We start from the raw sequence: 70712 nt of genomic DNA on the forward strand, positions 1-70712 counted from the left end.
CGGTGTTTCACATCTCCATGTTGAAGAAATGCATGGGCGACCCTTCATTGATCATATCAACTGGAAATATTGAGATCAAGGATAACTTATCGTATGATGAGATTTCGGTTCAGATCCTAGATCTCTAAGTTCTCAAGTTGAGGACTAAGGAAGTAACATCAGTCAAAGTCCTTTGGAGGAACCAATTTGTTGAAGAAGTTACTTGGGAAGTTGAAGAGGATATGAAGAAGAGATATCCACATCTCTTTGAAACCGGAGAAAATGCAGACCAATGTACTAATTTTCTTCTTAATACTATCTAAATTATGAGTGAACATGTTCTTTGTTTGAAATTGCTTCTGGGATGTTTGAACTTGATGTTACCACCTTTAGCTTAGTAAGAGTAAATCTCATTCGAGGACCAATGTTCCCAAGGGGGAGATATTGTAACATCTCCCAACTAGAAAGAACTAGAAGGAAGTTTTAAATCTGGAAATAGTTATTTTTGGAAAGTATAAGGAAATCTGGAAAATTTTAAGTAAGTTACAGTGAGTATTTTTGGTCAACTACAAACGACCATAACTCCTAGCTCATGATGAGTTAGGTGTAGTTCCAGATATGGTTGGAAAGCTCTTGGAATGATCTTTCTAACGCCGCTAAGTTTATGCGATTCCAAGTTGGTATGAGTGAGTTATACCCTTTGGAAGTAGGGTTGTTCAAATTAAGAAATGTCCAATACGGATTTTTGAAGGGTAGTTTGGTCTTTTCCTTACCCGATTAATTAAATCCGTTTTAGTAAATTAAGTGGGGTCATAAACTGAGTTAGTTCAGTTTACGCTTTTGAAAAATAGAGTTAGGGCTTTTGGAGAAAGAACGCAAGAGAAAGGAGAAGAAGAAAAGCAAGATTCGCCAAGAACGATCGATGTTGGTCGTGGATTCGCCAAGGAATTGATCCTACAAGGTATGTGAGTCTCTCATAGCGTTGGGTTCATCCACCCACGCGTCAAGCATGTTTAATTCAGTGAGATTCATCCTAGAAGAGTTGGAAAATTGATGTTCTTGACAAATATTCTTGAATTAAAATGTTGTTAGCGAAGTAAGACGAATTGAGAAGTTTATGAGATCCTTCCATTGAGTTTAGGGTTGCTTTGAGTTAGTTTCTTGAGTATACATGCTGGGAATTGGGATTTAAAATGAATTTGACTAAGATAATCGAATTTAGGTGGTTTGAGGCTGAAAAACGAAAAAGGAAAAAGTCGAGTAAGGTTCATGAAACAAGTCCGCGTCACGGACTTGTTCCCCCAGTGAACAAAAATTTGTCCTGCGTCGCAGAGAGTACGCGGACTCCACTGTCTCAAATTTTAATTTCGCGAATAATTATTTAGGAACACCTCCGCGTCGCGGACTTGTTCCAAGACGATGATTTCGTAACTTTTCTCAAGTTTAGCTATTCGAAATCACTCCTAAACATCAAGAGACCTTTCCTATCACAAATCATAATCCTTGAATCCATAATTCAATTCAAGGAAAGTTAAGAGTCAATTCAAAGAAAGTCAAGAGTGAAGTCATCAAAGTTTCAAGGGTCTTTTACAAATGTTTTAACTTTGTTTTAAGACTAAAAGTTTCAAGTTAAGCTAAGACTAAAGAGTTGAGTTCATTTCTCAAAGAAGCTACAAGGGAACTAAATATTCCCTAAGAGTTTATATATGTTTTCACATTTGAGCAAGAAAAGGGAACATCGATTCCAAGAGAGCTTTTAAGCTAAAGTTTTGAGTAATTATCTCAAACCAAAGAAAGAAGTTATTTTAAAACAAATGAGCTAAGTATATTTTTTGGAGTAGTATTGAGCACCGATATGGGGATGCGAGTTCATATTAACTCAAGTCTCCATAAACCATGTACCCATCATGGGTATTAATGGGTCATACTTTTTAGATGATCACATAAGTTAAGCTAATGGATCCACTAAGTTAAGCGTTCTATATGACGGCAAAGTATAGGACAGTTCTGGCAGCGTGGGCAAGACGTTGTATCACCACTTAGGCTCATAGTGATGATTGTCGGTTAGAGAATCTCCCACAAAAAAACCATATTAGTTGTTATTGTTTATCTTTGACGAACTAAGTTGGTTGCAACTGTCTTATAAGTTTTTTATATATATTGCATGTGTTTCATTTCTTTATATTTGAGTTAAGTTATTCAGAAGTTGAGAAGAGCCAGGTAAGTGTTTCCTTTCAGAATCCTTTCAAGCCTATATTTTGTTTAGCATTCCAACTCGCATACTCGTACATTCAATGTATTGATGCCAATTAGCCTACATCGTTTTATGATGCAGATGCAAGTAACCAAGATCAGCATCCAGTTCCTCGTTGATCCAACTTGAGCACTCAGAGTCTGTGGGTGAGCCTCTTTGCATTCCGAAGGACTCCTTTATTTGCTTTCTAGTCTTTCAGATGTTAGGATGATCGGGGGTCCTGTCCCAACTTCTCTCTTTGTTTAGAGGCTACATAGACAGTTAGTAGTCAGATGTCTTTACATTATTACTTCATATGTTGAGACTTGAGTTGCCATTTTGGCCAAGTTGAATGTTGACTATTAAACATTCTGAGTTATTTCACTAAAATTATTTGAGTAAGTTCACTTTGATCATAGTAAGCATGTTTAGAGTTTTCCGCTGAGTCAGTAAGTCGGGCCAAGGGTTCGCTTGAGGCCAACAATGGTCTTCGAGTGCCAGTCACGCCCAGGGTGTAGGCTCTGGGCGTGACAATGACCCAATTTGATTTTAATTTATTCCATTTTAGCCTCTTCAGTTTTAGCTTAATCCGCACATAATTTAACACCCCCAGTTAATTTATGTATGAGCATGGGACATGTTAAAGAATAACAAAAGTCTCACATTGGTGGTTAATGAGATAGGTGGACCCCTTATAAGGCTTGTGCAATGCTCCTCCTTTTTAGTTAGCTTTTGGGGTGTAAGCTCGGCCTAAAACCTAATTTCACAGGACAAATAGATTTACAAATAGAGTAGTGTAATTTGGAGCAGCCGAGCAGGTTGTTCATTAAAATTTACAATATAATAACAACACATAATAAAATATTTATTTTAATTTCATAAATGGAATTTAGTAAACATAATATATATGCAAATCTTATTCCTATCTCAAAAATAGAAGGTTGGTTTCGAGTTTCAAAAGACTCTCAACTCAAAATTTTCCTAAAAATTTATAACAACATACTAAGTATAACTTCATATATAAATGACGTCTAAAAAGAATAATAATTACGCAAATCTTGCCCCTATCTTTAAAGGTACAAAAGTTATTTTCGATAACCCTCGATTGAAAATACCCTAAAAAAAGAATTTAGAGAAAACCTAGATTTTGATTGATGTCATAAAGTGTGTTGGAGGATATTTAAACATGAAATTATTCCCTTTTTTAATTGAAATTATCACCAGAGAATTTACTTATTTATTTATTAAAAAAGTATGCATCAATACTTGAATGCATCTACCTAAAAAATAAGTTGACTTTCAGTATGTATTCAATCCCCTATAAGATGCCAATTTCTGACATATTATGAGCTCTCTAGTCTCTAGAAGAATTTAAGAAAAGTTGACTTTTAAGTTCTATTCCTACTCTAAAACATCACCATTAGGGGTGAACAAAAGAAACTTAATAAATCACATCAACTCTATAATTCAAGTCAAATATTTTTTTAATTTCAAAAATATCACGTGACTTTAAAAGATTATCTCACTCACTCAGATTTTTAGTTTTATTTTGTAAATTCAATCTAGTAAAGAAAAGAGTAAATATATACTACTTGTTAAATCGAAAGTGTATATATACATTACTATATTTCGAAGGGAGAAATATTCGCTTAAGAGTGTATATATACATTACTATTTGTCTATTTCAAAGAGAGAAATATTAGCTTTATATCACAAAATAAGAAGATATGTTTATCTCTTTTCCCACCATCTAATTTTTTCTTTTTGGTTTTCCACCCGATGTACCAACATTGGAGTTCCGACTAAATTCGGAGGAGTGACGCTCCCAACATAATTTCTCCATATCCAGCGCTCGAACCCGAGACCTCTGGTGAAGGGTAAAACACTCCCACCAATGCACTAGAACCCATGTTAGTTCTCCGCCATCCAATTATACAAGGTTAACACTTGTTATTGACGTATGTAAAGTAGTATCGTTTGACACGAAAGTTTAATAAAAGGTTCCAAATTAAAAATGAAACATTCCTAAGTTCCATTCTTTTTTATTCACTCAGTTGATTGGTGGTCACATAAAATTTGAAAGTTATCATCAAGACAAAAAGATATGATGCATCAATACACCATGAGATGCCAATTGCTGACACACAGCCCAAAATAAAAGATTTGATCTTTCTCTACTTTTTCGTTTTATTGTCTTCTTTAATTACCAACACACCAACCATCATATTCAGCTCATAACCATCACCATCATCAATCACTATAATTGATCATTATCAATTATCTCCATTAGCATTGATGCTCACACTCATCATCGTCAATCATCATTTCAATACCTGATAATCATTCATCAATTATCACTATATATCACTAGTCATTATTATCACTAGTAGTTATCACTATCTTTCACCATAATTATTAGTTGTGAAGCAGTGACCATCATCATCAGTTTTAACAACTATTGTCAGTCATCATTGTCAGTAGTTACGCACCCACAACCACCAATGTCGACTAACACCACTCTCAATTGACATTCACAATCATCATTATTAGTCATTACCAACCGTCATATACTTTTAATAAAAAAAAAAATTATTGATACAATATTAGACTAATTAGTATTATATAAATATTGAGTTAAAAGACTTTTATGCATTCAAGTGCTGGAAAAATAGATAACATAATTATTTAGATCTTAAATATTTAAATATGTATTAAGATTGACCCAGTTTAATCTTAATAAAAATAAAAATGAAGCATGCGCATAAATCTCCCTCTAAGAAAAATTATGCAATAATGTAACAAATTTTGAGAAACAACTCAAATTTATGCCGAAACGATCAACTACAAAAGTCATTCACATCTTGTAAGGAGACTAGTGGAGAAATATAAGAATGGGTAAAGGGACTTACATATAGAATTAGTTGACCTAGAAAAGACTTACAGTAAAATCCTAAGAGAAGTCCTATAGAGATGCTCGGAGGCTGAAGATATATGTATGGCTTACATTATGACAATGAACGATACGCATGATAAAGTCAAGATCCGGATAAGAATTGTGGAAGAAGACTCGAAGTACTTTCAAGTCGAGATGGGGTTGCACCATGAATCAACGTTTAGTCCATTTCTATTTGCTTTAGTGATGGATTAATTGACGTGGCATATTCAAAGTGAGGTGTTGGTATATGCTATTGTTGATAACATAGTACGGATTGATGAGACTCGCAGTAGAGTTAGTAAATATATTTGAGTGTGAATTAAGTGATGCAGTGTATGAGGCAAGCGTGGAAGTGAGCTTGATACACAAATTATCCCCAAGAGAGAATTATTTAAGTATCTTGGTTTTTTAATCCAAGAAAATGGAGATATTCATGATGTGTCACATATCATATTGGTGCAGTGTGGATTAAATGGAGGCTTACCTATAGAGTCTTGCAAGATAAAAAGGTAGTACTAAAACTTAAAAGTGAGTTCTACATAGAATGGTGATTAGATCGATTTTGTTGTATGAGTCAGAGTGTACTTGACCAGTCAAGAACTCTATTCTGAAAATGAGTATGTTGAGATGTGTATGCATGTGGACATACTAGGAGAATATAAATTTAGAAATGAGAATATTCGGGACAGAATAGGAGTGACCTCTATGGTGGACAAATTGAATACTGAAGTGAGGTTGAAATGATTTGTGCGTGTGAAGAGGAGATGTGTAGATACCCCAGTAAGAAAGTGTGAGAGAGTGAGAGATTGGATATAGTGAGTACGAAAAGAGGTAGAGGTAAGTCAAAAAAGTATTGGGAAAGGTGATTAGATAGGACATGACATAGCTTCAGTTTATGAGGACATGACTTTAGACAGGAGGGTATGGAGGTTGTCATTAATTAAGATATAAGATCAGTAGGTAGTTGAGTGTTGTCTTACTTTTTGAAAAGATTAAGCTTAGTGGGAGTCTGCAACACTATTGGCCTTATTCATGTATTCTCTTGCTTTTAATATATGTTACCATCGATTATTTTATTATTTTGATGTTGTTACTATTCTTTTTCTGAACATGTTCTTTCCACTATCGTTTTTTCTTTTCATAACTATTTTGATTTGTTGTAGTTAAGACTTAAGCTGAGGGACCTCTGAAAATAGTCTCTCAATCTCCACGTAAATTATAAGACAGACTTGCGTACACTGATGAAATTTATGCCTCCGACAATTTTAATTTTTAGATATACATTAGCAGTTGTTCTATGACATAGCTTCAGCTTACGAGGACATGACTTTAGACAGGAGGGTATGGAGGTTGTCATTAATTAAGATATAAGATCAGTAGGTAGTTGAGTGTTGTCTTACTTTTTGACAAGATTAAGCTTAGTGGGAGTCTGCAACACTATTGGCCTTATTCATGTATTCTCTTGCTTTTAATATATGTTACCATCGATTATTTTATTATTTTGATGTTGTTACTATTCCTTTTCTGAACATGTTCTTTCCACTATCGTTTTTTCTTTTCATAACTATTTTGATTTGTTGTAGTTAAGACTTAAGCTGAGGGACCGCTGAAAATAGTCTCTCTATCTCCACGTAAATTATAAGACAGACTTGCGTACACTGATGAAATTTATGCCTCCGACAATTTTAATTTTTAGATATACATTAGCAGTTGTTCTATGTCAAAATTTTCAACAGCACCTAAAGCTGCAGGACTAGAATCTTAATTATCCTCCACTTAAACAAGTACAGCCTTTTCTTTTTGGTTGACTTATCCATCAGGGGAATTTTAATTAACTTTATTCATATGCTAAAAGCAAAAAAGAAATTTTAAGTCTCTATCTCATAATAAGTCATAACCTCTTGATTAGGAAAAGAATCTTCAATCTTTGCAACTATTAAATACTCTTAAAATATTTTTAATTAAGTGGAGTTTTGGTCACCACCACTTAATTAGTAATATGAAGTTTTTATAATGATGGACAACTTTTTCTAGACAAAATAACCGACCTAATGAAATGCCTAAGTAAGCATCTTAAAACGATCTAAAGAATCACATGATGATAAGAACAAATATAATACTGTTAATTAAGGGTCGGTTGGTCGATAAGTGGAGGCAGAGTCAGAATTCTCATTAAGGAAGTTTAAAATCTGAAGTAGTAAATATACTAACTAGTCTACTCCTATCGATAAGTTATGATAAGATTAATTAGTTATATTGGAACTAGTTATTTTGATATTATTATTTATTGATTGTTTGATTTGTTGTATTAAAAACAACATGCAACAAGTAATTTCTAAGAAAAAATTATTTGTTTTCAAAAATCACTTTTCCAATTTATTTTAAAAAAAAAAATTGAAAGACTTTATGAATATTTTTATCATTTTAATTATTTTATTCTGGATATTAACTAATCCTCTTACTATTATTCTACCTTTTGATAGGTAAAAATAACTTATTCCGATAACAATAATTAGTATTAATTTTGATAAAACTCTCATAGAATTAGTAATCAAACGTGAGATTATTTTTAATATTATCTCAAGATAGATACTTGTCTAGCATACCAAATGAAATGATTCTCACAAGGAGAATCACAGACAACAGCGAAAAACAAGAAAGATAGAAGAAGAGACACAAGATAAGAAACAATTGACAATTAAAGGATGTATTAAATCCAATAACCTCCAATCTAGATCCTAACAAGCACCTAATCCGGATAAATAGATAGACACAACAAGAGGAAATAAAGAGCAACCTATGGGTATGTTAAACTCAAAGACCTCACTTTGTTAATCCAACAAGAAGCACCTAACTCTTACGAAGACCTCAAGGGAATCGATATCCCAAGCAACCCCCGTTTCTAAACAAGGTTCAACAAAAGCTTTACCAAGCTTTCACACACTCACACAAGGAGTTTAGGTTTACAACCACAATATTCAAAATCAGTCTGAGTCTAAAATGAAACCCTAAAGGCTTATTTATAGTTTTAGGCATTATTACATATATGGGCCCAAAAATGACCCGAAATGGGCCAATGAGCGAGCCAAGTCGGGCTCGCCGTAATGGCTCAGCGATGCGCCCAATAGGTTCGGAGAGGAACTCTGCTCCTTGCCTTGGCTGGGAAGCTACTGGAACTTTGGGCGATTTGGGAACCATCGCCCAATCCACTTGGCGATGCGCCAATGGTCTTCAGCTCGCCTAGTGAGCAGTTTTCCCCTTTGTAGCTCCTTGGGCAGTTGGCGATCTTGGGAACCCTCACCAAAGGGTTTTGGCGAGTCGCCGAAGTGTTCTCCAGCTCACCGAATGGAGCACATTCTTCACTTGCTCCTCCTCGCTTCGTTAGGCCTTCCAAGCTCCAAGCTATCTTCCAAGCATGGTGTTGCCCAACTGGGAGCTCCTTCAAGGCATTGAACTCCCTCCTTGGCATCCATACATGCCAAACAGCCTCCATCCTTGTGAACACTCCATCGAAGCATTGAAGTTCGTGAATGGATAGCCTTGACGTAATCCATTTTACATCACCAAAACTACCCCTTAATTCATTGTATTTGTTTATTGTGAATTACTATTAGATGTTAATTCTCCTATGATTTGAATTAGTGGAGAATATGTCATAGGCCAACATTTGGTGCAACGTGTTAGTATATGGATAATTTTTTGACCTATTAATTTCCACTTTTCTAACGAATAACGACCATTATTTGCTTTAGAGGGGTAAACCAATTTTTTTTATCATTTCCAAAAAAAATGAGATGGAATATAAGAATATCATTAGTAGATAAAATTAAACATCTTTTTCCTCACAACATCATCCTTTCCATTATTATCCTTATATACTTTTGTTTTAAAAAAAAAACAAATTTATTGATTGCAAAACCCATGTGTTTTATAACAAGAATTTAAGAGTTCTTTTACATTATTTAAGTGGTGCATTTTAATGAACATAAGTGTGACCATGACAAATTTTATTTAATAGCGGAGTCAAAAAAATTTATGGCAATATTAGTTTTCTTACAAACCCTTGACAAAATATATATGGACATATTAACTTGAGGACTTTTTTAAAAAGTAAGAAGGGAAAATTGGATTAGGGTAAAGAAAAAAAATCCGCAAGATAATAAATTCCTATATATTTTGTCAAGGGCATTTAAGGAAAGTAAGAATATTGTTAACCTACATCTTCACCTTTCACGATATAATTTTCGAATGAAAGAGATTCAATTGAACCTAGTTTTCATATCTTTAGGCTTTAGCTATACTTTCGCTCAATGTACTAAATTCCAGCTAGATACATTGAACTTTAATTGGAAATTGGAAAAAAAATATGTAGATATGTAAGTTGTAAACAAAGTTCACATACTAGCCTCCATACTTTATTGTGGATTTTTTTTTTTTTTGGGACACTTTTAAGACAGTATCAAGAACTTCTAATGCTATCTAACAGTATCAACTCCTTATCTAAAAAAATTATTCTTTCCTTTAATTTATTTGTGTGTGTGTGTGTGTGTGTGTGGGGGGGGGGGGGGGGGGGGGGGGGTATTGTTGAAGAAGCATATTGAATCTTCACAAGTCACTATTAGTATATAAATAGGTTCAAGGGGAGTTTCAAATTCATCATCAATTCAACAACTTATCAATCCTCTTATATTACATTAATCTTTTTTTCCAATATTTAAAAATGGAGTCAGTGAAGAAAATGGTAGCTGAAAAGCCAGTTGTTATGTTTAGCAAAAGCAAGTGTTGTATGTGTCACACTATAAAGACACTTATATCAAGTTTTGGTGCTAATTTAACTGTATATGAATTGGATGAACTTCCCAATGGCCTACAAGTGGAGCGAGCACTGCTGATGCTAGGCCGAAGGCCTAGCGTGCCAGCAGTGTTCATTGGACAAGAATTAGTTGGCGGTGCGAATGAAATTATGAGCCTCCATCTAGAGGGAAATCTTGTTCCTCTGCTCATGAAAGCTAAAGCTCTTTGGCTATAGTGTATACATACACTTTTTTTTCTTGCATTAGATATCTGGTATACGAAATTTACTAGCATGACTAATTCAGACTCACGTCGAATATGCTAGTAAAACAACAATCCATCGTGTAGAAAGTGCATATTAACACCTAGTAAGTTTGGTTTTCTTAATGTTTGTGGAATTGAGCATCTTTTATGTAACATGCTCAATGAAAACTCTGTTTTCTCAAACAAGAGTCCTTAATGTATCTTCAAGCATTGTAATAATAAATTATATACAATGCCATACACTCTTTGATTGTCACTTCAACATGACTTGTCATTATCTTTCAAATATTTTTTTTTCAGGTGTGCTTTACTTGAATATGAACTTGTGTTTCCTTGAGATGTGAATCCAAGATTTAAAGTTTATAGATTCGGGATTTATTCAAAAAGTAAAATATGTGATATTTGTATAAAGATCCTGCCTTATGAATTGAAAGCAAGGTAGAGAGAACAACTTGACTCTCTTTTACCTGCCACATAAAGATCATAAATTACATTAACCTCCAGTTCTGCCATTTAAAAAATCAAGTGATTATGTGAAAAAACTACATTTGTAGCATGAGGATTAAAGATAGGGAAAATATAGTCGTGGTGGATAGAGCTATGTGTTATCTGTACTGATGGTAGCAGATATCCTATAAAATTAGTTTAAATGTGTGTAAGCTGACCTGAACAACATGATAATTTTTTTTTTAAAAAGGAAAATATAGACGCTAGGGGTCTCCCATAACAAGTGTGTGGCGTTCCAAGTACTAGCTCTTTTTTTTTTTTACCATCCAAACCCTAAGGAGTATGATTGTATTTATAAGTGGGAAATGGGCAGGTTGGACTGAATTTGGGAGGGTTAAAATGAGTTGAGTTAGTAAATGGATTAGCAGGTAATTGATCCGTCCAAAAGTTACTTGGACTGAAAATGGACTAAAATGCGGGTCATAACTCAACCTGCCCAACTCTTACTAAGTTTTAATTGTTTTATTTGTTCTTTTATATTTTTTTAGTACCTTAAAAAATGTAGATAAATTCTCTTTAAGTCAAGAGTACAAAAGTCAAAATCCAAAATTATTGATATTTCACAAAGCAAACAAAATGTTTAGTTATTTCCTCAACCACACAGAAAGACAAGGTGATGAGAAAGCCCCTCCTCTAGACTACTCAAATCAGACACAAAACAAATTTCCAATTCCATGGCCTCAGCAACAGCTCCACCAGCTCCATTCACCTTCCTTTCAAGGAACCTAAGCAATAATGATCACAGAACAGATGCCAGATGGTTGACAACAAAACAAAGAAGACGCCGTGTTGGCTTACAAGTTTATGCAACAGAAGAAGGGGCTAGTGGGCGACAACGTGCTCCTCCTGGTGTTGACACAAGAATTCACTGGGAAAACGAAGATGAAGGATGGGTAGGAGAGAGTAAATCACGGTCCACACAAGAACGAATCAAAACAGACGAAAAGAATCTCCTTGATGAGAAATTCTCAGACCTCCTCAACAGTTCAGCTAATTCTCACTACCAGTTAGTCTTCATTTTCTAGTTTCTATCTTCAGAAGAAACTTTGCTATCATCTTATCTCAAATGTGTGGCTCACAGTTCACATGTATACATAATTCTAATGTTTCAAATTCAGGTTCTTGGGAGTATCTGCAACAGCTGATCTGGAGGAAATTAAAGCTGCATATAGGAGGCTATCAAAGGAGTATCATCCAGACACAACTAACCTTCCTATAAGAGCAGCATCAGAGAAATTCATGAAACTAAGAGAAATTTATGATGTCCTGAGTGATGAGGAACAACGTCGATTCTATGATTGGACACTAGCTCAGGAGACAGCAAGTCGAGAAGCAGAGAAAATGAAAATGAGGCTGCAAGATCCACGCATGCTAGAAGTAGAAAACTGGGAATCTGTTCCAGACATGGTGGATCGACTTGGTGGAAGGAACATGGAGCTGAGTAATCAGGCAAAAACTGCCCTCACATTTGATATCTTGATTATCATCTTTTCGTTTTGCTGCATTATATATGCAGTAGTCTTCAAGGAACAATATTAACAGGAACAACTATATGCATTATACAACAACAATATTCTATACTGTCAATACACTACTACATGACTTTCTTCGAGTTTCTTGAATAAGTACTGTGCAAAGATGTCAAGAAATTGAGAATTGATGAATGGTCAAAGCATGTATTGAGTGATATTGCAATGGCAATGGATTGGGAAACAGAACGACTGGAGCTTTAGTCATAAGCATAGCTATAGTTTATTTCTATTGAGCTTACAAATTTACATTATTTTCTTTTCATGAGATTACTGATAGCAAATGAAGAAACAATTCTCTCATACATCGATAAAATCTTTCATGATGGGGCTATGTTTCTCAATGTTAGCCTGCCTACGCCAATTACTCACTGCCTGCTTAACGGTGTCACTGGCTTTCTGTATTTCCTCAGCAGAAAATTTGTGTTCCACAATGCCTAGTGGACCAGGTTGTAGTACCTTAACTACAGTTTCCACATCCAGCTCCAGTTGCCTGTTAAAACAAACACCAAATTAATGCTTAAGTCATAATGTTCACAATTTGATCTTTGTGTCTCATCATGGTCTAAAAGAGAAAATTATGACAAATCCAATTGAAGAGTCCTTTAATCCGCACACTCCTAAGTCCTATCAGTCTGCATTTAGATACCTACTCTTCAATCACTGATTAATAACAAAGAACCACAAAAACACCAAAGGGTAATCCTAAATAGAAACAAGAGTTTATCGTTTCTTGATAACACAATTCTGTAATACTCAAGAGTTTGATAAGTTCTAAAATTTACTTACTCTTCAAATATCAAATGAATTAACTAATGTAATCCTACCAGAGAAGTTATATAATTAAACTGCCATAAACATTGGTTTCTGTAAGATATAGAACTCCAACACTTGGACCATTTTTTTCTCATAATTGTGGTGTCTGGGTCAAGCTTGTGCCACATCAACTAATTCCACAGGGTACCTGCTACCCCCCACCAGTACAGGTACCAGATAACTCTGTCCAAGCGCATGAATACAAGTTATGCCTTGGAATGAAAGACAATTCCAAATCCGCTTGGTCTACGAACAAGGAAGCTATAAGTAATGCAAATTGAATCTTCTCATGGAGAGTTCGATCCTGGAAACCTAATGCTTTTGTCTCCCTTGGGGATTTTGCTTGAGACTTCATGGTTCTCAACCCACTTCATTGACACGCTTGGGTACTAACACTTTGAACATTTACAAGGCTATGTATTGGAGAATTAGCTCTAAGATGTTCTATCTTCGTTGATTAGTTGCTTAAACATTATAATATACCGAACAATGTGTTAGAGAGACCATGGGAAGGGCTCAAAGTCAATATATAAGGATCAAGCTCGTAGCAAGCATAATATCAATCAATCAAACATGCCTCCATTGCACACGAGTTGGAATCGACATATGAATCCTCTTAATGCATTTGGCTACAGTGGGGCTCATTTTAATTCTCAAGTCTCTATTTTGCTTTTTTCCTTTTCATTCATGCGTCAAAGTCTTACAAATTGTGCACATGAGTTGGGCTGAATACAACCAAATACAGCTAAAAATGCAGTACAACCATCAAATAGAATTACCTGATCAGCAAATCCAGTGCAATATGACCAGAATATCATGGAGAGAAAATACTTGAATATAGCTTCAAAATGTGATTATTATTTTTCCAAATCTCACCAGAATACGAACATACAGTTCATATAGAATAAAGCCTAAAATACAATAAGAGATGCTCTCTGGGAAAAAAAATTCACAATAGAAACTTTGGTTCCAAACTTTGAAGAGAAAATCAAAGACATTCCCTGTAAACAGTGGTCACCGAACTAACAATCGAAAAACAGTGGTCAAGGAAATCTAACTACAGACTCATCAATAAAAATGATAAGATAACAAAGCCTATATATCAATCTAGTATCCAAATAAGTTGGATTCTACCATCTCTATTCAGGTTAATTCCCTACAAATGCTAAATATTTCACTATTCAAAGATCCATAGATTTCAAACCGCCCAGAATCAACTATACTTCACTAAACTCATAGATTCAAAGCATAAATAAATCAATAATACAAACAATCAAATATAAGAGTGTAAAACCAAAATAATTAACATTCCATATCATCTAGGTACAAATTAGCGGTGCGAATAAGGAATGAGATTTAGAATTACCTGAAGAACCTGGAGAAGGGTAACACATTGCCGAGTTTCGACAGTGACACAGTCATCTTCCTTCTGCCTATTCGTATCAATTTCCCCTAAAAACTGTGCTAAACTTCAACAAAATTACTGTCCGATTAGGGTTTCAGCTACAGGGAAACGGGGCAAGGGGAGGGGGAGTTGTGGCCTGTGGGTAATCACTCGGTTTCGGGTCGGAAAGGATCCGACTCCACCGGGTTCGTCAAGTCCTTATTTTCCTCTTGTTTATTTTTTAAAAGAAAACTAATAGAAATTCCATACATTTTAGGCGCAAACTCTATCATATCTCGGAAGTTTTCCCAATTATAAAAAAAAAAAAATTATTAGTCACGGATACATTTCTTGAATGTCGGATACATTACAAATGATGTTGGGTATGTAGCAAGAGTTAATAGGAAATGGAGGGAAGATGAAAGAGGAACTTGAAAAAGTTGGGAACTTGAAAAGTTCTCTTATGCTTTATTGAAAAGACATTTGTCTATCATCGGTGGTGGAAAGAAAAATAGGAGAGTTTAAATATAGAAACACTCCTATTAATTGTTCGAAGGGTTGGAAAGAGGGACCCCCCTTGCGCCGTCGTCGTCGCTCGCTCGGCTTCGGCTTCGGAAAAATGATCGAGAGATTATTTTTTGGACAAAGTTTGTTTTAATTATTTTAGTTAATTAATTATTTAATTAATTAAATTAAATTAAATGGCCAATGTTTTAATTAGTTAAATTATATCCTGGGAAGACATATTCCAAATCAAACCTCGGATACTAGAGGGGAATAATTTCCTTAAGGGGACACTGCATTCAGTGGGCTTGATCTTTTTCCTGATTCTGTTTTTCCAGATTGTGGTACGTTTTTTACAGATTTTAGTTTTGTTAATTAATTTCTGTTCATCTATTCTTACTGGTTTATTAAACTTTGGTTACTTCGTGTTTCTGCAAAGTTTATTGAAATCAGTAATTCTACTTTTATAACACAGATTGAAAACAAATGATACATCACTTAATGGGAGGATGTATATGATGTATCGAGAGGGGAAGGATGTTTCCGAGAGACGATAGGGATGTATCCAAAAAAATTAGAGACTATAATAATTGATATCTTAGCTTAGTATTTATGTAATTTTTCTTTTTTTTTTAATCTCTAAAGTCGCATAATATTTTGTTTGATTATTATTTTTAAAATATAATCTAATCGTTTTATTCTTGAAATATTATGATTAATTTTTTTGGTAGGCAAATGTTAGGATTAATTAGTATTTTTATGTAGTTCATAATTCGGTTTGGATTGATTTTTGGCTAAAATCAAAACCAAATAAATTTAATTAATTTTTTAAATATTAAAACTAAATCCAATATAATACATATTTATTGGTTTGATTGTAATCGATTTCATTTGATTTTTAAAAAATCTAACGATATTTTCCTACTATGAGAAAGGATTTTTTTTTTCATTCTTTGTCAACTTATGAGTAATTCTTTACTGCCCTTTTAATATGAGTTATGAAAGAAAACTTTGATTACATGATATTATTCCACATTTTATTTGAGTGCTTATGGTATGCAAATATATGAGAAGCTTATAACTAATAAATAATGTAGTTATATATTTTAGTATTTTATTTGGTTTTAGAAAAAAAAATCTTTATTTTTAGAAGAAAAGTCTCGCCAAAAAATATTGCATAATAAATTGGGGAAATTACGCGAATTAGCAAATATATACTAGTTAATTAGTTAATATAACTATAGTTTGAATTAATTATCACTTACAGCCTCTTTTTAGCTATAATTACGTGCATCTCTCTCCTCGATCTCTTCCTCTCTCTCTCTCGCCTCTCTCCTCTCTTATACTATACAAATACAAATTATACATATACATATACAATTATATGACAGATATACAAATACAATTCGTTTCTCTCCACTCTCTGCCCTCTCTTTCTCGCTTCTCTCCTCCCTCTCTCAATCTCGCTTGCTAGATATACAAATACATATGTATATCAGTTACATATACAATTATCTTATAGAAATACATATACAATTCGACAAATATGCAAATACAGTTCACCTCCCTTCATTCTCTGCTTCTCTCGCTCGACTCTCTCCTCCCTCTAACATGTAGCTATGGATCGTAAATAACAAATTATAATTATGGAGCAAGTTATTTTTAGTGGCTAGTTGTGAAATTTCCTCCAACAAATTTACCGTTCGCATCCAACATGAAAAATAAGGGATTATAATTTATACCTTTCTCGGCCTTTTGGCTAAGATCAAGTGTAGTATCTGTTCTTATCAGTTTAATATCTGATATATGGGCCATTGGTCCACACGATATTAACTCAATTTTTTAAGGGGGAGAGTCCTTCAAGGTAGCTTGCTACCTGGGCTCTCAAGCGTCGCCCATGCGTTGCACTACTGCATGGCCTGGCGCACCCCACCATTTGTTTCAAAATAAAAAATAAAAATAAAAAAATAAAAAAATTAAGGGATTCAAGTGTAATTGATTCATTATTTTATGGTTACCTAAAGTATTTATTTTTAAAATATATCTATGACAATGTGATTTTTTTTTAATAAAAAGTTTTTCATGGGACATGTATACTTGAGTTTCAAAATGATGTGGTGATGACATAATTTTTCAGCTCAAAATTTGACTTTTCAGCGATTTGTATTTTTAGGCAACTAACAAATAGCTTAATGATGAATATATTGTTACGATGTTTTAAATAATTAATTTAGTGATTTTATCATGATAAAAAAAATATTGTAATTTTTAGTTTAATTAGCCCATAAAATACCCCTTAAATGATAGTGCATCATTAATTCTCATCAACGAAACATTTAATTTAATTCACAAGAAAAGATAATTAAAATCCAATGCCCTAGAAGAGGGCAGTAATGTCAAAAAGGGATAATGAAGGACTTGATTAGAACAAATAAGATGTATTTTGGTGAAGGGACCAAAGGGTCATGCCACAACATTAATTATTTAGTTATTTTTTCATACTCCATGTAAGATATTAGTATTGGAGTCCGAATAATTTCATATTCGCATTAAACGGTCCATTTTTTAGAGTGGCGCTCTCAAAAGATAATAGGATAAAGATATTTCAACCATCCCATGCCATCACAGTCCATGTTGATAATTATTTGGGTTTTTTTCCTCACTCGGTATCTGATATCTACATTAGAGTCTGACTAATTTATATTCGCATTGCAGGGCTCATTCTTTAAGGTATAGCGCTCTCAACAAAAAAAAGAAAATTATATCTAAAGTTCAAACCTGAAACCTCTAATTAAGGATGAAGTTATCTCAATCATCCTACCATAATCGATTATTGACAATTATTATTTGGTTAATGTAATTGGTTGGATCTCCTTTGTTTTGTTTTGTTTTGTTTTCTTCTTTGAATATGTCTTGTGTGGGGTTGCATGTTTTGTGTACGCCATGATTGTAGCCATTCATCCTAGAAGCTTGTTGTTCCAATTATACAAAATTGTTGTGGACCTAATAATTAAACATTATTTGATAACAATATCCCTTTTGGCTGCTCTTGCATGCTCTTCATTCTTTGATCCTTCAACAACCCCTCACAAATTAAACAAGAACAAACTAGTTAGGTTCAATCATTTTTTCCCCTTTCTAAATAGTTATATATTTGTGAAATATTAATATTCCCTCCAATCGATATTATCTACCTTTTTATTATTTTTGTACAATTTTTAAGAAATATATAACTAGTACTCCCTCATGTTTATTTTATTTGTCATGTTTGCACTTTATATGTTCTTTAAGAAAATATTAACAAAATGACAATTTAACTAAATTACTCATATTTATTTTTTGATTTTCAAATTAGTAGTACTATTTATTTTACTAAATTAATATCTCTCTACATTAATTAAAGTAAGGATATATACAAGTGGAAAAAGAATTTCTATCTTAGGTCTTCTAAAAAATAACAATGACAAGTAATAAATATGGACAGAAGGGAGTACTCTTTTTTTTTCTTTATCCGTCCTTTAAGAAATAATAAATAAGAAAGGCGATAAATAATTAATATGAAATAAAAAAATATTATTTTATTTCTATTGAACATCTCACTTGATCAACACTCCATCAAAATATAGTAAAAAACAAAGATTGGAAGAGATTATTACTCATGTGTATATGGACATTGTTATAATGTAGTGCATCCACTTTAATCTCATAATATTACAGAGTATATATATATATATATATATATATATATATATATATATATATATATATTGATTCATAAAAGCTGCTACAACATTATTATTGTTATTATTAGTATTTATTTCCAATGAAACTTGAGGAATAATATAATCTTGATTTGCTTCCTTGTTTGAAGAAAGCCTACAATGTGGTCCTGGACAACCTTAAATTCATTTTTATTTTTATAGTAAAAAAAAAGGGATATATACTTTACAATTCCCTAAAACCAAGATTAATAATTTAATTTGCTAATCTGATCATATGATCCCAACCTGTTAACTACAGCCTTTGACAGCACTAAAAAATACTCCATCTCTAATTAAGTAATTATACGCTCGTTAGATCTTTTTGTAAGAACTATCTTATAAAAATATTTTATTATAGCGATAGTTTTCGTGGAACAGTTGATCTTTCATATTATATTATATTATATGTTCTTCTTAATAATGTTTCACTATAACAATCATAAACAAACAAGAATGTTATAGCAAAAATTAGTATACATAATTAACAGTAATAACAAATATTTTTAATTTATTGACTTGTTACAATAGATAATTATCATTTTCTGTATATTATCGATCAGTATAATTAAGAATATACGGTTATATATCTATCTTTTAAGTCATGATCTTAATATACACACATATTTCATTTATTGTAAGTACATAATTTTGCCGTTTGGTTCATGAGATTATAAGATAGATATTTCAGGATAAAGTTTAAATTTAAATATATACTTAATTTGGTTGAAAGTATAACTAATACATATATAAATTTATAAGTTAAACTTGGTGTTATTTTGCCTCATATAAGAAATGGAATAAATTAATTTAAAAATAATAATCTCGAGATAAGTAATTTCTCCGCCGCACAATTTTTGGTTTTGCTGGGGTCATCATATATCATTGCTCCCATAGCATTTTAATTTAGGAGCAACACACAAATGGGCCATGCCATGATTGATCCCAACAATGCATTTCCACTAAATATTACCCTTTAATCTCAAATAGAATATAATGATGAATTGTGGAACGTACAGATTAAAATATCTAATTTCCTGTATGAACCTGGACCAGGGTTCTTAATCTAATAATAATTACTACAATTTACAAATTTTAAAATTCACATGAAAAATGCTTGATTCAACTAAAATGATTTTATTTATTTTTAAAAAAAAAAGTAAATCCCTAATGCAATTATTAACTAAGGAGAATAATTCTTGCTTCACTATTTTTAAGGCGTGCACGGATCCAATGGCCCAGTAGCCAGCTAGGAATAAAAAAACCTTTTTTTTGTCCAATTGTTATTTATTGGTGATAATTAAATATTATTTTACTCATATCCCAAAAAGGATTATTATTACAATTGTTTAAAATTCATATATCAATATTTATGTTGTAAACTCGCAAATTCATTTTTGGTAGGGAAGATGATATAACATTGGGAGAATCACGCCTCAAAAGCTAGTTATTAAGGCTCTATATGCCTTATATCAGCTCTTTGATGTGGAGATTCAAATCTCATACTATCTTTAATGACTATGTGTAAGGTCAATTCTCTGTGACCTCCCACCGTTCACGATATCGTTTTTAGCTTCGTGTCAAAAATGCAATATCGATGTCATCATTTATAGAATGACAACTCGATGAGCACATATGGCAACGGGCACTCTGATACTATTAATAAAATTCAAGAAAAATTATACCCCAAGAGCTAGTTATTGACAAAGAAAAAGTCGAGACTATATAAATCTCATATCAATTCTTATTAAATTGATACGAAACTCATATCTCATATCTTGTAATAGAATTCTAATAAAGAAATAAAAAGAACTACAACTACACGCACCAAAGGATGTAGCCTAGTGATCAATGAAATAGTTGAGAATCCTGAGATCTCAAGTATAAAATTAAGCAAAGACAAAAACATTAGGTGATTCTTTCCATCTGTCTTAACCTTGGTGGAAAGAGTATGAAAGTTGACTCAAACACCGTAATTATATATAAAAAAAAAAACAAAAACCCACAACTACATAATTACCCCAGCTTACCGTGGTTGTGAACATAAAAAAGAACAAATTAATCCAACTAATGTTTGCTTTTTTAATCAACTTTACTGACTTTAGACATGATTAATTAAATTTGGTGTTTAAAAAGACTAATAGGTTTCACTAGGCATGATTACAAACCCTAAAAGCATTGCAAAAATTCGAGAATTCCGCCATCTCCAAGAAAACAAAAAAACATCTACTAGTGAAAAATATATAATAATTAATTCCCACCTTTCACCGAAAAGTAGCAACAAATCCTCGACTTTTTACAACAAAAAAATATTTAAAAAATCAAATCACTATTTTCAACTCTTTTATGTTATTTAGAGTTTAAATGTTGTGCACTAACTTTTTTATAAATTTTTACACTATAATAGTTTAAATTGATCTATAACTATTATAATAAATATATTTTTTCAGAACAAGACGGATATAATAATTGAGAAATAAAGTACTACCTACTATTGAGATCGAATTCAAGATTTAACTTTAATGGTTTCAATCTTTGATTCTTCAATCAAATTTGTTACCCTTTCAATTATACATTAAAAATTTAAAACATGGGTAACTTTTCACACACATATCTATTTTTCGTATTGAAAATATGGGGTTGAATTTAATTTGTAGATTATATTGCTCCATTCGCCATTGCCAATTATTAAAAGTGGAGCTAGAATTTTAATAACGAATTCAACAAAATTCAGTAGCTTTAGTTAAAATTATGTTTGATGTTAAGAAAACTATTGACTGATATACAAATAATTTATTCAAGAACAAAATAAATAACTATAAGATGCCTTTTCTAGAATTCATAACGCAATAAACTCAAAACTCTGAATCCGCTCTTTTACTGCTATAAAAGGTTAAAGTCATAGTACAAAAACTTTTATATATTTATATAACTTAAACTCAATGTTTTTTTTTTCTTTTTAACTCTTCCCTCCTGCATGGTTTCATGTGACTTTTTTCTTTTAACTCCACCTTTCTGCCTTTCTACTCTCCCTTCACAGTGACACAACATGCCAGCAAATAAAGTTTTAGCTTAATTTAGCATTATAATTAGCTTTAATAGGTCCTTTAAATCAATTACAAGTTGCTATTAAAAGCATAGTGATTTTGTTTAGAGACTGATTAATGGTTTTGTGAAGTTAATTTTGGAAAATTAAGAAGATGGGAGTTGTCACTGTTGCTGAACTCAAGCCAAGCATATCTGGGAAGAGATCTTTTCGTCCAAGTTCTAGTGCAAGACATATTACTGAATGGTAATATATATACAATTCTCTCTTTTATAATACTCGAATTATATACACTGACAGCGTAAAGAATAAATATTACGATGTCAATGTAGTTTAATCTAGTGTGTGACATGTTGATTGTTAGTTTTTGGGTATCAATTAATTCTTCATAGAACACCTAACACATTGACATAAGTCGGAGATAGGGGACGTAAGGGGATTCATCTGAACCTCTTTCGTTGGAATATTATGTTGTATAATATAAAGTCGAAATTATGTTTTTCTGTGTTTATTTTTTTATATTTTGAATTTCTTTAGTAAAAATCGTGGTTCGGTGAATTATTGGTGATGATAGCATGAATTCTTGTGAGATATTGTGAGGAAGAAGTTTAGTAGTACAAGAGAATATTACAACCACCAAAATATCTAAAATAATTAAATGTATTTATGACAAGACCATGTTCAAGTGCTGACTATAGTGAAAATGGAAAATATTTTTAATTAGTTTATTTGAAATTGATTGTGATGGAACTTACCTTAAAATCTAAGATTGTAGAGTTTCTATCATATCATTAAGTTGAATATCAGATGATCTGGAAAATGACTATAGATGAACAATTTCTAAGGCTGCAATCATTGAAAATGACGATCAAATATCTGACTTTTTTTAAGTTTTTAAGTCCATTGTGTTCAATTTTCTTGTTTCAAGATGTAGTGTGAACGGTGTACAACAAGTGGGGTCTGAGGAGGGTAGTAAGCACGTAGGTACAGAGACTGTTTCCAATAAGACCCTCGGGTCGTTGGTATGAACAGTGTACACCAATGCACTCAAAGAGACTGGTTCTGATAGATGCTCGGCCCATTGGTGTGAATGATTGTGTGTACATAACAATAATTATTTTCCTAGTTTCCAACAAGTGTATTTTATGAGGGCCCTCTAGCTATAGTACAGATGAGTCCTGAAATTAGCTGTTAGCTATAGTACAGATGAGTCCTGAAATTAGCTGTTGGATTACTCCATACCACAAGATAAATCACAACCAGCAACAAATTCAAAAAACACCAGAAGATGTTTATCACTTGCTAAATTGGATCCAAAAACAGAACACACAGAGTACTGTAAACTTTGTTTTTAACATTTGTATCCATCAAAGATTGTGTTTTATGCTACTTTTGGTCCTAAACTATGATCATACGTACAAGCGCAAGATCAGGCTAATACATGCTTGAGTTTAGATAGCTTTAAGACTCGATATATCCAGCATTGTATTCTTGAAATGTAAGTTGCGCGTGTATAAAACCTTAGGCTAAAAATATAAACAGAGAAGTTCATTTTATAGCTTTTCTTGATACTTCCCTAGTTTCCAACTTTTGATCAATGATGATATCTTATATTGCAGGCCAATATCTGATGTTTCTAGTGATCTTACTATAGAAGTCGGATCAGCCAGTTTTGCTCTTCACAAGGTACAAAAATTGAAGTATTCATTCTTTCTTCTTCTCGTGTAATTTGAAAATGAAAAGCAGAAGTTATGCAAAGAAATGGCTAGTCTAAAGTAGCTTGAAAATGATTTCTAAGTTAGCTGTTATGAGTAAACAACCGATATCAATACAGTCGTGTCCATATGGAATCAATTTATTTTATGGTGTCAAAATTGGGAGGAAAATGAAAAGTAAATAGGCAGATGCAGTACCTTGGAGACATTTCTAATGTGATTGGTAACTTGACAATGTTTGCAGTTTCCTCTGGTATCTCGAAGTGGAAGAATTAGAAAGCTGTTGCTGGACGCGAAGGATACAAAGATTTCAAGACTCAATCTAACTGGTCTTCCTGGTGGATCTGATGCATTTGAACTTGCTGCAAAGTTCTGCTATGGAGTGAACGTTGAGATAACCATATCTAATGTGGCGTTACTAAGATGTGCAGCCAAGTTCATGGAAATGACAGAAGACATCTCCGAGAAAAACCTGGAAACTCGTACAGAGGTATTCCTTAAGGATATTGTATTCCCACACATATCCAACTCGATATCTGTTCTTCATCGCTGTGAAACATTACTACCGGTATCTGAAGAAGTCAATCTTGTTAGTCGTTTAATTAACGCAATTGCAAGCAATGCCTGTAAAGAACAGCTAACATCTGGTTTGTCAAAGCTGGAGTATAACTTCCCACCCAAACCTGTTCAATGCCTTGATTCTGAGACGCCATCAGACTGGTGGGGAAAATCACTCGCGGTGCTAAATCTTGATTTCTTTCAGAGAGTTCTGTCTGCAGTAAAAACAAAAGGTCTTAAACAAGACATTATAAGCAGAATTTTGATAAATTATGCCCAAAATTCTCTTCAGGGGATCTTCATTAAGGATCCTCAGTTGGTTAAAGGAAGTTACTTGGATTTGGATTTGCAAAAAAGACAAAGGATCATCGTCGAAACAATAGCTAGCTTACTACCAACACAATCCAGGAAAAGCACAGTGCCAATGGCTTTTCTTTCAAGTTTGTTAAAATCTGCAATAGCAGCATCAGCTTCTACTTCATGCAGATCTGATCTAGAGAGGCGCATCGGTCTGCAGCTAGATCAGGCAATTCTTGAAGATATTCTCATACCTGCAAATCCACATGGAAACAATCACAGCCCTCTCTATGACATAGATTCTATATTGAGGATCTTTTCCTTTTTCTTGAATTTGGATGAGGATGATGAAGAGGACAATCCACTAAGAGATGAGAGTGAAATGGTTTACGACTTTGATAGTCCTGGATCTCCCAAACATAGCTCAATCGTTAAGGTGTCAAAATTATTGGACAACTATCTGGCAGAAGTTGCACTAGATTCAAACCTAACACCATCGAAGTATATAGCACTTGCAGAGTTACTCCCAGACCACGCACGTCTAGTTTATGATGGATTATATCGAGCTGTAGATATTTTCCTCAAGGTAAGCTACTTAACCTCATCAACATGTTCCCACTCACCTATTCATTATTGTTATCATATAAGGAGTTTAACATAAGGGTAGCCTTGGCGTAACTGGTAAAGTTGTTGCCATGTGATCAGAAGGTCACAGGTTTGAGTTGTGGAAACAGCCTCTTGCAGAAATGTAGGGTAAGGCTGCGTACAATAGACCCTTGTGGTCCGGCCCTTCCCCAGACCCCGTGCACAGCGGAAGCTTATTGCATCGAGCTGCCCGTTTTATATAAGGAGTTTAACAAATGTATTTGCATTATAGACTTTTTTAACATCATGCATAACATTCTCATGGCAGGTTCATCCAAACATTAAGGACTCTGAACGCTATAGACTCTGTAAATCTATTGACTGTCAGAAACTATCGCAAGAAGCTTGCAGTCACGCAGCTCAAAATGAACGGTTACCTGTGCAAATGGCGGTCCAAGTGTTGTACTTTGAACAAATCAGACTGAGAAATGCGATGAATGGAGGGCATAATCAGTTCTTTGGGATGAATAATCAGTTCCCTCAGCGTTCAGGCAGTGGAGCAGGAAGTGGATGCATCTCTCCAAGAGATAACTACGCATCAGTAAGGAGAGAAAACAGAGAACTGAAGCTCGAGGTTGCAAGAATGAGAATGAGGCTTACAGATTTAGAGAAAGATCACGTATCCATGAAACAAGAACTAGTAAAGTCACATCCTGCTAACAAGTTATTCAAGTCATTCACCAAGAAACTAAGCAAGCTCAATGCACTATTCAGAATAAGAGATTTAAAGCCAATAGGGGGGAAAGCTAACTCAGAAAGTCGATTACTTTTTCAGAAGAGAAGGCGTCGTTCAGTGTCTTGATGTGGTACTCTAGTGTGAATAAGAAAAGAGTATATAGTGTTTCATAGTGTTGAGTTTGATGGATGTTGATGTGTTGAGTGAAGTTCTTTCTTGCATTGTCTTTTGATTGTAACCTTGAAAGAAGATACTCACTCAAACTTCTACTTTAAAGGTATATAAACAAGTGTGAGTTTTTTATAGCTTCATGTAGTTTGAACTTTTATATTCTTAAGCCTCTTGTTGAACAATGTCAAAATGGAATCACAATGTCTTTCTTTTGAGGCAGAACCAAGATTTGAAGTTTATGAGTTTCTACAAGAACCTCGAGCTATTGGGTTCACGTGAACCTACAAGCTACATGTTATATTGTAGATCCGACCCTGGCTATCACTCAAAGTGGCTTCAATTGGACTTCTTCATCCTATTAAACGTAGAAGTTTAGTGTGCACGAGAGCTTCATAGGCCATAGCTATGTGGTACTAAAAGCCTTCAAAGTCTTCTTTGTTAAGAACTTTTTTGGCATTTCCAGCCCTGGTGACTGTTGATGGATTCATCTCTAAGCTATAATCCCAGCCCCATTACTCATTCCATCAATTGCTCGTCGATTAAAAAAAAGAGTAAATTTAGCTCATCTTATCGTTGATTCTCCTCTACCTTATGATACTGTTCTTATTAACTTGATCCAATAGATTGACTAGCATTTGTCTGCAACACTCATGTTGGCCATTTCTAAGTCGTTAGATATGATCTTGCTTGAGTTTTGGGTGGATGTAGATGGCTTTCTAGAGAAAAAATTTGTATAACACTAACATAAATGTCAACTGTGCTCGCAAGGAAAGGCACTAGCTAATCCCTTCTAACACATGTCGATGGAATTCAGCTTAAGGCTCTTCTATATTGGCCATAACTTGCAAGGTCCCAGCATTGGGTTCATTTCATAATGTACCAGACTGGCACTTCGAAAAGAGCCAGTCAATCAATTATAGTTTGGCGAATTATCTTCAGTAGGGGCGCCTTTTATTTGTTTGGATTTAAGTAGGGGTCACGAGAGAGCAGAACATAACGACTGTTGTCATAGTCAACAAGGGTGAAACTCAAAAAGAATAACAACTTCAAAATCCGGGGGTGGGGTCCTAGCAAACACAAACATATAAATCTTGCAGTTTCGTGATGATAAGAAATTTCAAAAAGAAGTATGTCTTATTACTTCACAAGACAGATTTTTGTCTTCTCAACCAATGTAATCTTCATGCCAAGCAGTGGGGTAACAAAAGAAAACTTCAACTCCCGACTTTGAGTAAACATTATAGTATAACAGACAAAGTAGCAGATAATACATAGTGCTCCGAGTTTACTTCAAATTCAATGGTGAACTTCCCTTACTTGACAACTGCATATTGGTGATCGAAAGTCCCAGACGAAGGAAGTATTAGGTTAACTGTACCAATTGTACTTTCATTGAAGAAGGTGCTCTAGATAAAGAGACGTCCACTTTTGACCCTGTAACAAATCCAGCCTGCAACTCTGGCAGCAACATGGGAGCCAACGTGAAGGAAGATCGCAGCATGTAGGGAGCAACTTGTAAATCAGGAAGAGAAGAAGCTGATGAACTATATTGTACTGTTCCCATAGGATGATCAAATTTACAAGCGCTGCCAAACTTGCAGAATCCTTTCAGTAGATAAAAGGAACAAGGCTGCACCCCCTGTGCTTTAAAAATGTACATCAGAGGAACGCTCAAACACAAAGACGTAACAGGAAGCAATACTTTCAAACAGCATCATTTCCAGACAAGCACGAAACTATATAAACCATTACAGTACTTTTTACGTGGGTAAAGACACAGTAGCATTCAGCCGACTCCCTCTCCTTGAAATACGCAAAATGTTATCATGAAAACTCAACTGTTGCAGTTGAGCATGAGTAATTCCATATGTGTGTGATTATAATGATGGTAGTTGAGAACACAAGCCGCTAAATCTCTCCCAGTTCAATAAATAGTTCCAAAAATGACTAGGAAAAGCATGCTATGAAGAAAGGAATAAAGAGATCATTACCTTCCGTACTTAACAATTATTACCTACTGTGCACAAAAGAAATTGCTCAAATAAACAAAGCATCCATGCCTGTAGGTCTTAATAGCAGCATATTTATAGAAGCAACCATCACAGGAGGTAACGACATACATGCATCTGTGCATTGGCAACAAAATGCTTAGATTCATCATTTTCTTTAAGACCAAATAGAGGCGAACATTCATCACTCTCTAATTGTAGAAAGAGCTTGGAAAATGCAAGTCCAAATGCACACAGTTAAGTTCATTAAATTTAACTCAATAAAAGAAAAAACCATCATCGACTAACTTAGAATTCCCTTAATGGATGTAACTATTAGGTCAATTTTTTCTTTGTTCAAATCCGGGGAGGCTAGGGAAGAACTGAACTCACAGAACGTGTGCTGCCAATTGCTAACAAGTAAAACCAATAACAACACAACAAACCTACAATTCCCTGGTTGATGCAGAGCATATTACACATCCGTTGATTTTCTTCCTGTTGAATAGAGACATTTTTGTATGACATCATACAATAGAACAAGAACGGGTCATGAATAAACATGACAATCTCATGGCGAACCCTGGTTAACTCATATCGTAATGGGGTAACACAAACACTTCACTTAAGTTAAAGGAAGTCTCTAGAGAACTACATGGGACTTTTAAACAGTTAAAAGGAACTAGACTAGGAGATCCTCCTCTTCAAAGACACCATTGCATCAGAAATTTATAAGGAGAGAATGTTATAGCAATTCAATAAATATACAAAAATCTGAACACTAATTCATGCTATTGAGTTTTAACAATGAAGATATAATCTTGAACAAGCAATGATCAAAATGAAGGCAGCAGACAGGTAATGCAACTTTGTGTGATGTATGGGTTAGGTGCACGTCACATGTTCAAACTATGTTGCAGAAAAAAACCTGGCATTTAAGTTGAGATGGCTAGAGAGGTAGGTCCATTATCCACCAAGTTTCAAAACATACTCCATTGGACCCTTAAAATTTTTCTCAGTTATCAGAAAAGGAAAAGGAGACAGCTAATGCAGCTTCGTAAAACACAAATTTATAACAAGTCAGCACCAGATTTAAGCAAGACAGCAATCATAAAACAATCATCTTCCTGTACATTTCTCCCCTCTTTCTTGTATCATCAACTTCTGGTCAGATCCATGAGTAATGAACCTCAAAGTCCAGCATATGTTACTATTAATGACACATTAGCATGCAATTGACAAAAATCCTCAAAGGAAAACCACAACATAAAGATCAATACTATGAAGCGTCAGAACTGAATGTAGACAAAACATTCCAGACACAAAAATCTAGTGGCAGCTCAAGAGCAGAATGACGCCAGGACATGAAAACTTAGAAATAACAGTGTACAAGTTTTTACCCAGATTAGATAATAAATCATCATGTCAAATCAAACAAAAATGGAGAAAGAAGAAACATTATCATACCGGACGCAAAGGAAGGCCTATGGGGCTGATAGCACAGTTTGTCTTTGATGCAATCCAGTCAGGTGGATGGTGAAACTTACAAGATGATCCAAATTTACAGTCCCCAGTTTTCAAGTAGTATTGACATATGGATTGACCAGGTCTCTCTGGAAAACTCTTTTCCTTCTGTGTTTTGCTTGAAGGGCTAGCAGCAAGGGGTAATGGCGAGTAAGGCCCTGCAAAAGCATGTGGAGAAGATGCTAGTGGTGACATCCCATAGACAGATGTCAGCCCAGCAGAGGGATGAACACCAGGAGATAGTGCAGGACTTACTGGTCCCTGCAAAAGTAAATTAATCACTGTATAGAAAAAGAGATTACACATCATTGTAGAAGGTTGATAGAGAGAATCTTTATATTACTGAGTAAGGACTCCAGTTCTGAATGGTAACCACTCCTGGATGAAGCAACACTGGACCATAAGCACTAGGTACATATGAACCAGGTAAAATCGGAGGCCTTGCTACTCTAAGACCAGTTAATGCACTGTTACATTCCTCGGGAGGAGCAGGAAGAGACTGCACTGTCGGATAAAATGGACGTGCAGGTGCTGGCACTGACATACCAGCAGGTTGAGGGTGATGGAATTTACATGTTATACCAAATTTGCAATGCCCCGTTTTCAAATAATAGGTGCATTCAATTTCCCCCTGTTGTAGTTGTTGAAAATTAGATGGCTAACTCAGAAAGTTAACACAAATGCACACACATAAAACCATGAGACATTTACCGTGCGTAATGGATATCCATAAGTATTTAGTGGTATATTGCTCAAGGTTCCACCAAAGTTCCTAGGGTGGTGAAACTTGCAGGATACACCAAATTTACAGGTACCTGTTCTTAAAAAGTACTGCACGTGAACATTGTGAAGTCAGCAATGAAATCAAAACTATTAAAAATGATATACCACATTCACAAAAACAGAAAACCTGAACACTTTGAAGTTTGAATGTTAGAAGAACTAACAAGATCAAACTTCAACACTGAAAACAGAGTACCTGGCAGATCGGCTCTCCCGTTCTTTCTGGGAACTCAACTCCTTCCAACTGCATCTTACCACCCTGAAAACAAAATCACTCAGCCGCATAAGGAATGTAGACATTCACATTTTTCCCTCTCAAGAAAATATAGCATATTCAGAAGATTGAGAAAGTAAATGCAGGGACGGAGCTTGAGCTACGCCTACAGGTTCAGTAGAACCAATAACTTGGCTCAAACTATGTATTGTATTTAAAGCTCCAATTAATATGTATAAATAGTTTACCAAGAACTACATAAGATGCGTGTTTTAGCATTCAGAACCCATAAACTCAAAATTCTAGGTCTGCCTATGAGTAAATGAAAGTAGTCCAATTCTACACCATCCATGGGAATAATAGGTGCCTTATACTCCACATACACCAACTTAAAAGCTTTGGATCCGCCTCATGTGTCAGAAAGAACACATTCTCAACTATGACTTCCAAGTAAGAAATCCAACGAAAGTAGAGACCTACATTCGCCTAGATAAAATAGATACCAAATACATATTCAAGAAAGGAGGGAACTAGCTTAACATGAACCACCAAACAACTCATAGTGTTCTTTCTACCACGTGAAACCAGATTAGTCAAGCTAGTGTAGGAAGGAAATAGCTTAACATGAACCACCAAACCCCTAGTAGTGGACATTTCTAACACGTGAATCCAGATTAGTCAAGGCTAGTGTAAAACGGAATTACCTTAATAGGAACCACCAAACCCCTCAAGTGTGCTTTCCTAAGTTGCTCGGACTCTCAAAAAATGATGCCACACCCGTGTCGGATCCTTCAAAAATACACTATTTTTGGAGGATCCGACACGCACCAGTCGATATTTTGAAAGAGTCCGAGCAACATAGGTGCTTTCTACCGCATGAATCCAAATTAGTCAGGCCAGTGTAAAAAAGGAATTAGCTCAACATGAACCACCAAACCCTCGGTAATGCACTTTTCATAGCGTGAATCCAAATTAGTCAGACCAGTATAAAAAGAAATTAGCTCAACATGAACCACCAAACCCTCATAGTGTACTTTATACCACATGAATCTAAATTAGTCGAACCACTAAAAAATGAAATTAGCTTAACATGAACCACCAAACCCCTCATAGTGTACTTTCCACAGCATGAATCCAAATTAGTTAGGTCAGTGTAAAAAAGGAATTAGCTTAACATGAACGACCAAACCCTTGGTAGTGCACTTTCCATAGCGTGAATCCAAATTAGTCAGGCCAGTATAAAAAGAAATTAGCTCAACATGAACCACCAAACCCTCAAAGTTTACTTTCTACCACATGAATCCAAATTAGTCGAACCACTAAAAAATGAAATTAGCTTAACATGAACCACCAAACCCCTCATAGTATACTTTCCACCACATGAATCCAAATTAGTCAAGCCAATGTAAAAAAGCAATTAGCTTAACATAAAACCCAACTAAAACAAGATAAACAACTTACAGAGCGCCGATCACGATCACTCGGATGGTTAAACCGGCAATTAGGTCCATATCCACATGACCCATTTCGCAAATAATACGAACAATCAGGAACATCAGGCCTTTCTGGGTAAACCTCCCTTCCAAATAACCCCAACTTCTGCATTGATCCTACATTACCCAAAAATAAAAAAAAATCATCAAAAACCCTAGAAAACTTAAAAACAAAAACTAAAACAACCCAAAATTCAAAATTTATTAAAAATCAAAAATAGCACCATCCAGACCCGTTTCTTGCTCCACCGCAACCCATTCCGACTGATGATCGGATTGTGACCCGTTACTCCCTGTAGACGGCCCGTACAGCTCCATCTCTTTCTTTTAGGTCTTCTTCTTCACAATATTCAGAAGATCAAAACCAACAAAAAAAATAAGACAGTATCTGATAAAAAGTTGATTATATATATGTACAGAAGAAAGAAGATATTAATGGTGTTTTAGTGACTTACAGTATGCAATGAGATGGGAGAAAAAGGGTACGACACACCAAGGAGAAAATTGCCAACTGTGGAAAAACGAAATAGAGAGAAACAGTCTTTTGGTATCACTAAGGTTTCGTTTTTTTTTTTTCGCTGTCCGTACAGTGTGCATGCTTCGGATTTTCCGGTTTTTTGTTCAATAATCTTATTAATTAAGTATATCACTATATTTTATTTGTCTCTATCTCGATTAGTAGCTTAGTTGATTGAGTCTCTGCTTGTATGAACTTTCATTCGCCTTGTTGATGAGGATTTAATTCCTCCATACATATTAATTTGATGTAAAATATAAAATAATTTTCCAATCTTAAATATATTTTAAGACAAACACTAGATATTTGAAATTAGAAAAATCAAGAAGTAATTTATTTTTATTATTAACTATAGTTAGTTTTAATATATTTTTCATAGTGTTGAATTTATTATGTTCAATGGAGGATATAGTAACGATAAATTGAGTTATATATAAAGTTAGTTTTAATATATTTTTCATAGTGTCGAGTTTATTATGTTCAATGGAGAATATAGTAACGATAAGTTGAGTTAATACTACGTGACTAAGTTAAACTGTTGTGTTGTTGAATATTTTACTCCTCCTACCTTTTGTTTAAAAGAGAATATTTAAATGGAAAAATTAGAAGGATTAATAAAAAATTGTGAGTGAAGATTGTTCCTTATTTTAATTAACGATGCTTTAATAATTACTCATCAACAAAATACTCACTTGATTCATAATTACTTGTTCACTTTTTCTTTTTTAATTGTCGCTAATTACTTGTTCGTTTTGACAAATTAAGGAAGGACAAATTTTTTTACCTATTATACACTCAATTAATTACTTTGAAAAATGTATAAATTCTTGAAACTCTTAAGTTTTAAATTTATCCGCTTCATAATTAATAGGGGTAAAATGATAAAGTCATTATATCAATTATAATTTTCTTAATAGGTGTATCAATTCAAAAAATGGACAAGTAATTAGGAACAAAAGGAATAAGCAATGAAACAGAAAACTTAAGAAATAAGTTCAATCCTAAACATCCAAATAATAATAATAATTTAAAAAATAACAATAAAAATAATAATAATAATAACATTTTTTTCTCAAACAATTCATGAAAATAAACTAATTAGCAACCGACACTTGTTTCCCTTGGGATTTGAAATTACTGTCATGTCCTTCACATTCTTGTCGTTTTACTATTCTAGTTTGTTCAAATTTTGAAAATGATACACGTGATAAACAATTTTATTTTACCTAATTAAGCAACGAAAATTAAATAATACTGTCCTACTTATGAAGCTAGTAAATTAATGTCCTGCAAGGCTACAACTAGTTGTCTAATATAGGTTAATTAATCATACTTTATGCTGTAGAAGTTTCGTTGATCTAATATATACTGTATAAAGGAGTTGGCATGTTACAAATTGTCACAACAATAACAGTGAGTATTGAGAAAAAAATATTTTGTAAAAGTAAATAAGTGATAATTGAGTTGTGAAATTTAAGAAAACTTGATTTTAAGTATATATATTTTTTATCATTATCTCCTTTTTAAAAAAGAAATTAAATTTCTATGAAAAAAAAAAATGGGACTCTCAAATTTGGGATCTAATTAAGCCCCAAGGTGCTTGCCTATTTTATTCGTTTTCAGAGCGTCATTGCAGAGAGATTGGTTTCACGATAGACCTGCAGCTTAATGGAATTGATATCAAAACCAATGTTATAAATAATCACCAAGTATAAAATTTGTGTATTTTTTGTGTGTTTTAAAAGTGCATGTAATATTTTACACAAGAGGTTAAGAAAAAAAGATTATATTCAACAATTCAACTAGCCAATGGACTATTATTTTGATTCAATTAGAAAATTATCAATTTATTCATATTGTTTTAATTAAGTGACAATACTCCGACTCATATATGCTAAATTGACAAAAACTCACAAAAAAAAAAAAGGACCAATTATTCTCTTGCATGAACTCTACCTTTTGAGTAAAGAAAAAAATTCGTGGGACAAAAACTCTAACTTGTCATTGAAATGACATTTAACAATTCAGAAATATTTAAGAAAAAAGGAAACCTTTTGGTTCTTAGAAAGAGAGAGGGGGGGAGTACTGTCATTTGATAAGTACAAATCCGATTAATTCAAATTTTCACAATATAAGGACTTATTCGGAGGAAAATGTTCCTTATTAGAAAAAAATATATTTAAATTTGAGACTTTTGATTAAAAAGAAACATACTCATTTAATGTATTATATCCTCTAATAATAATGAATGTTCTATTTTGTTTATATTAGAAATCAAATGGTACTAATCACTCCCTTACATCATAGCAAAATTTATAGAGCAAACATAATTCACCTGCAATCAAAATTCTATATAATAGTCATCTTATAATCACATCTTACTATAAAAATGAAGTTTTGTTTGAATCATTTTAACGTATTGTTAAATTTATTAGTTAAAAGAGTGATACATAAATTGTTGATCATGAAAATTAGGCGACGTTTGTTTTTATTAAAAAAAATATGTGACTTTTTTCATTCAAACATCATAGAAAAAAGTTTTTTTTTTTTTTTTTTTTTGCTTTTCAAACATTAACAAAAGTTTTTTTTTTAAGGGTAAAGGGTCAAATATGCCCCTAAACTATTCGAAAATGTCTAGATATATCCTCCGTTTAAAGTTTGGCTCACTCATGCTCTTGTCGTCCAACTTTTCGTCTAAATATGCCCTAATGGGCGTTAGTTGGCCTGCTGGATCCAACTCATTTTCCATTTCTTTAAATGTCACATAGAATTGTCATGTCATTTTGACTTTACCACATGACATTTATATGAAAATGGAAAGGGATCAATTATGCCCCTAAAAATTTGAACCCATAAACACCTAATCCAACCCATAAATCAACCCCCCTTTTAAATAAACTACCCGACCCGTTTTCAACAATTTTGTTTAAAAATTTTATCTTTTTTGGTAAATCCCAAAAATTAGTAATTGATTAATAAAAAATATGAAAAAAATATAAAATTAACGCCAAAAATTCACAAATAAAGATTGTAAACTTAAATTCAACAATTTTAACATTTTTTTAAATTTTATTTATTTTTTTGGTAAATCCCGAAAATGAGTAATTGATTAATAAAAAATATGAAAAAAAATATAAAATTAACGCAAAAAAAATCACAAATAAATATAGTAACCTTAAATTCAAAATTTTCAAAAAAAAATTAATTTTTATTTTTTTCGGCAAATCCCGAAAATGAGTAATTTATTTTTTAAAAATAAAAATTTAAACAAAATTGTTGAAAACGGGTCGGGTAGTTTATTTAAAAGGGGGGTTGATTTATGGGTCAGATCAGGTATTTATGAGTGTGAATTTTTTAGGGGCATAATTGATCTCTTTCCATTTTCATATAAATGTCATGTGGTAAAGTCAAAATGACATGACAATTCCATGTGACATTTAAAGAAATGGAAATGAGTTGGATATGTTCAGCAGGCCAACTAACGCTATAAGGGTATATTTAGACGAAAAGTTGGACGGCGTATGAGTGAGCCAAACTTTAAACGAAAGATATATCTAGATCTTTTCGAATAATTTAGGGACATATTGACCCTTTACCTTTTTTGTATAATGATGTTTAGTTGAAATTATTATTTTTAAACAAAAGGTACAAAATCATTTGGTGAAGTCTTTTTATCTAAACAAATCTATATGAAACACATCATCCATGCTAACTTGCTGGTCAAGAAAAGTCGAACTTTAATCGCTAGTGGCATAATTGATATTATGAAGTAACATTAGGGGTATTTTAATAAATTATCTGCAGAGAAAAAGGACAGAGTACTACTGCTACAACCAATTATAGACGAGCACGTGTCATCCGTTTGTAGGTAGTTTCCGATCCCCAATTAACACACGCCTCCTAAGTTGTTTGGCTCATTGTGAGAAATAAGAATGTATAATGATATTTTAAAATTGAACCAATAGATTTTAAATTCGGAATCTGTCTCTAGGACAACTAAAGAGTATTATTATTGGATCGGAAATTTTTTATTGCAATGGATTTGAATTGTTTTAAACATAACAAAATATTGACGTCTCAACAACAATAACATTACAAATGAAATCTCACTAAGTGGGTTTGGGGAATTTTTACTAGCTTTAATTCCACTCCCAGCAAGACACACTACACTTAATGTAATAAAGATTTTTCTAGGAGAACAAAATGAAGCTAATTTACAGCTCTTGTCATATATCTATAATTGCTTCCAATAATTATGAATATATAGTGAATTTTTTGCGCAAGCCGTACATATTGCGTTAACAATAATGGGGGGAGGTGGTTTTGGTTAGTTAAATATAAGTTGTAGTTTGAGTCCTCTCGAGGACGGGCCCCCTTTTTTTTTTCCACAGTTCCTGTACGTGGAATGATTTCCAGTGAGTAAAGTAGTCTGGGGAAAGATAAGCCCTACCCACTATCCTTTAGAGTGTATATAAATATTATCACTATCTTGTGAAGATAGAGATTCTTTTCGAAAGACGTTGAGATCAAGTGCATCGTAATATTCACGTCTCACGAAAAATATTTACATTTATTTTCTTTATTTTTCCAAACATTTTTCATATTCATGTGATAAAAATATACTAAGAAAGTTGACTTAAATTATTCATTTCTATAAAATAATGACACTTGATTATCGTCCATTACAAAATCTTGACTTTCATCGAAGTTGAAATATTGTCAACTTATTTGACATTCAAACAAAAATATTGATATTCACTTGATATTGTATTTAAGATTACAGATATCATATAAATAAATTAAATCAAAATAAATATAAAAATAAGGCTACCATTTAATCACAGTAAAATTTATTTTTTTACATTTTCTTTTGGAAAGTAAATTTCGAGGTCAACATCAGAGTCCTTGACTAGTAAAACACATTTTTCCCTTAAAATCTACTTTTCTCATAAATGTTCACTATTTAGAGAAGACTTTCCTGTTTGGACAATATTTTAGTGGTAGTTGAATCAATGAATTTGATATTGAATATTAATGCGCCATTTGACCATAATAAACAAAGACTGTTTTTTATTTTATTTGAAATTTTGAATTTGTGGCTGGTTGTGTATTTTTTTTTGGAAGAATAGTTAGAATTTGAATTTACCTTTCTCTAGATGTGTTTTATATTTCTAATTTCTAAAAAGTAGTAAAATCATTTTATTTTAACTAATTGTCGTAAAACATTCAATTAAAATATTTTAAAAAGAATAATATCTTAAATAGATAATCACATAATATCATAAATTAGAACACATATATGAGTTACTACATGCTAGGTACTACTCATCTCAATCTCTTCATCCTTTTGATTACTATTGTCAGGGGCGGAGGCACTTTGGCAGAAAATTATACTGTTTATACATGATTAAGCTTTTTTTATGTATATATAGTAGATGTCGACTCCCTTTTGGTTTATTCATATGTCTACTTCTTAAAATTTGAACCTCCTTAATCAAAAATCTTGATTCTGCCACTGACATGTTCTATTTTGTTATGCTAGCACATCTCGTTGTCGACAAATGAGGTGAGGAGTTTAATCTGAATTATAGTCACCTTATCTTCCATGATATGATTGATAAATTGTGAGGATTTTTTTATCATGAATTTAACTATGATCGTCAGAAGTTGAATAGGAGGGTACCTCCTAGTAAGTCATCCATTTATTTGCTTGAAGGAACTTGATTACAAAAGTATGATTACGAGTAATATGTAACTCGTAGGAAGAGCTAATTGAAAAGGCCAATAGAAGAGAATTGTTGTATATTATTTTTGAATCTCTTAGTGCAAAAATAAAATAATTATTATAAAAAAACAGAAAATTAAAAATATATTTGTAAAATACTTGACTCATTTTTTAAACTCTACTCAAAAGTGTTAAAGTTTTTGTCGTTTACTTATATACGTCTTGATAACTTGACGTGCCACATCCACACAAATCGTTCATCTTCGAGAATCGAGCCCATCTATGTTTGGGACGTGGGCTACTGGGCTTTCTACTAGAACTAGAACTCTCTACGGGTCCAACCCATTTCCATTTCCGGGTCGCTTCACTTCCCGGTTCTTCTCGCTCGTAAATACACAGGGACCTGTTATCCATTCAAGTTTACAGAGCTGCAAAGTACCACGTCGGAGTTAAAAACACCATGAATACTCTAGCAAACTCCGGCTTCACCACTGCCGGAATCTCCACCGCTTGTTCCATTCAGTTGCCAGTACGACGCCGTTGCTCTGGACTTTCCAGTGGAGGATTAGCTTTTATTCGAGCTCCGCCGAACCGTAGTCCTCCTAGAAGAATCATCTGCATGGCGGTACGTATAATTGTTAGGAATATCTACCTCTTTTAGCTTGGAAGAGTTAGAATGAGTATAACATAAGGAATATTTCCTAAATTTTCGCCAATGTGTAAATTTAGGAATTCATTTTTTAGTGAGTTTTTAAGCTTTTCTGATAGTAGTCATTTCTAATGTTGGTTGTGGTATATTGCAGGAACCTTATCTAATTAAAAAACTCGATTCAGCTGAGAAAACGTGGAAAGAATTGTCGGTATGCCTCTTTCTGAATTTTAATGCTTTTTGAATTTCGAATAGTTCATTGTCTTCATTTTGAATTTCCAGTTGTGTTTACTATCCTTTCTGGATTTGCAAAATGTAAATTTAAGTGAAAATTACTTCTACTTTAAAGGAAGAGGATTGTGATAGGTTGATGGGATGAATCTAATATTTGTTGAGATAAAAAAAAAATCATACATGGACCTAACTATTAGTCTTTAAAATCAAATATTCGGTCTGAACTGAGCGAAAAGGCTATAGAGGATTCATATTAGTCTGGTATTGAGGCACAGTTTCTTGATATATCTACTAGTATATTGATGGAGAGGCTAGGATAGAGAGGTTATGGGGAGGGTAGGAAGGATAGATAGACTGTTTCCGATTGACTCTCGGCTCGAAACAAAAGAGACGAATTTGAAGCATGGTAGCACAAAAATATAACAAAATAACAAGATACATGGCAAATGAAGCAACAAATTATATGATTTGAATACATATGTTAATTTATTCAAGCAGTTATGACAGAAAGATAAGGTGAATTAGGTTTTCGCAACGTATAATTCGAGACAGGTTCATGTTTGGCTGGTTCAAAGTCTAAGCGTATATGAAGTGTTGCAAATTTCTAAATATTTCCTTTATAATGTGGAATGTCCACGAATTACATTTAAAACTACTGAAGCACTTTCAGGTTAAGCTTGCTGATCCAGATGTGGTCTCAAATCCAAGTGAATATCAGAAATTGGCGCAGTCAATGTCAGAGCTAGATGAAGTACCTCCCTAAACTGTCATTTTATCTCCTTTTCTATTGTTGACAAGATACACTATATTTTATTCACTTTTGTTGCCTTTTTTGAGCTAGGTCGTATTAACATACAGGAAATACAAGGATTGTGAGAAGCAATTGGAAGAGGCAAAAGGTTATCATCCACTTTTGTGGTAGTCCTAACATTTTCCTGATTATTTTTTTATGGCCACTTGCTAGCTCTCCCTCCATGATTTCATTATAATGTTTCTGTTTGTAATAGTTTATTTATACATAGATGTGACAACCTCTTCTATTCTTGGCAGCTTTAGCTAAAGAAGCTGGCACTGACGAGGACATGGCTGAGATGGTTGCTTCTGAAATTCAATCCTTGACAGAGCAAATCAAAGAGCTAGAGGAGAAGTTTAAGGTTATTCCAGTGCTTCAATTAAATTATTTTTATTTTACCTTTCTTATTTCGGCTTCCAGATAGTTCTCATATTTAATGTTTTCTATGCATCTTTGTGGGATTATGTTGATATTCCTCATGATTGCAGTTAATGCTCCTTCCAAGTGACCCTCTTGATGCCAGGAATATAATGCTTGAAGGTATATTATTCTCTTACTTTGCCTTATTGTCTTGATTTGTTTGTAGAATTTTCTGCTCTGCAGTCTGTGTCTTAGTTTCAGATTCATGAACTCCAAGCAATAATTAAGTGATCCAGATAATAATAAAGTAGAATATTCATCAGAACTTAATGAGCAGATGTAAAAACCACGAGCCTTTTCTTGAGATATTTAGAAGTGAAACAAACGATAAGGTTACAGACTCTGTTACTCCATCTCACTAAAATTAATTGACCTTGACTGGTTTTCAAAGAGTTTAAGAGGAAAGTGTATCGATTCTGAGAAAGTGGCAAAGTTAATGAAAAGATTCACATCAAAGTTGAGTTGATATAAATTAATACTATTTATATTTTCTTAAATTGTTGGAAGAAAAAACTTCCCCAATATAGGAGATAGCTCATATTTTTGGTACGGGATAAAATGGGAAGTAAGTCAATTGAAACATGACTGGGTACTACATGCTTCATTGAGTATCCCTTTAAATGGCCACTTTTTTTTCTTTTTTTTTTTGAGAAAGATAACATAATGGCCACATTTAGTTTTACATTTATATTATTGCTGATTTGATGAAATCGAGCACAACATACATTGATAGAATCTAATTGTTTGCAAGTCCTCTAAAAGTTGTCTAGCTTATAAATCTTTGGATGTGGCATGATTACCACTAGCACATCAGTAGCTACAAATATTGAAACTTAAGGGTTAGCCAGCATGTGATGTGTGTCTGCTCTATTCTGCTTAATTTTGATTTCTCACTCCTAATTGTTAAGTTAAGATATCCTTTTCACAAAAGCTTTAATTCTGGGTACAAGTGTCTTAACTCTTTTGTGTTGCAGTCAGGGCAGGTGCTGGTGGGGATGAGGCTGGAATTTGGGCTGGTGATCTTGTAGGTACATGTTCCTTTAGTCCTTCTGGATTCTTTTATATACTAGATACGTACGCCCGTGCCAGCACGGGCCCAACATATATCATTTATTTTGTTGTAATTTATGTGGCACAAATGAAATTTGGAGAGCCACTCAATTTTTTAATATATATTTTCTTAAAAAATTAAGTTTTTAATTATCGTAACTTATAAAATTGACATAATTTGTAAATAATATGTTATTTTCTCTGTCCCAATTTATGTGGCATGAATCAAATTTGAAGTGTTTTATTTGTGGTACTTTTAATTTTTTAAATTTTAATGACATGTTTTTTTACTAATAATATTAATGATCTAATATTAACATTAGAAATAAAAAAGTGATTTACAGATAAAAAATATAGAAATAAAATAATTAAACATATTACATATTAAGTAGTACTTATTTGGTTTTTTTTAATATACATATTTACCTATGTAAACAAGGTTTTCTTAAATAATAATAATAATAATAATAATAGTAATACTATTTTTAACTATATAAAACAGAATATTTTTGATGACATTTAAAAATTAAAAATATTTTTATTATGTAAGATAGAGGATGGAATAACTAAAATATGAATCCGAAATATATTTACGTAATACAAAATATTTTTTTTAATTAACACTAAAATAGTAAATTGACTGAATTAAAAAAAAAAAAAAAAAGTGATGTTGTCTGGGCTCGATCTCAGGACCTTGTGCATGAAATGTCATGCTGCAACCAATAAGCTAAGCAGGTAAATAAGAGGAAGAGCACACAGCTGAAGCACACATGTTGACGACCAGCTGTGTGCTCTAGTCTGATACTTTTTCAGATACTGAAAAAAAGAAAAGTTTAATCTCTGTTCATTCAACTCTTGGTACTTTTAACAGTGGCATGAGATAGACAGTACTATGTTGCCTTATAACATATGGCCTTTATGGGTCCAAAGTGCAATACCTTACAGCTAAGAAATAAATAAATGGGACTTTAAATACCTGGTCACCATTACATTCCACCAATCAATATAGAGTCCTTAAAGTGTTATTTCATCTGCTGAGCTATGACAGAAGTGGTTATTGCTTCCAATATCGTGAAATGAAGAACCCAGGTCTGATTGTTTGGCACACTTATTTCTTCTTTCCTTTGACATAATTAGGTGCGTATGTATGAGAAATACAGTGAACGGAACTCTTGGAAGTTTGCTCCAATCTCTTGCTCCGAGGTAAATATGCACTAAATTCTAATTGACATCTACTTTTTCATTTTCTAAAAACAAGTAATTTCTTCCTCTAATCTATTTAACATCATTTTTTTTCAAGGCTGAAAAAGGAGGATTCAAAACATATGTGATGGAGATCAAAGGCAACCGAGTCTATAGTAAATTGAAATATGAATCTGGTGTTCATCGAGTTCAACGTGTACCACTAACAGAAACTCAAGGCCGTGTTCACACTTCTACTGCAACCGTTGCTATCATGCCAGAGGTTAGTTATCCACATGTTCACTCAAAATTATCTCCTATTTAGTCTAGCTCAATATGACCATCTTTTTTAGTGAGAGTATTGAAAACAACGTTGAACTTGGCGCAAATTATTAGTTTCGTCCCTGAACTATTGACAGCCTTAAAAACATCCCTCTACTCGACTAGCTAAACTTAAATAAACCCCCGATCTGCCAGATAACATAGCAAGTGGTCTCAAACTCTTGTAGGAGCATGAAACTCTTAATAAAAAGCAGAGAGAAGTGTTGAAAACATCCCTAAGGTTAACGAGAATTTAGGGGTGTATTTCACTCATAGTGCAATATCAAGGGTGTATTTAAGTTCAATTAGTGAAGTAAAGGAGTGTATTTAAGGCAGTCAATAGTTCGGGGATGAAACTAATAATTTGTGCGGAGTTTAGGGGTGTTTTCAATATTTCTCTCTCTTTTTTTATGTAATTGTACTATCTGCAAGTTCATCCCAAATGTTGTAGCAATCACATAGCTTGCTGCATCATTTAAATCACCATGTACAACTGAGTTGTTGCCGATCACCAGACTTCCAATTTTACGTAGAGTTTTCATTATGTTCTCTTTGATTGTTTTTCCCCAAGTATCCCTAGGTCTTTTCAGTTCCCTGTTGTTCTGCAGCTGTTATTTCTTTTGGTTTCATCCTTGATATATTTTATGGTTTCAGGCTGATGAAGTTGATGTGGAAATTGACCCGAAGGATATAGAACTAACAACAGCACGTTCTGGTGGTGCTGGAGGTACATGATGATTCAATTTTTCATGTTCTACTACATTTCCCTATACATGAACTTCTTGTGCTTATTGACATGCATATATTAATGCATGATTATGCTATGCAGGGCAGAATGTTAACAAGGTGGAGACTGCAGTTGATCTTTACCATAAACCAACAGGAATTAGAATCTTTTGTACTGAAGAAAGGAGTCAGCTTAAAAACAAGAATCGTGCTTTCCAACTATTGAGAGCAAAATTGTAAGGGACATTGATTCACATATAAGTTTTTTGCTTAATGGAGTTACTGAACTTTATTATATAGAAATAAAAGATAAAAAACAGAATTGCTCAACTTAGATATGGATGAAATTAGTCCCATGGATTAGGTGAGAAACCCTTGCTTGTAAGATGACCTCTTCTGAGAGCAACTAGATAGGTTTGCTTAAGAAAATGATATACTTACTGATGCGAACCTGAAGTACTGCTTTCTAGATCCTATAAAGAAAGTTTCTGGTGTTTGAACTGCCCACTATGTCTGGTCACAGAAACGGATCCAGAAATTAAATTTAAGGGGTACAGCTTTTAAGATTTTCCACATTGAACTCATTGTACAGTTAAAATTATGGGTTCAAGCCTAATATTTGTTGAGATTTTAGTAGGTTTTTACATATATATCTACACTCCATGTTGAAAGTTATGGGTTCAGGTGAACCTGTTGCCAAAAGGTTATATCCGCCCGTGTCTGGACTTTACTTCAATTCTGCGGAATAGTTTTGTTTGCGTGTCAAAAAAATTCACTGCTTAGAACACCTTCATTTGCTTGTTTAAGAGTGAAACAAACTTAAGTGATTGCCCATGTCAGATATGCTTTTCATTAAGCATGTGGTATGTGTTCTTCATATCTAGATAACCTTGCCATATATAATAGTGTGAACTAAAGAAACCTACGTGATTAAGGAAGAATCTGTTAGTATTTGGCTATGTTCTTTGACAATGATAATCCCATAGACTAACTTTCAAGTTTCCAATGCATCAAACAATAAAGGTCTATCATGTTACCTGATTCAAAAAAAACAAGAAAGGTCTGTTATTGTTAGCCTTTTATCCTTTAGGCATGGTTATGGTTTGACACTTCATTTGCTTTTATGGAAGTCCACAAGGCTATGTGATTTGGGGTTGTCAAAAATTTGGTCACTGGCTGATAGAGCCCGTGATCGATCAATCAAGACAATCACTGGAAGGAAACTTGTCCAAGAGCTGATGACCCCTCTGTGTCATCCCTTTTCTAGTTGATCTTCACCATTTGACAATTTCTATGATGGTCATATTCATATATGAATCCCTACATAATTTTACTTGCAATGAAATATGTCATTAGTTTCAGACTGCACTATCTGCTAGTGAACTAGAACCAAAATCTTATGGGTCCTAAAATTCACCGGAATAATTGTCTAGGCTGAAGAGCCATGGACAGTCTACATAGTTCCATGTATGTATCATCTTTATACATTGGTACATTCATGTTATTTCACTACTATGTATGCATTTTCTCTATTACTAACACAAGGTGATAATTATGTAAATTTTTACTATGTCCATAACTTCTGGAATTACTATTATCTGTGCATGGATATGACTTGTGACGTTCTTCCAGGTATGAGATTAAGCTGAGGGAGCAGCAGGAGTCAATAAGAAATCAGAGAAAATTACAGGTAAGATAACTAAACCTTCATATCGTTGAACTAGCCTACTCAAAATGCAGTAGGAAGGGGATACTCAAATCAACATGGTTGGCACCATATTTTTTATGTTTTCTTTTAAATGTCCTAATCTAAAATGATATCCATATGGAACATACCTATATGTTCCACAAGTTCAAGTAGCTTACATATATCTACCTGCTGATCATCTAATATATACCATCACTACTGCAAACCTTTCATATTGATAGTGTCTGTGACAGATAAGTAAATGTCGAGGAAATGGTTTAACACAACCTTTTACAATTTGAATGGAAGAAAATGACCCTGCAAAGATCTCTTACATGTAAAAACAAAGAATTATAGGTAGATTTGGCATAAAACTGAATTGTAATGAGCCACAAAACCAATTGACCTGTATATGTTATAATTGTTTCCTGGGTTTACATAACATGACCAAGCTAATAAAACATTTTTTATATGGTCAATTTTAGGCCTTGTGATCTCATAAATTTTCGTATTAGATTAAAAAGCACAAGGACAAGATATCTTGTTAATTTTCCTTATTAGACTCTTTATAATGACAGGTAGGTACTGGTGCTCGGTCAGAAAAAATTCGGACATACAACTACAAGGTAATTAAGCCATAATTCCTTGAACTGAAAAGTGTGTTATTCCCCAAAGAAACTTTTGGCATCCAATTAATGATTATGATGGTATAATATCCTACCACAATCTCAAACTGCAGTTTTGGTTCATAGAAACAAGTACTTTCACTGAATATGAAAAACTGTAAACGTTGTGTTTTTCCTGATTATTGCTTAAAAAGTGATGGTACAAGTGAAGCATACTCATGGTTCTGCATTCTTTTGAAATATTCTGACTGGTTCCTACGGTTCTCTTTTGGATTACCAACCCTTGTGCCCCATCTTTTCATCATTCTGATCTCTTTTCTCTGATGTTCACAGGACAATAGGGTCACTGATCATCGGCTAAAAATGAACTTTCCGCTTATGACGTTTCTTGAGGGTGACATCGAGACAGCTGTTCAGGTATGTTACTTTGCTAAGTAGCTATTTGGAACCCCTTAGGGGAGGGGATGGTAAGAATTCCCATTAAGACTGTCATGCTAATTTCATCTTTGTGCAGTCTTGTTCTACTTTGGAGCAACAAGAGTTACTGCAAGAACTTGCTGAATCTGCCAGTGCACCTGCTTGATAATTTGAGACCTTTGTTTTCGCTAGAAGTTCTATTTTTTTTCCTTCGTGGAACACTTCTCACACAAATCCCGATGGGTCCTCGGATCAGCATTGTTTAAATGGACCGTAAGGATATCATTCTTGTTAGAATTGTTGTAAATCTAGGATCAGCACAAAAGAATGAGGAGATCTAGTGCTAACCAGGATCCTTTTTTGGAACTTGGCTTCTAAATGTTACAGAACACTTCAACAAGAAGTTCATTATTGAAAATCAATGTAATCCTTGTGCATAATTTCTTCATCAATCTGAAAATCATTATATTGCTTGTGCATATTTCGCTCATTTTTAACGCTGATATTCTACGGATTTGTTTGTTGGTTTCTTCTTCTTTGCCTTTTGTTTCCCATCTGTTTTCTTTCGCGATTCAATCTGTAAGGCTAATGTTATGTTGTCGTGAGGCTTTGGTCATGCTGACTACTATAGGTTAGCTATTTCTAGCTTCTATACTAGACCTTCCACTTTGATGTAGTTTTCGTTTGTATTGGTACTTGTCCTCCAGCCTGGGTAAAAAAAGGTTAACTCTATTATTCCTCTACCCTGCTGCTTTTTTCCTTCTCTTTTTATCACTATTCCCACCTAGTTCCTCGGCTTTGGTTGCTTGGCCCAGGATATACCAACGGTTAGTAAGCAACGATCTAACGACCCTCTTATATAGGTTGGAGCTACCTTATTATTAGAGAAGTTTTTCCGCTATCTAATTAGGGTTGACACCTAAATTTAGTCTTCAAGACACTATATCTTGAGAAAATCGTAGAGTGCATTAGTCCCTTTAGTGATAGGGGCGACTTTGTCATGTGTCCCATCTATATGCAACACGAGAGGATATTTTTACAATTAAATCTATAGTTTTAATTTATCTATGACCGATGCTTACTTGATTTTATTTTTGTTTTATCATACTTACTAAAAGAATGCACTTTGAAATAAAACATACCCAAGTCGAATTGGCCAATAGTTGACAATCATTTGAAAGCAAATAAATTTACCACATACCATTGATATTCGGTAATGAGACAAATGGTGAGAAAGATGATATGAATGCTCCCGTAATTGATTATCATTACAAAGCTAATGATATTGAATTAATTTAAATTTAATATGTAATCAATCCTTAAACTTATTACGAATATTCCATTACACGCTTGAACTAAACTTTATTTTAACTAAACACCTCAACTTTTAATGAAGTGTTTCAATTAGATTACATACTCAACTTTCAAATTACTCTTCCGTCCCAATTTATGTGCTACCTTTAGGATTTTGAGATTCAAATAAGTTTATTTTTTATTTTGAATTATTAATAATTGTGACTTCTAGTACTTTTTACTTAGTTAATAAACGTATAAATTTCATTTAAAAAAAGTTGAAAATTCCATGAGCTGAATATCGATCAAACTTAAGTTTACTCTCAAAAAACAAAAAATATCACATAAATTGAACAAATTTTCAATCAAACTTAAACCCGACTCTCAAAAAAACAAAAATTGTCTGGATATCGAGCACCAGTGGAACCGTATAACCGCAGTTTTCTTCAGTAGCTGCAACGTGTCGAACTCTCTAGTCAATCATCATCATCAGTGAATCCAACACTCGTCAAATCCTCCAAATGGCATGGAGGTTCGCACCATTTCTTCAACCTTCTCTTCTCACTATAAATATAAACCCCCAATTTTCAACCATTTTTGCTTCTGCAAAATCATCTTCTATGCTCAATAAACTCCTAATTTCTTCATCATCTTCCTCATTTCGGTACTTGTGTAAATCCACTAAGCCCTTTTTTCGTCAACCCATCCGTGTTCTTCCCATGGCTGAACAACAATCATCATCATTCAGTACTTCTTCACAGACCCATAAACATACCAATCGTCTCGCTTCTGAACATAGTCCTTACCTTCTTCAGCACGCTCATAATCCGGTACTAATTGGATTATTTTGAACAAAAATAGTTGAAATTGTTGATAGAATAGAAAATTTTATGCACTGATTTTTACTTTGTTTCATTGTGGGAAGGTTGATTGGTATCCATGGGGTGAGGAAGCGTTTGCTGAAGCTCGTAAAAGAGATGTCCCAATCTTCTTATCAAGTCAGTGACTTTTTGTGTTTCGTTATATTAATGTTGGATTTATTTCAGTAATATTGACATATTTTATCTTCCATGTTGTATTTGGTTTGAAGTTGGTTACAGTACATGTCATTGGTGAGTTTTTTCGATTTTTTTACTTGGAAAGGTGCAAGAAATTAGTATAGTGGAAGACTGATGCTTTATTCATTGATAAGGTGTCATGTTATGGAAGTTGAATCTTTTGAAGATGAAGAGGTAGCCAAATTGCTAAATGATTGGTTCATTAGCATTAAGGTGAATCTGAAAGTTTTGTTCATGCTAATTACAGCTTGAGCTACATATATTTGGTTATCTGAATATTTGGAGAATAATAGACATTTAGTTACCTTTACTTGTATGTGGACAGGTTGATAGAGAGGAGCGTCCAGATGTTGATAAGGTAGAATTTGTTTTACTGAATCAATGCTCAAATCGCATTTATAATTGATTCTCTTTTGAACTTGTTTCTTGGATTAAATCAAAATCATTCCAGTTGAACCTGCATTGCCCTATATGATTACATGTGTGTTTATTGGGTTATGCTCAGTTTTGCCCTTGGTTATTTTCGGTAATCCTCATTGATAGTAAACATGCTCTTTGGAAATAACTTGCTGCAATCACTTTCTTGGTCATCTGATGTGCAAACAGTGAAAGCATGAGTCTTTGCAACGTGATTAGACTGGCATTTTATTGACTAAGCTTGATTCCTCGGTGATTATTTGTTTTTCAATTTGACAATAGTGATGCTATCTGCGTTGAGTAGCTCAATTTTGATTCTCTCTCAGGTGTACATGACATATGTGCAAGCTTTATATGGTGGTGGTGGCTGGCCACTAAGTGCCTTCCTTTCACCTGATTTGAAGCCCTTGATGGGTGGGACTTATTTTCCTCCAGAAGACAAATATGGAAGGCCGGGATTTAAAACTATACTTAGGTGTGTTCATTCTGCACTTTCAGATTAAGTGGTTCAACATAAACTTCTGCTCAACTATAAGTATGAATGGCATTTTTCTTAAGCTCAATTGCTGTCGAGCAGCATCAATGTTCAATTCAAACTTCTGAGAATATTCCTGTGTACTTCATCATCATGCTTAGGAAAGTGAAGGAAGCGTGGAATAGCAAGAGAGATACACTTATCCAGAGTGGGGCGTTTGCAATAGAACAATTATCAGAAGCCTTGGCAGCAACTTCAACATCAAATAAGCTCTCAGATGAGGTTCCGCAAACCGCACTGCGTAAATGTGCTGATCATGTAAGATTTTCTGAAAATCTGCTGTTGAGTTTTCTTTGCATGTGGTGGCAACCTGGCTATTTGGAGTTAGAGCATGTTTGGATTGGCTTATTTTAAGTGCTTTAAGCCTAAATAGCGTTTAAGCACTTTCGAAGTGTTCGGGTAAATTAAAAAGGTGCTTATAAGCATTTGATTTTAAGCTAAAATGATAAAAATAAGCCAAAAGCTAAAGGCCAATCCAGACAGGCTCTTAGTTACGAGAAGAACCACATTTGATGCTTGAGAGAGACCTTTTACCTTCTCCTGTCTCTTCTCTATTACTGCTATCCCTATCATTTAAACTACTTCAGAATTCTTCAGATTACTCACGATAAATATTGCCCTTTTCTCTGTGGTAGTTAATCCTCAGTGTGGTAAGTCTCTCACTGACTTGATCATATGACATCTTTGCATGTTCCTGAAATTTGACCATCTGAATGCTAGTCTTAAGGATTTAATTATCTCGGTTCTCAAAATATGTGTTGTTGTTAATGATGGTCTAACTTCCTGCTACAGCTAGCAGAAAGCTATGATTCAAAATATGGTGGTTTTGGTTCTGCACCCAAGTTTCCCAGGCCAGTTGAGATGCAGCTGATGCTTTACAACTCAAAGAGGTCTGGAGAGACTGGAAACTCAGGTGAAGCCAAGAATGCTCTAAAAATGGTCTTATTCACTTTAGAATGCATGGCGAGGGGTGGTATCCATGATCATGTTGGCGGTGGTTTTCACAGATACAGTGTAGATGAATGCTGGCATGGTGAGCTAAATTGTTATGTATGTGTTCTGATATCAATTTTAAATCCAATTTTGTTGTTCAATTTATGAGTGTTCCTTTCCTGCTTCTTGCAGTTCCACATTTCGAGAAAATGTTATATGATCAAGGTCAACTTGTTAATGTCTATTTGGATGCCTTTAGTATCACAAAGGATGTGTATTATTCAAGTTTGTCTCGTGATATACTTGACTACCTGAGAAGGGATATGATTGGTCCTAGTGGTGAAATATATTCGGCTGAAGATGCTGATAGTTATGAATCTGAAGGTGCCTCACGGAAAAAGGAGGGTGCTTTCTATGTCTGGACTAGTACTGAGGTACTTATGACTTCTAATTGTTTTTACCAACAATTTTTTCAGAACTAGTATCCTTTCTTGTTTTGTTGTTTAAATTTTGGGTATTCGCACATGTATAAATCATTGTTGGCTGATCATCTTCTTGACTATATATATGGAATAGTTGACCTCCAGCTTATATTGTGTCTTGACTCTTGATATCTAGCTCCATATGTTGCAAATCTTTATAGTTTGGAGAAAGCTCTGATATGGTTTTGGAAAATGACAATATGGTATAGCAATTTAGTAGTCAACTTGACTCATGAAACAGGAACATTAAATTGTGAACTTAGAATCTGTGTTGTTCAATGAATTTGATTATTCTATAGAAATTTATACGCATTGATCTATAGTAGATTATCCGTGGGAAGTGTGTAAAATAAAATTCCATCGAAGGTCAACAACCCAGCCTACTTGTAAGTTGGAGACTGGGCACATCCAATTTTGATGCAAGGTCAGCTATATCTACATTTGCAGTGATCCTTCTTTTGAATCAGATTACAAATTATGTAATCCTACCAAGTAGCTCTTCTCGCCAAATAGGTTGCATAAATCCTGTTTATTCTCAACTGCTGTCATGGAAGGTTTGTCATTACTTCAAAAAGAGTCCAGTCGTCAGACATGCTAAAACAGTTGGATCAATGCTTAGTCCAATCTACATATAGGAAGACAGTTTTTAACAGAAATATAGTCTTGTAGGACATGGTTACTTGTAGTTTAAAAAGTAAAATAAGGAAACGGAAGACCTACCAAGAGAACTATTTGTGTGCCACAATTTTCTGCCAATGTTGAGCTTGAGTGCGTACTTTGACTTGGTTCCATCTTTCTGAAGGTTGACAACATAGTAGGCGAGCATGCAACACTCGTCAAGGATCACTACTATATAAAACCCTCAGGTAATTGTGATCTTTCAAGAAAGAGTGATCCACATAATGAATTCAAGGACAAAAACGTGCTAATAGAAAGAAGTAGTACCTCTGCAATGGCATCAAAACATGCTTTGCCTGTTGAGGAGTATCTTGATATCCTAGGAAATGCTCGCCGAAAACTTTTTGATGTGAGGTCGAAACGTCCCCGACCGCATCTGGATGATAAGGTATATTATTTTTAGGTGTGTATTTTATTTTCATTAGGTTTAGTGTGATGAGTTATCTATTCTTGTAGGTTATTGTATCATGGAATGGACTAGTGATTTCATCTCTGGCCAGGGCGTCAAAAATCCTGAAGGGAGAACCAGAGGGAACAAGATTCTACTTTCCAGTGACGGGCACCAATGTAAGATTTCAGAGCCACCTTTAAGTTTAAGAGATAGGTTAGTCTGATAAATCCGTGACACTTGTTTAGTCTCAGAAGATGTGGAAATTTGTAGACTGGGGGTGGTAAATTTTTTGTTAAAAGCTCTTAATTTCAGTATGTTTAATGAAATGCAGATCCTCATTGTCCTCCAACTCTGTGCAGCTTAAACCAAAATCTGTGTCACTGGATTTGTCTATGTCCATTAGTTAACTTTTGTTGGTTACAAAGTCTCATTATTGCAAAGTATCTTGGCTACACGTTTAGTCAACTGGACGTCCTAGATTAAGTATTGTTGGTGGCAGTTACTTTTCTGTTGTCTGCGTAATTATTTTTCTTGTTATGTTCAGCCCAAGGAGTACATGGATGTCGCTGAGAAAGCAACATATTTTATTAGGAAACACCTTTATAATGAACAGACGCGCAGGCTGCAGCATAGCTTCAGGAATGGTCCCTCCAAAGCACCTGGATTTCTAGATGATTATGCATTTTTGATAGCAGGTCTACTGGATCTTTATGAATTCGGCGGTTCAGTCTTCTGGTTGGGTTGGGCACTCAAACTTCAGGAGATACAGGTAAGGAAAATTTAGGATCTTCTGGTGAATGGGACAAGTTCTTATTACTGTGAACTATTTCTTGCAGGATGAGTTATTTCTCGACAAAACTGGAGGAGGTTACTTTAACACAACTGGTGAAGATCCTTCTGTTCTTCTACGTGTGAAAGAAGATCATGATGGGGCTGAGCCTTCAGGGAATTCCGTTTCTGTGATTAATCTAGTGAGATTGGCCTCTATGGTTGCTGGTGAAAAATCAAAACTTTACAGAGAGACCGCAGAACATGTCCTGGTACGCCTATTGCCTTGAACTTTCTGCATCTTACATTGACTATATAATCCATGTATTGTTCCCAGTAGATTTTTAACCTTTGCGTTTAATAGGCGGTTTTTGAGAAGAGATTGAAAGATGCAGCTGTTGCTGTGCCACTGATGTGCTGTGCAGCAGATATGCTGGCTATTCCGTCCAGAAAGCAAGTAGTTATAGTCGGAGTAAAGTCTTCTGAGGAGTTTGAAAACATGGTTACTGCTGCTCATGCAGCATATGATCCTAACAAGACGGTAAATACTTTGCTTGTAGTAGCTAAATCGTTCATATCACATTGTACAACTATGGATTTCGCTTCTGACTCGTACTGATTCTGAATAGGTGATTCACATTGATCCCGCGGATGCGGAAGAGGTGGCATTTTGGGAAGAAACTAATGGAAATATTGCTCTGATGGGGAAAAACAATGCTGCTGCGGACAAAGTGATAGCCCTTGTTTGCCAAAACTTCACATGTAGTCCTCCAGTCAGTGATCCAAAAGCTCTTGAATCGTTGCTCTCGCAGTAGATAAATTCCAAAAGTAGTTCAAGTGTGTGTACATAAAGTGGCGAAAAACAAACTGGAGAGACGGAGATCCGTTGTTGGTTATGTGTTGCAATAAGTCTCTTGCTATGGTGGTTATGAATTCTTGTGGATCAACTGATCACTATACTGCAGTTCATTAGTTCAAAGCAATGTAGATGAAAACTAGAAATAAAGGTCACTTGTGAGTTTAATGAATGTTTACACTTGTATAGTTGGGTCAATCCTGGTGTTGGAGAATATTAAGTTTATTATTTAACATTAACAGTTGGAATAAATGCAAAAGGTTGTGTTTATTTTGTAGTTTCCCTTTATCTAAGGGGTTGGTTAGCGGATAAGTTATTTATGTATTAAATTTTGTATAAATTATATCATGTTTTGTAACTTTTTTTCCCACTATGTATAAGATAAATTCGATGTTTGGTTTGTAATTTAGGAAAATCTGTATAATTAATTAACTAATACATGGAATCTGTATAATTAATTAACTAATAATATATATCGGTTAGGAGTCCATTTATCTATTATTTTATATATGAATTAAAGATAGAATAATTAATTTATGAATAATAAATCATGTATAATTAATTTTGATTTGATGTAAAATAATACATAGATTTTTTCAAGCTAAGCGAATATTATTGATTTACTTTTATGATATTGCAGTTTATGTAGAGTACAATAATTTGTTATAATTTTGTCTTCTTACCATTTTTGGGTCCTTCAATGCTTTTTACTGTTTGGCATATCTTAATTTCAGCAGGCAGAATTTATCAAACACAAAACTCGTGTTTAGATTCTCTTTCATATCTTAGCTACTTTTTGCTGCAATGCCAGCCTCCTCACTTTAAAACATTATCCAATGGTTCCATTGTCCTCCTTTCGTCCATTTTTACTCGTTTATTATATTATAGCAATAATAATATATTCAATATAGTTTCACATAGCGAAATTTAATAAATACTATTTTCTCATTTTAATTTACGTGATAATATTTAATTTGACATATTTTCTTTCTAAAAAAAGAAGATTTTTAAGGTGTGTTGTCTAAGACACTTTTTGATCATTTGGCTGATCATAAGTCATTTCATTAAGTATAAAAAGATAATTTTAAAGCTATATTATTTTTTAATTATAGTAATATGTTATTCTTTTTGTAAAAGACTAAAAATAAAAGTATATCATATAGGATAAAGGGAGTATTAATTTTCCAATATTTAGAATTTAGATGACTTATAAATATTTAAAGATGATACAGTAAAATTATCATTATATTTATGGTTTCTTAAAAGGTATATCTAGTCAAACATGAACATAGATATGGACATGGAAAGTACTTCATTTGCTACTTTTTACTTTTAAATATATTTTAAATATTGTGTTATTTAAACAAATTTTAGAAAGAATTGATTGTTATTATTTTATTTTATTATTATAATGATATCCTAAACTATTCAGAATATGAATAGTCAAATTTAAATTTCAAAATATTCATAATAAATAAATATTTATTACATAATACCTTTTTAAGTACAAAATACAAATTAGACATTTAAAATTTTTTAAAAGGAAGTACAATAGAACTGCCTTTAAGTTCCCAATCAAACACAAGTTAAAAAAACATTTGCACACACAAAAAAACAAAAAAAGTTATAGTGTACTAGTAAATGCTCATCAAATCTTAATTAGAGATTCCAAAATGCACTGTATGCACAATGATATATCAAACTATATAATTGTGCATATCAAACTATATAAATAAGTTGACCAAGCGTGTGTTTGGTAGGAAGGGAAAATGTTTTCCAATTTTCTTATGTTTGATTGGATTAAATATTTGGAAAATGTTTTTCAAATCATCTCATTTTTCTTAAATTTAAGGAAAATGACTTCCCTTCAAAAATTAAGGAAAACATTTTCTAAAACTTTCCTCCAACTTTAAATTATAATTTTTTTGTTGAAAAAATAAATTCAAAGCTTATTTTTACCTCATCCTCACCCCGACCCCCTACCCCCCCTCCCCAAAAAAAAGATTATTTAAAGTTTGTTTTTAAAAAAATATTTTCAATTTCCAATTTTTATTTTCACCCCATCCCCACTCTTGCCCCCACCCCCCCAACCCCCAAAAAAATTTTTAAAGTTTTGTTTTTAAAAATACTTTCAATTTCAAACTTTTATTTTCCACCCCCACCTCCGGAAAAAAAAATTAAAGTTTGTTTTATAAAAAATATTTTCAATTTCAAATTTTTATTTTTTCAACCCACCCAACCCCTCCCCCCCCCCCCCCCCACCTCCCTCCAAAAAAAATTTAAGTTTGTTTTTAAAAGAATATTTTTAATTTCAATTTTTTGATTTTTTACCCCATCTCACCCCTACCCCCTATCAGCCCCTCACCCCCTCCAAAAAAAAATTAAGTTTGTTTTTAAAAAATATTTTTAATTTCAATTTTTTTATTTTTTTAACCCATCTCACCCCTATTCCCCCCCCCTCCGCGCCATCCCCACCCCCACCACCCCACCCTCCCCCTCCCAAAAAAAAAATTAAGTTTATTTTTAAAAAATATTTTCAATTTCAATTCAAAAATTATTTTCTACTCTCTAGTAAAAATAAAAGATATTTTCTCAAAAAGATTTTTCATTCATAAATCAAACACTAAAAAATCTTTTGCGGAAAATATTTTCTATTCACCAACCAAACATGAGAAAATAAGTCAAAAATCTACTTGTTTTCCAGGAAAACATTTTCCTTCATACCAAACACACCCCACGCTTAACAATGATTTGCATATAGAGGCAGAGCCGAAATTAAGAGTTTGAGGTTCTAAATTTTAGGGCAGAAGATTGATGGTAGAGTTTAAACCGACAACACTAGTGTGAAAGGCATTTCCACCGCTCTTTCCTTACCGCTAAACTGTCAATCAATTTTGTTAGGTGGCCACAAGTTAATATATATATATAATTTTCTAATACAAATACAGGGTCTATAAAAAAGCTAGTGGGTCCTTCCAAACCCACGAACCCCCACCTAGCTCCTCTGCTTGCATAGTCAGTATTTTCTTTTATTTCCCATTTGATGTATGGAGTCCGTGCTGTAGAGTTCATTCTAAAATGACGCTCTCAACAAAAAAAATGCATATTCAGAACTCAAACTCAAAACATCTAATTAAGAGTAAAGCAATCCCACCAATAAATCACAAGTCACAACTCAGCTCATGTTGGTCAGGATCATATACTTCCAATTACTATATCATCCAGATATACATTCCAGATGTGTCCACCATGTCAATGTTATTGTCCCAAACATATACTCCCTCTGTCCCTAATTACTTGTCCACTTTTGAATTGACACATATATTAAGAAAACAATTAATGACATAGTAAGTGTATCATTTTACCCCTATTAATTATGAAGTGGATGAAAAGTTCTACATTTTTCAAAGTAATTAGTCATTTAATTGAGGGTATAATAGGTAAAAAAAAATTGTCCTTTTTTAATTTGTCAAAATGGACAAGTAATTAGGGACAACTATAAAAGAAAAAGTGGACAAGTAATTAGGTATTTACTAATTGTAGTATTTTTAATTATTATCAAACGACATTATCGACAAACATCAAAGGAACTAACAAATTTCTAAATGTATCATAACATTTTCCCGTGGCTCTTTCTTTCACCAGTCGATCAACAATGTAGCTTGATTTTGCGTCTTGTATGTGTGTTTGACTGCTGATTTACTAATGATTGTAAGAGCGTAGCTATTCTTATGTCAGGGTATTCAATTGGACATCATTCGTCGGAAAATTATATTGTATTTCGTATATACAAATAAAATGATAAACAAAGTGGTTAAATAATATATTATGAACACTCTTGAGTCTTGACACAACAATGTGATGTAGCTCAATAGTTTCAGGCGTCTTGAAGAGTCAATACATGCAAACTTAAAGTGTTGATGTAACTATTACTTCATCTATCCAACAATAGTTGTCCACTATTTACTTTGCACATTCAAAATGGATAGTGAGGAGGGTCATTAAATGGGTAAAATAAAATGGGTCAATATTATATTTTTAACGGGTCGGGTCAAGTGAGGCGGGTCATTAAATGGTTTAAATGGTATTTTTATTTTTTTTAAATTTTGAATCATTAAAATATCAATTAAATAGGTTGAGTGACTTTCTGAGAGAACAATTGATAGTTGAGTGATTTTCGAGTTAAAATTCAAAGTTGAGTGACTTTCTGAGAAAAAAGTGGATAGTTGAATGACTTTTGCGTTAAAATACAAAATTGAGTGACTTTCTGAGAAAATAGTAGATAGTTGAGTGACGAGATATTAACTCTAATCTTATGGATCAAGTATACTTACTAGCCATCACTTTTGACTAGTACGCTAACATTATTTTTGTAATAATTATCCCAATTGGAAAAAAATATATTTGAAAACTATGATTAACGGAGTATCTTTTATTTTAAGAAAATAAATATATGGATAAATACCAAATGAAATATATGACTTTTTTACAAAATAAATTTGTTTTAAATTTGACGAATTTGAACTATACTTTTCATAGTGGATAATTCTGAATCAAATTCTACCATTTTCCTAAGGGTTGTACTTGTAATAATAATAGTTATGATTATTCAAGTACTAGCATAATAAATGCGCAACTATTTTGAGAATGAAAAATTATTGGCAATATCGAATTTTTCATTGTTTCTTTCTCAATTAGACTATTTAATTTTATCAATTAGACTTTCTATTAATTTCTAACTCTTGTTTATGACTTTAGATAGATCATCTCTTCTCCGACTCAAGTCATTAAACGAAGGTTAATAGCTCTTAATTTTTGCTATTGTTATTTTTTTCCTAATCAACTCTCTCGAGCAAGTCTTGAATAACTGTGAGTGTGCATTCGTTAAAAAGCAGAGCAAATCGAAGATAACAATAATACATGCATATTGATTTTGAATTACTTTGTACTTAACCTACTTTGTTATCCAGTCATGGTTTCCACAACCCTAGTTGTGGTGCTTAGTTGTTCATGGTCGTAAGAACGCTAACAAGGATTGATGTATAACTCATATTAAAGATACTTATGATAATCAAACAATCAATCGAGAATTAATGGAAGAAGTGCTTAATTATGAAAAAGATGTAAAGGTCTCTCCGTTTGTCTCCACAATGTTCTTAATTAATAATAAAAAAATCAATACTCAAACGAAAACATAAATATACTTAAGAACTTGCAATAATCTTTTGTTTAGAGAGTCAATAGTATCATAAATTCACGACACATCAATGATACAGATTCCATTCATGAAATCTATCTTTCGTATTTCGTAATTTTAATTATTTTAGAAAGAATTTTAATCAACTAGTTATAAAAATTAAATATTATTTTTTTGGGTATCAAACTCACCCTATAACTTTGTGGTGCCTTTGAATAGGTCACAGTTGACCACCAAAGCCCAATTATTAACTCTCCAAAAATTGATGTTTGACTTTTAAAATACTAAAATCCAGTCAAAAAAAATGCTCCTCATAGTGGATAATTTCAAAATCAAGTATTTACCAACCATTATTTTTGACTATTTTGACTAGTACTAACATAATTTTTGCAATAATTATTCCAATTAAATTTTTTTTTCAAAATTGATTCATGAAATTTTAAATAAGATCAATAACGTTTCAGAAAAAATTAAACTATATTAATAATTTAATTAATTAAATAATTTTTATTTTAAGAAGTGTATGAATAAATATCAAATAAATATTTTTTTTTAACTAAAAAAATATTTTAAATTTTCGTTTTGGATTATCTTTTTTAGGGCCATCCTTATTATAAAGAGCTTGAGCTATACTTTATCTTCCTATCAGTCATATTAGGTAAAATAATTAAGGAGTTTAAAGCTAGATTTAACAAGTGTATGATTAAATACCAAATGAAATATATAATTTTTTACTAAACTAAAATAGTTTTTTACATTTTTGTCTTGGATAATCTTTTATAGTTGAACTATACTTTATCTTTACATGTGGATAAGTCCAAATCAAAAAATACTATCACTTATATTAGGTATAAAATAATTAAGGAGTTTAAAGTTAGATTCTTATAAGTTATAACAATATTAGATATTATATTATCAAAATATAATTAATTATCTTTTATTTTAAGAAGTGTATGAATAAATATCAAATGAAATATTTAATTTTTTACTAAAAAAGTTCTTTATAATTTTTGACTTGGATCATTTTTTTGAACAATCTCTAAACAAAGAGCTTGAACTATAGTTTATCTTCACAGTGGATAAGTTTAAATCAAATACTTTCACTCATATTAGGCAAAAAAATAATTAAGGAGTTTAAAGCTAGAATCTTATATTAATATTAGATTATATATATTATCAAAATATAACTAATTATATTTTATTTTAAAGAAATGTATGAATAAATGTTAAATGAAATATATAATCTTTTTATTTTTATTTTTTACTTTTCCACTTGAATAATTTGTCCTTTTGGACCATATCTATTATAAAGAGCTTAAACGATAATACTTTATCTTTATCGTGGATTAGTCTAAATCAAATACTATCACTCATATTAGGTAAAATTGTTAAGGAATTTAAAGCTAAATTCTTATAGGTTATGTGATAATTTTAATTTCAGAGGCATCTTATTACCATACAATAAGAATAAGGAGGTAAAATCTATTTTATTATAAATATTAGTTAAAATATAATTATTAGTATAGTAAATTCTTTACTTTCTATCAAATAGTAAAGTAAAGTAAATATTTTTCTCTGGAGTATTTTATTCTAATAAGTTAGTGTGTACTTTTTTTTTTTGGTCAAACAAAGGTAATTATAGTAATTTAACAAATAGATAGTGTTCCCAGTTCAAAATTTAGAACAAAAATTTATTAAAATTAGTAACATTTATTAGGTATTTATTTTAAACTAATGATATAATTTAAAATTATTAATTAATATTATTTTAAAAATAAATTTGTGAATAAATATTAAATTGATACGCAATACAGAATGTTCGTAATTACTAATTAGTACTCCATAGCTGAAAGTGGATAATTAAAGATTGTTCCCATAGCTTCACGTAGCTTAGCACAGTCCTCTCTAATTAAGGATTCAATCCAATTTCAAGCGTTCCTGAATTGTATCTTTCGATTCTTTATATCAGCGAGCTAGATCCCTAAAATGCTTAGTACTTTGAGGTGGGAAAATCAATCCTCTATGTTCGTTTTAGGTCTTTTTTTCACCTTATTTCATTCACGGCTAATAATGTGTACTTAGTACTAATCAATACTATTTAGGTTAAACTAAAATTCAGATTCACAAAAAAAAAAAAGTCCTTATTCGTTAAACTTGTTTAAAATTTCTAAAACCTTGATTGCATTTGCAACAGGTTATACATTGAATACAAATGATAAAGTGTTATCTTATTATGAATATTATTAAAGCAATGTCTCCCAGACAATACATGCATTTTACTCGCTCGTTAAATTTAGTTAGGATTTCTAAAGCAACGATTCAATTTGCAACAATAGTAAAACGTCATTTTATAATAAATGTTAATTAAAGCGGTGTCTAGGTAATACAATTATTTTCTTTGCTTCTTAAATTTATTTAGAATTTCTAAACCATAAAATCAATTTGCAACATATTATACATGGAATACGGATAATAAAACACTATCTTATTATAAATTTTAATTAAAACATTATCTTTTAAGCAATACAATTATTCTACTCACTCGCTATTTATTCAGAATTTCTAAAATTTAGATTCAATTGCAACAAATTACACATCGAATACGAATAATAAAACACTATCTTATTATCATTAAATGTTATTGACACAATATCTTTGAGACAATACGATCATTTACTCACTCGTAAAATTTATTCAGAATTTCTAAAACATAAATTCAATATGCAACAAATTAATTATATATCAAATACAATTAACATTATAATAAAATATTATCTACATAGACAATACAATCATTTTATTCACTTATTAAATTCATTCAAAAAATTTAAAACCTAAATTTAATTTACACCAAATGCGAATAACATATAAAACTCTATCTTAATCAACATAAAAACACTTGTCATTTATTATAATACCATCATTTTACTTGCTCGTTAAATTTATATGAAATTTTAAAAAAAAATTCAATTTGCATCAAATTTTAGTAAGTCTAGCTGTTAGGTTATGGGTGTGCCTTCTATCTGTCAAGTAATATAAATACTATATATTATACTGAGAAATTAATTAACTCTTACAAAGAAAAAAAAAGGCAAAAAAAAAAAAACACAAAATAAACGCGGCTGGTAAGACACCAAAACCAGAGTCTCTCTCTCTTTCTTCATTTTTGTTTTCTCTCTCTTTGCTCATAGTTTTGAGCTTTAGTAGGGGCGATCCAAGCTTTTACATACCAGAATAATCTGAATTATCATTTTTTTGAATCTGTATCAGTTTTTTTAATTGATTTAATCATTTTTGTTGTTGGATTTTGATTAATTTAATTTAATTTTTGTTGATAAAGGTCAGCTGGTGTTGGTGAATTTGTGCTGTTTTTCTGCGATCTCGATTGGTTAAGTTGAGAAATTTTGGAACATTGGTAAATGGGTGGGGAATTTGTGTGAAGTTTTATAGAGGTTTTTGGGGGTGTGAAAAGTGAAAAATCTTTGAATTTTTAGTTTTTTTTATTGGATTGGAGTATTTATTTGAATGATTTCTGGTTGGAGTAGAGATGGAAGGAAGGGGATAGGTTTAGGGTTTGATGGTGGAGTAGAAATGATGGAGGAAACTGAGTTTGAAGAAGGAGAGGCTTACAGCTATGATAACAATAAGAAGAATGATTCAACCATTGACCCTGATGTTTCTCTATCTTACCTTGTGAGTTTTCTTATTTATTTATTTTCTGTTTAGTTGTGTTGATTACTGTTATGGATTTACAATTGAGATTGAAGCATTTTTTTTAAGTGCAATTGCAATTGGTTCATTCTGTGTATTTTTTGACTTTTCTACTTTGCTAGCATGTAGCTTATGTGTTTGATCAATCTACGTACTATTTGTTGTGTATGTCTCCTGTTGCTTGATATAATTGACGGTATAAAACCAAATCTTAATAAGAGGCCTTATCATGTCGAGAGAAACTTGATAACAGAAGGGAAAGAAGGAATGTTATTAAACTAGTGTTGGTCAATATACCTGACTATCTATAAACCAAATGTTAGTAAGATGCGTTATCATGTCTAAGAAAAACTTGATAACGAAATGGACAAAATGAATGTTATTAAACCTCATGAATAAGTGATCAAAATATTTCTAAGAGAAATCATGGTAAGTAATTAGGTTATTTTGAGAAATAGATTTACCTTAATTACTTCAAGTCCTCATTGGCACAACCTAGTAGTGCAAATTTTGGAACCTTGTGATATATAATTCGTGGCAGGCAGGCAAAACATAGTTGAAAAGAATCTACTTGGTGTTAATAATAAATATTTCCTCTTCTCCATATGAGTTCTATTTAATACGATGCTCTTTTCATTTTATTCTTGTTCCATCTAAAATGACAACTTTCTATATTTTGAAAATGTTAAACTTTAAACTTCCTATCTTAACTTTAAATGCCATGGCATGTATTTGCACAAGTTTGTAGTGTACTTTAGGTATGTGTTCTTAAACTCCGTGTCCAGTCCAACACTACCGTATAAGATGAATTTGAGGGAGTAATGATTAGATATTAGTATATGATAACTATATCTAATGTAGTAATTTGGGACTAATGAAATTTCTCGCCATAAAGCAAGGGCTTTGCTGGCAAATGTATCAATCAACTATGACTCAACCCAAACTAGTTGGGATCGGGGGTTTATCTCTGTACAAGGCCCATTTATTTCTATACTATTTTTTTTAATCTTTTAAGGCAAAGGGGTTCTCTGAATCTGGATTTTTTTTTTAAAATCTCAGCTTATCCCTTCATCGATATGTATCTAGCTAGACTAAAAGCTACCGAAGAATGTGGAAGGATTAAGTTTGTAATTCTATTGCGTGTAGAGAGAAGTGATTAGTTTTTCATCTTACTTCATCAAAAAAAGAGAAACTGATTACATTCTTTCCAACATTGATATAAAATTGTTAGAACTTTTCTCTAATCGGAAATTATTCTCGCGGGTACTCCTTCGATGTGACTTATCATAATTTTAAGCAAGAATGCATTGAGTCTCTGTCCAAGTATACTGTGATGTTAGAGAAACCCTGCGTTTGCCCATTCTATTTTTTGCTTATAACTTCTCTATCTAGAGTTAGTCTAGGGGCTAGTTAGTGAGTCGGTGGAAGTATTCTGGCAGGTGTTGTGTATTAGTGTTTATAACTGCATTACGCACCTCTGATGGCAACACTCTTCCAGTTTCTCATATGTCTATTCTCTTACTCTATCAAGGATGAGAAACTTTACAATGTTTTGGGACATTTTCAAAGGGATTTTGAAGGTGGAGTTTCAGCTGAGAATCTGGGTATGTAATACTGGAAAAAGGGTATTCCCAGAAGCACAAGTTTAACAGTGACAAGGCTTATGCCATGAGCTGATGATTGTTGACTTTGCATATATTGACAGGGTCGAGATTTGGCGGGTATGGTTCATTTTTACCTACTTATCAGATTTCTCCTTCTTGGTCTCATCCGAGGACTCCACCAGAGGCCAACAAAAATAGCAGACAAGTATCACCAAACAATCTTCTCCCTGAGGTACGCAACCTTTGAATGACTCCTTATGATTTCTTTTATGATAGTTTACTGCAGCAAAGAAGTAATATGATTTTACATTGATATTCTACTTTTACCTAGTAATATGCATCTTCCAATTATACAGGGTGGTCGACAAACCACGTTAGGATCTTCAAGCACTTCTCTGTCAGGAAGGTTTGCAGCATCTTCTGCCCGTTCAGCAGCAGTATCTGCACTTAAGGCTCCACAATTTAAGGGGGAAACAAATTCTGCCCAACCAACTACTCGAGCTGAAGATTCCAATTCAAAAGGTCAAAAAGTGAAGAAACGAAGAAATGCCTCGGACCCAAAATCGCTTAAGCTGCGTATCAAAGTTGGCCCTCAAAATTTGTCGACCCAAAAGAATGCGGAAATCTACAGTGGGCTTGGGCTGGATGTCTCTCCATCATCGTCGCTGGATGGTAGCCCCATCGATAGTGAAGGGGTATCCCGTGACCTTCAGGTTTCCCCAGATGAGTCCCCTACTAGTATACTTCAGGTGAATCTTCCCTCAAGCATTAAGTTTGCTTTATTTTTCTTCTTTTTGGTTTAATCTAACCTTGACATCTACAATTTTCTTAATCAACCCATTGGAACAGATTATGACCTCACATCCAATGCGTGATACCTTATTGTTATCCCCCCTCTCAGACGAGTTGATTAGCTTGACCGAAAATGAAAAGCTTTGGGGAAAATGTGGATATGAAGGGAACAAAAAGGCAAGCCTTGAATCTTTGCCATTAGCGAATGGTACTCATTATGCAAATGGAGAAGTTTCAGAGGCGAGGAAATTGAAAGCTTGTGACAAAAATTCCTTGTCAAAGGGCAAAGGCTGTGCTAATGAAAATGATAGTGCCTTATTATCAAAGAAGGAGATTGATATTGATGGTCTTGCCTGTGAAGAACTTGTTTCAAAGGCCTTGAAACTCCCTCTTTTATCTAATCCATACCCTAATGTTGCCGATCCTCCAAAAGATACAGAGAAGACAGTTGACAGTTCAAAAACAGCCACTAAGGGTAAGAGAAAAGAAGCATCCTCTGAGTGGACATCCAAGAAATCTTTGCTGCCTGTCACTGCAATAGACACAAATTCTGTTGAAGGGTCTGGTGGAAAGATTTCCTCATCTAGGAGAACTATGGAAATTAAAGGGACAGATTGTAATGATCATAGCTCAGGATACTTGAAGAAAGAAGGCCAAAACGAAGAGGAAAAAGCTGATGCTTCATCCAACAATGGACAGTCTAAAGACATGAATGTGCGAAACGTAGATGCAGTTAGTCCCCTCAAGCAGTCATCTCGTCAGAAAAGCTCCTCCAACAATGAGGATGGAATGAAACTGGCTCCTGAAAAGGAACTTTTTGCATCTAGAGACACAATGAAACCCAAAGGAAATCAATGTCATAATGCCCAAAGTACCGAGGTAATAAAGGAAGGTTCTGTTCCTGATTCATTTATAGCATCTAAGGGTAAGAAAACCTCTTCTAGCAACATCCTCTTATCTAAAAGTGAACCAGAGGACATGAAAAAGAACCTAGCCAGGGATAAATACAAAGAATTCTTCGGTGACGTAGAACTCGAACTAGAAGATGCTGAAACTGGTTTGGAGCAAATTCATTCAAAGGAAATGCTCAAGGGTTCTGATGTAATCAGTAAGAAGAGACTTGAACGTGATAGCTCGATGAAGGACAAAGTTAATGGTAGGAAAACTGAGAAGCCGTTTGCTTCCGCGGAGTATCCTAGGTTGGCTTCAGATGGGGCTCCTCATACAGTCATTGAATCCAATCCTGCTGCACCTCCAGGAGCTGGGGCTCCGGTAGTTAAAGAAGATTGGGTATGTTGTGACAAGTGTCAGACTTGGCGTATACTGCCACTTGGCACTGATCCAGACAGTCTCCCCAAGAAGTGGGTTTGTAAATTGCAGACCTGGCTGTAAGTTTTCTCCAACTTTGCTTTCATCCTTTGATCATGATTATCTGTCTTGTTATAAGCAATTTTCTCTATTCAGGAGAAGTCATATTTGTAAGGTGAAGACGTATAAGGATGTTAGGTTGAAGGATTATCATATTTATACTTAATCATTACAACAGAAAACAATTTCTAATATTTAAGATGTTTTTTGAATGCTAATTAATTATCTTCATCTTCTAGGCCTGGACTGAATCGCTGTGGTGTCAGTGAAGAGGAAACGACGATGGTTCTAAGAGCTCTTTACCAGGTGCCGATGAGTGGTGTTACCGCCCCTGCTGCTGACAAACAATATAGTGAGCATGAATATCCTGGTGGGGCACTCTCAGGACCAACTTCTATTGACACTTCACATGCCAGCCAAGAACACCAAAAAGCAGGTATACAAACTGTTGATGCTGGTGGGAAGAAAATTTATGGATTAAAAGGTGTGTCAAGTGCCATCAAACAGGAAGGTTTACTGTCATCAAATGGTGTCAAAAGAAACCGTCAGGGAACCCCAAATAGCAGAAGCTCGAATGGTACTACTAATTCTCCAAGTGATGAAAATGGCCATCAACTGGTGGGCCTGCCAAGTAGCTCAATCGTAGAGAAGCAGAGACCTAAACAAAAAGAGAAGAGAAGATCGCTTGAGAATCATCCTGATGGGGGTATATCTTAAGCTGTCGTATTTTGAACTTGATGAAATCCTTGAATTTCTGGAACTTCTCTTTACTCTATGTGACATGTTTTGCAGGTATAAAAAATTCAAAGATGAGGAACACAAGTGAGACAGATTTGGATGGTTCTACAGCTAAAAAGTTCCAGAGAGACTATGTACATAATGATTACGATCCTATTGAGGCAAAGCCGGGACAGAGCTCAAGCACTGGTTTATCTGGATCGGAGAAGGTTAGAGATAAATATAAATACAAGCAGCCAAAGGTTGATTCACTGAAAAATTTGGCTGTAGCAAAAAATCCAGAAAGCCATTCTTTGGATGGTTCAATCCAAAAATGTGACAGTAAAGACTCCCTTAAGAGGAAATGGAGTGAATGCCAGAATCCTGAGACACAGCCTCCCCCAGATATTATAGAAGAGACTTATGATAACGGCCGTAAGAAAGAAAAGAAAGCAAAGGTCTCTAAGTCCGTGGGAAAAGACTCCAGCAGAAGCGGAGCTAGTGGAGAGACTGATGTAAAAGGCAGAGGTAAGAAGGGAGAGCGAGTCGGACAAGATCTTTATAGCACTGTGTCTCAGCGTAGTGCAGATGCTGAAGATTCTCCAAAAAGGGATTTGTCTGCTTTGCAGCCTTCTGTTGCAGCCACTTCGAGCTCTTCTAAAGTGTCTGGTTCACATAAGAACAGAACTAGTCTTCAGGAACCGAAGAGTTCACCAGTAGAATCAGTATCTTCATCTCCTTTGAGGATTTCAAAAAAGGATTTATGTTCAGCAACTAAAAGGAACCCCAACAGAAAAGAGGAACACAAAAATGCTAATTCCATTCCCAGTTCTACACCAAGGTGGTCTTCTTATGGTGAAAACGATAGGTGCAGCAATCGTTCTGGGATAAAGAAAGAAGAATCTTCCAATGGCAAGCATCATGGAATGGAGTCCGCTGAACTTGATTACCATGAGAAAGATGTCCATGATGTATCAGGTGGTACAATTAAAGAAAAGATGAAAGGTTCTGATTTTGCTACTCCTGGGCTTACTGATGTAATTGCTGATCCATTAGGTCAAGCTAATCAATATGCTTTCAGGACAGAGAACTCGGACCAAAGCCTAAATAATGAAAGAAGGAACAACAGTCAGTTTCATAATAATGGGTCTATCTCTAAGGATGAGAAGGTTTTGTTTTCTCAGCATAAAGAAAAGAATCGTACCATCAGATCTGATTCTGGCAAATGTAAGACTAAGGATCGTGATATTTCAAATGAATCTTCAGATCAGAGAATAGATGAGGGGAAATTGACATCCGGAAGAAACAAGGTTGAGGATAAATCTGGTGCCAGTTCTGACAGATTACAACAAGGTTCCAAGAAAGATTCTTTTGGAGAATTGTTGAATGAGAATGTTAAAGGTGTTATTCAATCGAAATTTGTTGATGGTGCTGAAGTTAAATTGGATGTTATATCCGGCCTGGATAAAAGGCAGGCTGCTCTAATTGATCGAGATGATGGGAGATCGTCTAGGAAGCTTGCATCTGAAAAAACTCAGCAAATTGAAGTACTTGAGAAAGGGAAGTCACACTTAACATCTCCTTCAATAAGAGGTCAGAATGAGACAGTTCAATCTTCACAACCAGTTCCTGCATTCAAAAGGGAGGGTGTGGCTAACTTGTTGGCAGTAGATGTGTTTGAAGGAGAGATGTTGAATGCTTCAAGACAGGGTAAAAAATCTGAAAGCCACCCTGGAAACAAACCTAATAGTTTGCGACAATCTACTCCGCCTGCAAATAAGGCCCGTGCTCCAGACGCTCGCAGCCCTATTCGGAAGGATTCTGCAAGTCAAGCTGCTGCGAATGCCATTAAAGAAGCCACAAACCTTAAACATCTTGCAGATCGCCTCAAGGTTTACATAATTTTCCTTCTTATCCAAAGATAAGAGGGGGCTAATGATATGCTTTATCATTTGCTCTCTTTTGTGCATTTATTTTCTCATTTGTGTTGGCATAACTTGACTTCTTGTTCCAGAACTCTGTGTCAAGTGAAAGCACGAGTCTCTATTTTCAAGCAACCCTAAAGTTTCTCCATGGAGCATCCTTGTTAGAATCATGCAACGACAGCGCCAAACACAGTGAAATGAACCAGTCAAGGCAAATTTATAGCAGCACTGCAAAACTGTGCGAGTGAGTTGTCTAGTTGCTGCATCTTTTCATTCAAAGTGACCCTAATTGCACAAATTTGCTAGTAGATTTTACTTCCGTACTATGCTGAAGTGCAGGGCTGAGATATTCAAGCTGTATTCTTCAATGAACTAGTTATGAAAATATGCTCTCGCTAACAGATTCAGTTAAGGGGAGGATAGAGTTGCTCATTTTGAGAAAACAAAAACCCTCTTGCTAGAATAAAAGCTGAATTTGACTCGCTATTCTTTTACAGTTTTCATTTATTATCAAGAACTTTAGGGAACCCTACTCAATATTTTCTGTTATGCGGTAGTAGCATTTATTGGTTTAGTATTTGGCCATTTTATAATGTCTGGAGAATTTTGTTGCTATCCAGTTTGTATTGTACCGACAGATCTATCAGTTGTAAAAATAACCTTATTAGATGTGCATGAACTTGTTAGGATACTGTCCTTGTTGGTAAATGGACCATCAGTTTTAACAGCAGCATATATAACTGTATAATTTGGTGCTATTAATGGTCTAATCTGAAATGATGCCATTTAGTGTTATATTAGCTCATAAAATTGGAAACAGGTTCCTCACCCATGCCATGCATTTTTGAAATCTTTGTTGACCTAAACTATTTTCCTGACATATTGTTCTGTGATTACTTGGAGCTTTTACTTTTCAACTCTCAAAGAGAGGTATGCACGCTGGAATTACATAATACTACTTTGTGATATGTAAGAAAAACTTATTTCGGTGATGCCTTTTCACACATCTTAGTTATATTCTTTTCTTGTAATGTATAATACTTAGTGTCTCTTGTTCTGGAGAAATTAGTAGTTATAATGCCAAGGAGATCCTGAAGTACTATAGAAATTCTAAATACTGAGTAATGCTGATTCCAGGATTTATTCTTGTTTTATTTATAGGTTTGTTGCCCATGAATACGAGAGATTGAAAGACATGGCTGCTGTTTCACTAGCCTATAAATGCATGGAGGTTGCGTACCTGCGAGTAATTTATTCCTCTAATTTCAATGCAAACAGATATAGAAATGAACTACAAACAGCCCTGCAAATTTTTCCTCCAGGTAATTTGCTAAAGATCCACCTGAAAAATATACATCTTACATCACGATACCTATTTTATTTTAGACACCTCCAATTGGAATGGCACACCCCTCTTAAGACTTCTAGTTTGACCTTGATGTTACTGAAGTGGTGTGGTTTTGCTGTATATTGATATTGGTTGACAGGATGTTCTCAACATTTTATATGTACTATGCTAAACCATTTCTGTGTATTCATAGGCTTATGCTTTGCTGTACCTCTGATTTGTCGAAGATGAAAGATGAGACAATCAGGGATAGATAACTCTGTGGAATTATTCTCAGGAGATTGAAAAATATTTTATTTTTGCTTATAAATAATTGATTATAAAGTTTGGTAGCTTTAGCCAAAAAGCAACATTGTAGACTGCTAAATTATTCCTAAGTCGTCATGACAATTCACATAAATAACATTTATCTCTGATGATCAATGCTTCAAAGGGATTTTCTTCAAGGATGATCAGTTATTAGGTATTAGTTTATATGT

General features: G+C 33.5%; 8 protein-coding genes and 1 non-coding gene across 12 annotated transcripts in view; 7 read left to right on the forward strand and 2 right to left on the reverse strand.

Moving 5' to 3' along the window:
* The first annotated feature begins 9853 nt into the window (after positions 1 to 9853).
* LOC125808268 (monothiol glutaredoxin-S2-like) lies at positions 9854 to 10176 on the forward strand. The gene has a single exon (XM_049487984.1). The coding sequence runs from the start codon at positions 9868 to 9870 to the stop codon at positions 10174 to 10176; it is 309 nt and encodes a 102-aa protein (XP_049343941.1). The 5' UTR covers positions 9854 to 9867.
* A 1137-nt stretch (positions 10177 to 11313) lies between these two features.
* On the forward strand, positions 11314 to 12302 carry LOC125808279 (NAD(P)H-quinone oxidoreductase subunit T, chloroplastic). The gene is given in 3 exon segments (XM_049487998.1): positions 11314 to 11342; positions 11344 to 11718; positions 11831 to 12302. Coding segments are annotated over 3 exon segments (810 nt in total). The 5' UTR covers positions 11314 to 11328; the 3' UTR covers positions 12252 to 12302.
* Positions 12303 to 12448: 146 nt separating this feature from the next.
* LOC125808280 (uncharacterized) lies at positions 12449 to 14643 on the reverse strand. Its single transcript, XM_049488000.1, has 2 exons — positions 14424 to 14643; positions 12449 to 12734 (listed from the first exon to the last, which is right to left on the reverse strand). Exons 1-2 carry the CDS (start codon positions 14477 to 14479, stop codon positions 12542 to 12544), a joined length of 249 nt encoding a protein of 82 aa, XP_049343957.1. The 5' UTR covers positions 14480 to 14643; the 3' UTR covers positions 12449 to 12541.
* Positions 14644 to 16683: 2040 nt separating this feature from the next.
* Positions 16684 to 16878, forward strand: LOC125808325 (U2 spliceosomal RNA). The gene has a single exon (XR_007441719.1). It is a non-coding gene; the product is annotated as a U2 spliceosomal RNA (small nuclear RNA).
* Positions 16879 to 21697: 4819 nt separating this feature from the next.
* On the forward strand, positions 21698 to 25942 carry LOC125808274 (BTB/POZ domain-containing protein At1g03010-like). 2 transcript variants are annotated; one of them, XM_049487993.1, is made up of 4 exons: positions 21698 to 21995; positions 23369 to 23435; positions 23709 to 24905; positions 25233 to 25942. In XM_049487993.1, exons 1-4 carry the CDS (start codon positions 21904 to 21906, stop codon positions 25764 to 25766), a joined length of 1890 nt encoding a protein of 629 aa, XP_049343950.1. In that variant the 5' UTR covers positions 21698 to 21903; the 3' UTR covers positions 25767 to 25942. The 2 variants fall into 2 exon arrangements, with proteins under 2 accessions (XP_049343950.1, XP_049343951.1); XM_049487994.1 differs by lacking the exon at positions 21698 to 21995 and adding an exon at positions 23055 to 23247 and having other exon boundaries at positions 25233 to 25930.
* Positions 25943 to 26916: 974 nt separating this feature from the next.
* LOC125808271 (zinc finger CCCH domain-containing protein 32-like) lies at positions 26917 to 32131 on the reverse strand. 2 transcript variants are annotated; one of them, XM_049487990.1, is made up of 7 exons: positions 32047 to 32131; positions 31782 to 31930; positions 30303 to 30365; positions 30035 to 30154; positions 29667 to 29954; positions 29267 to 29584; positions 26917 to 27450 (listed from the first exon to the last, which is right to left on the reverse strand). In XM_049487990.1, the coding sequence occupies exons 1-7, from the start codon at positions 32129 to 32131 to the stop codon at positions 27175 to 27177; spliced, it is 1299 nt and encodes a 432-aa protein (XP_049343947.1). In that variant the 3' UTR covers positions 26917 to 27174. The 2 variants fall into 2 exon arrangements, with proteins under 2 accessions (XP_049343947.1, XP_049343946.1); XM_049487989.1 differs by having other exon boundaries at positions 32038 to 32131.
* A 6331-nt stretch (positions 32132 to 38462) lies between these two features.
* On the forward strand, positions 38463 to 46637 carry LOC125808272 (peptide chain release factor APG3, chloroplastic). The gene is made up of 15 exons (XM_049487991.1): positions 38463 to 38680; positions 38859 to 38915; positions 39609 to 39689; positions 39780 to 39837; positions 39989 to 40092; positions 40220 to 40271; positions 41126 to 41175; positions 42339 to 42404; positions 42502 to 42666; positions 43359 to 43431; positions 43534 to 43666; positions 45063 to 45120; positions 45696 to 45743; positions 46077 to 46160; positions 46258 to 46637. Exons 1-15 carry the CDS (start codon positions 38516 to 38518, stop codon positions 46324 to 46326), a joined length of 1263 nt encoding a protein of 420 aa, XP_049343948.1. The 5' UTR covers positions 38463 to 38515; the 3' UTR covers positions 46327 to 46637.
* Positions 46638 to 48017: 1380 nt separating this feature from the next.
* On the forward strand, positions 48018 to 53976 carry LOC125808262 (uncharacterized). Its single transcript, XM_049487977.1, has 15 exons — positions 48018 to 48283; positions 48379 to 48451; positions 48544 to 48565; positions 48646 to 48724; positions 48837 to 48869; positions 49255 to 49403; positions 49565 to 49721; positions 50256 to 50496; positions 50589 to 50830; positions 51681 to 51944; positions 52013 to 52123; positions 52492 to 52716; positions 52784 to 52987; positions 53080 to 53256; positions 53345 to 53976. Exons 1-15 carry the CDS (start codon positions 48074 to 48076, stop codon positions 53528 to 53530), a joined length of 2373 nt encoding a protein of 790 aa, XP_049343934.1. The 5' UTR covers positions 48018 to 48073; the 3' UTR covers positions 53531 to 53976.
* A 7898-nt stretch (positions 53977 to 61874) lies between these two features.
* The window catches only part of LOC125808324 (cysteine-tryptophan domain-containing zinc finger protein 7), a 10792-nt gene continuing 1954 nt past the window's right edge, over positions 61875 to 70712 (forward strand). Inside the window, exons 1-10 of one of the 2 annotated variants that reach the window (XM_049488052.1) lie at positions 61875 to 61893; positions 62109 to 62461; positions 64011 to 64083; positions 64185 to 64315; positions 64440 to 64832; positions 64933 to 66263; positions 66483 to 66949; positions 67036 to 68852; positions 68975 to 69129; positions 70047 to 70207. In XM_049488052.1, coding sequence (XP_049344009.1) covers positions 62294 to 62461; positions 64011 to 64083; positions 64185 to 64315; positions 64440 to 64832; positions 64933 to 66263; positions 66483 to 66949; positions 67036 to 68852; positions 68975 to 69129; positions 70047 to 70207 — 4696 coding nt within the window. In that variant the 5' untranslated portion in view covers positions 61875 to 61893; positions 62109 to 62293. Of the gene's footprint in view, positions 61894 to 61935; positions 62462 to 64010; positions 64084 to 64184; positions 64316 to 64439; positions 64833 to 64932; positions 66264 to 66482; positions 66950 to 67035; positions 68853 to 68974; positions 69130 to 70046; positions 70208 to 70712 lie in introns of those variants that run through there. The other variant, XM_049488050.1, reaches the window with a different exon arrangement.

This window comes from Solanum verrucosum, unplaced genomic scaffold (genome assembly GCF_900185275.1).
Source record: "Solanum verrucosum unplaced genomic scaffold, falcon-dt-bn FXZP01000234.1, whole genome shotgun sequence".
Classification (NCBI taxonomy): Eukaryota; Viridiplantae; Streptophyta; class Magnoliopsida; order Solanales; family Solanaceae; genus Solanum; species Solanum verrucosum.

Excerpts from the sequence above, each read along its gene's own strand:
- LOC125808268 (XM_049487984.1), top strand. The coding sequence starts at position 9,868 with ATGGAGTCAGTGAAGAAAATGGTAGCTGAAAAGCCAGTTGTTATGTTT.
- LOC125808280 (XM_049488000.1), bottom strand. The coding sequence starts at position 14,479 with ATGACTGTGTCACTGTCGAAACTCGGCAATGTGTTACCCTTCTCCAGG. Across the intron at positions 12,735-14,423 it reads CCCTTCTCCAGGTTCTTCAG|GCAACTGGAGCTGGATGTGG; the intron begins GTAATTCTAAAT and ends TTGTTTTAACAG.
- LOC125808274 (XM_049487993.1), top strand. The coding sequence starts at position 21,904 with ATGGGAGTTGTCACTGTTGCTGAACTCAAGCCAAGCATATCTGGGAAG. Across the intron at positions 23,436-23,708 it reads CCAGTTTTGCTCTTCACAAG|TTTCCTCTGGTATCTCGAAG; the intron begins GTACAAAAATTG and ends CAATGTTTGCAG. Across the intron at positions 24,906-25,232 it reads CTGTAGATATTTTCCTCAAG|GTTCATCCAAACATTAAGGA; the intron begins GTAAGCTACTTA and ends TTCTCATGGCAG.
- LOC125808271 (XM_049487989.1), bottom strand. The coding sequence starts at position 32,131 with ATGGAGCTGTACGGGCCGTCTACAGGGAGTAACGGGTCACAATCCGAT. Across the intron at positions 31,931-32,037 it reads GCAAGAAACGGGTCTGGATG|GATCAATGCAGAAGTTGGGG; the intron begins GTGCTATTTTTG and ends TGGGTAATGTAG. Across the intron at positions 29,955-30,034 it reads ATGGATATCCATTACGCACG|GGGGAAATTGAATGCACCTA; the intron begins GTAAATGTCTCA and ends CAACTACAACAG.
- LOC125808272 (XM_049487991.1), top strand. The coding sequence starts at position 38,516 with ATGAATACTCTAGCAAACTCCGGCTTCACCACTGCCGGAATCTCCACC. Across the intron at positions 41,176-42,338 it reads GAATTTGGGCTGGTGATCTT|GTGCGTATGTATGAGAAATA; the intron begins GTAGGTACATGT and ends TGACATAATTAG. Across the intron at positions 42,667-43,358 it reads CCGTTGCTATCATGCCAGAG|GCTGATGAAGTTGATGTGGA; the intron begins GTTAGTTATCCA and ends TTATGGTTTCAG.
- LOC125808262 (XM_049487977.1), top strand. The coding sequence starts at position 48,074 with ATGCTCAATAAACTCCTAATTTCTTCATCATCTTCCTCATTTCGGTAC. Across the intron at positions 48,566-48,645 it reads GGTTACAGTACATGTCATTG|GTGTCATGTTATGGAAGTTG; the intron begins GTGAGTTTTTTC and ends TTCATTGATAAG. Across the intron at positions 52,988-53,079 it reads AGACCGCAGAACATGTCCTG|GCGGTTTTTGAGAAGAGATT; the intron begins GTACGCCTATTG and ends TGCGTTTAATAG.